At 42.1% G+C, this 72,089-nt stretch overlaps 2 protein-coding genes across 4 annotated transcripts; both read right to left on the reverse strand.

The window, feature by feature from the left end:
• Positions 1 to 1,890: 1,890 nt before the first annotated feature.
• On the reverse strand, positions 1,891 to 44,207 carry fam13b (family with sequence similarity 13 member B). 3 transcript variants are annotated; one of them, XM_072664304.1, is made up of 24 exons: positions 43,975 to 44,207; positions 37,087 to 37,245; positions 36,279 to 36,459; positions 33,896 to 34,108; positions 33,155 to 33,332; positions 32,839 to 32,983; positions 28,646 to 28,761; positions 19,473 to 19,514; positions 15,741 to 15,860; positions 15,397 to 15,502; positions 14,569 to 14,678; positions 13,858 to 13,912; positions 13,565 to 13,685; positions 12,008 to 12,073; positions 9,696 to 9,906; positions 9,231 to 9,369; positions 8,496 to 8,577; positions 7,992 to 8,132; positions 7,224 to 7,450; positions 6,707 to 6,790; positions 6,409 to 6,504; positions 5,815 to 6,101; positions 4,918 to 5,019; positions 1,891 to 4,552 (listed from the first exon to the last, which is right to left on the reverse strand). In XM_072664304.1, the coding sequence occupies exons 3-24, from the start codon at positions 36,427 to 36,429 to the stop codon at positions 4,429 to 4,431; spliced, it is 2,916 nt and encodes a 971-aa protein (XP_072520405.1). In that variant the 5' UTR covers positions 36,430 to 36,459; positions 37,087 to 37,245; positions 43,975 to 44,207; the 3' UTR covers positions 1,891 to 4,428. The 3 variants fall into 3 exon arrangements, with proteins under 3 accessions (XP_072520405.1, XP_072520406.1, XP_072520407.1); XM_072664305.1 differs by lacking the exon at positions 12,008 to 12,073 and having other exon boundaries at positions 43,975 to 44,206; XM_072664306.1 differs by lacking the exon at positions 7,992 to 8,132 and having other exon boundaries at positions 43,975 to 44,206.
• A 2,691-nt stretch (positions 44,208 to 46,898) lies between these two features.
• Positions 46,899 to 52,404, reverse strand: cxcl14 (chemokine (C-X-C motif) ligand 14). The gene is made up of 4 exons (XM_072663759.1): positions 52,048 to 52,404; positions 51,178 to 51,283; positions 49,028 to 49,141; positions 46,899 to 48,032 (listed from the first exon to the last, which is right to left on the reverse strand). The coding sequence occupies exons 1-4, from the start codon at positions 52,109 to 52,111 to the stop codon at positions 48,017 to 48,019; spliced, it is 300 nt and encodes a 99-aa protein (XP_072519860.1). The 5' UTR covers positions 52,112 to 52,404; the 3' UTR covers positions 46,899 to 48,016.
• Positions 52,405 to 72,089: the final 19,685 nt, after the last annotated feature.

Here is a 72,089-nt window from a genome sequence, read left to right on the forward strand (position 1 = left end):
CAGGATTCAGGCAGTTGTTAAAGTGATCCAAATCTTTTGAACAGTCATTTGAATCTTTGCAGAATTAATTAAAGGTTTTTTAACATCTTGTGAACTGTGGTTAGAATCTTTTGACAATTGATTCATTGTTTTGAAAAGTAATCTGAGTGATAAGAATCTTTTAAAAAATAATTCAAATCTTTTCATCTAAACACTCTCTGGGTCTTCTGGAGTGCCCACATAATGCCTGCAAATCTGAGAGGTAACCTGACTTCAAATTGTGGCATTTGTTTGAAATGGGGAATTTTGAAAAAGTCTCTGAAAATGTGATTCAAACTTTTCGGACAGTGACTGGAATCTTTTCAAATTTGATTCAAATCTTTTGACCAGTTTTGTTGGAAAACTGTCACTGCCTGCCAATAAGTGTTAGTCTGACCAGGATTCAGGCATTTGTTTGAAATGTGATATTTGATTTTTTTTGTATTTTTTTTGTTTGTAAATGTGAACTACCTTGAACGGTGATTTGAATCTTTTTTAAATTGATTAAAATATTTTGAACAATGAATTGTATCCGGATTCGAATCTTTTGCCCAGTTTCTTTTAAATAAAACATTACTCTGGGCCTTTCTTTCAGGCCTACATACATCACATCATATATAAACCAGTTAACATTTTGAACAGTAATTTGCAGCTTTAAACAATGATTAATTAAAATCAAATGAACAAAAACTGGTTAATCTTTTGACCAGTTTTGTCTGAAAACATTTTAAAAGTAGGCCTACATAAGTCAAGTACACATATACTGCTTATAAAGAAGTGTTGGATCTGACCAGGATTCAGCAGTTGTTAGAATTGGGGAATGTCTGAAATTCAAATCACTGAATCTGAATCTCGTGGAAAATGATGAACACTCATACTTGCAATTTCAGAGTATTCTTTTCATTGTTGACAATCCTCAAATAATTTTAGGGATCCACCACCTCTGAAATTCTGTTTATATATGTGTTTGACAATGTCTGCATTGTAGTTTTGAACAAGTGATGGTATTTATCTTCTTGGTTGATTTAGGCTTTGAAAGGTACGTTTCACAAATGCGGTGATGTAACAGGCTACTGTTGCTTTTATTTTCTTTATTTAAAGTTATAAGATTCTTCAACTTCCACACCCTTGAAACATGGATACACTGCACAGTGACAAATACGTGCACCTTTACCCTTTACCTTTTTAACACCAATCCTCCAATTCCTTTGGAAGAAGGCCATAAAGTAGGAGGTGGGTTTTTGATTTTTGGTTTCTCCAAAATCACCTACTCCAGCTTTAGAGCTCATAGTCTATACTCAACTCTTAAACAGACTCAGACCCGGTATTTAAGCCCACACTTCATCAGCCATATAACTGCATTACTGTCATTATTAACATCAGTTTCATAGGCCCCAAAATAGAACCTTGTGGAACCTCCTCAAGAAATGTCCAAATACTTGTGAACTTGACAAAATACATGAAGTCACAAATTGAGGTCATTCCTTCAAATCTAGAGATTGTAGGAAATATCCCACAGGTTAATACATTTACAGCAGATTTGGCCTCTGAAGGAGGGATGTTAACATGCAAAAGATCTTAAGAACCCCTGTAGCTGACGTCACCACCTCACTGTGTTGATAGTATTGGTGGAGCCTGCAGTGGCAGCAGGTTACCAATTTCAGTTCATCATCCTCAGCCTAAAAGACAACAGATTTTGGATTGAGTGTAGCTGGGTCACTCCTCACACTCCAGTTCTTGTCGGCATTTCCTTCACAAATCTTTTAGAGGACAGACAGTCAGAGCCATGCAGACCACTTGTAATACGTGGTCCTATTTTGGTAAATGAGACGAGATCACCAAAGAGGCCATTAAACATACATTACAATAAAATGAGTCACAAGCCATTTATTGAAAATGCACATACTGGATACAGAAGGCCTCTCGTTGCACTGATGAAGACCTCAACGCTAAGTTATTGCTTCTTTTTCATGGCACAAAAAATAGTAATACAAGTTTTTGCCATGCAAACTCACTACCGACAAGCTTTTACAAAACAATAAGCAGATGCTTATATGCAAATACAGGTACTACACTGTATATGTGTATAGGTGAAGGTTAAAAAAAGGAGTACAAAAAAATGCTCAATTTAAAAAAAAAAAAAAAAAAAAAAAAAAAAAAGAAAGAAAAAGAACATCCTCATAACACCGTCACAAAGTGATACACATGGGCTTAAACATGCATGAAATCACAAACACACATCCTTCAGATTCAAGCAGTGCTTCAGTTTACAAGATCAACAAACAAAAAGAAAAATGGGCTGCATTCTCAGAATGCTGTGCAAATAACGTTCATCAGCTCCCAAAGCCATTTTCTGCACCCGTCCCCGTTCCCTCGCTCCGAAGCAACATTCTGAACTCGACTCGAGTCGTAACCAAAGTGAGGCCGCAGCCTACTGTTTGCCTTTTTTTTACTCCCAAGGAACGAACGCAATGACGCACAGGTCTCGGTCACAGATTTCTTAATCAACCACAGCATACACCACGGCAAGTGCCCGTTGTTTGTCCACTTAATGCCCAGAGCAATGTACATGTACATATCTCAACTCTTAAGTGCCCTTCACTTTAGAGTTGCTTTAAATTAAGCAAGGAAAGCGTCCACACCAACACATCTACAGTAATGGTTGACGATTTAACCGACGAGATAAATAGTTGACTGCTGTCTTGGCAGGGCGGCGGATTGATAATCACCGCCTCTGAAAGGCCTTAAAAGGCCTCAGTGAACAGCAGATTACAGTAACAAGACATGAAGTGAAAAGTGGAGGGTCTTCCTCTTGGCTCACGTTTCAATGGAACTGGCGGACTTTTGACTCTCTGGAACCATTCAACGTGTCTTCCAGGAGACAGCGTGCAATAACAGAGCACTACGACAAAACAGGTGAACTCCACAGCAGGGCAGGGCAGGGCACGGCATGCCATGCGGACACAGTGCTGCATTACATTCTTGCTTAGCTTAGTGTTGATGGAATGTAGGTTTAAGGGATGTCGGTCTTAATTAGTCACCTGTGACTCTCGTCTTTTAAGGTTTCCTCTAAATGAAAGCGTTGACTGCATGCCTCCCAAGATCAGAGTCCCTTGGGGACATAAAGTAGGGCTGCAAAGTCTCCGTTGAGAGCCTCTGGAGGAGAAGAGGGTAAGGGGTGGGTGGGAGTTCAGTAAATCCACCCTGTCCCAAAAGACACAACAATGCTCTACACTTTGAGTGCAGCAGAGTGGCTTTCTATCACCAGGCCTGATTAACCAGCAGTGTGTTTAACAAGAACAACTCAAGAGTGACACGAATACTCGCTCCGAAATCACTCCCTGACTGATCCTCCTGTCCTATTACCGACCTCCTGTCGCCTGCACCGGCACATTTGGCATGTTCATGCTTCCAATCAGTCAGTCAGTCGTCCATTAGAGTCAACAGAAATGTGAATATGAGACAAGAGTACAGAAGAAAGAATATAAATTATGTAAAAAACAAAAACAAACAAAAAAACCCACACATATCTAGTTACATATCTAGTTAGCATACTACTCAACCATGCAGCCAGACAATAACGAATACTATATGATAGTCTGGCTGGCTGTTAACTTTTTTCCTCCTCTCCTTCTTCTATTCTGAGTGTCTGATCAACCCTCGTGTCCGTTATTAGAAACCAAAGAAAAAGAGCACCAGCTTATCCTTCTGTTTTTGCGTGTTCAAGAAACACTAAGAAAGAAAACAGTCTATGTTTATTTACAGTACCGTGTCTGTCAGTAACTTCTCACTGAAGAAAAAAAGAGGATGTACCGTAACACAGAAACGATAGTACGCTTAAACACGGTATGAATTTACACAAGTGTGTAGAGACACAGACAGTTCTGTCCAAAAGAACACACTCCGATAGCGGAGAAGCTCCCCAGAGTTTGGGGAGGTAGCTTGAATCCATGGCATGAGTCTGTGAAAGATGCTGACCATTACTGTGGTCATGAGTTCTGTTCCAGCTGCACACACATACACACAGACACACACACGCGCACACACTTCTGGTGAGCCGGTTCCAACACCGAGCAGGTCCTTCATTCCGAGCATTTCTCACTATGAGAAAACAGAGTCGTCATGACGCGAGAAAGAAGGAGCAACTAAAAGTCTGAATATCGAACACAGAGGGAGGCAGAGAGAGATGCTGTTCTGCTGCATCTCACACACAGAGGGAAGACACAAAGGTTAAGCGGGCAACTGTTCGATAGTGGAGTGAAGATGTGTTCCTCTTCCTCAGCAGAACTGAGGGGGTTTTCAGTAAGATAGTGGGGTTGGTTGGGGGGGAGGGGGGGGTTCCCAGCAGTTACAGGCTGCCAGCTGATGCAGGGCCTGGCTGATGCAGCACGACCGGCTTCACACACGGTTCTAGATGGACTTGGAGGAGTCTTGCTTGCTGATGAGGACCTCGAGCAGACGTAGCTTGGCTTTGATGCGTTTATACTCCTTGTACTCGTCCATCATGGGCAGGCGGTCCTCCTTCTGTACGTTCCTGTGGAGACAGCAGGGCCTACATTAAGTGGCTTCATCACTTCAGCTGGTCTGCTGTTTACCTCACTGTAAGAGCATCATTCCTCTCCAATAAACATTACACTGGGATCTGGAAGCTGGATCAGGGCTAAGCCATTATCGTGCTAATCTACTGCTGACGCGGGCTGCACTGGAGCTCAAGGCTGATGTATGTCTACGTGGGTTTGTTTGTATGGAAGCGAAGCAACCAATTCCCCGACACAATTCTGCTTGTGCTGGAGGAACCTGCTGACGTGGCTACTTGCTCAAGAACCCCTGATTCAGCTGTGAGAAGCCTTCTTACACCCCCCCCCCCTCCCCCCTCTGTACACATGATCTGTAACCTACCGTCCGTTCTGTTGGTAGAACTCGTCCTCAAACTCACGGATGGTCCTCCGTAGCTTCTTCTTCTCCGCTCTGGCTTTCCACAGCTGCTCCAGGAGCTCTGGCCTGTGGCAATTATTTATTCAAAATAAATAAATCATTTAAATCATAATTTGCTGTTGTTCTAAAAATCATTGTTGAGTAAAATTTCATTGTTGAAAAATTCTTCTAAAAGATATTCTATTGGCTGTTTAAAAACAATTAATAAACAAGTGACTTTGGAATTGTAGTGTGTACAGAGCGGAATTGCTCAGGAGCTTGAAGTTAACTTGTGTGGCCTCAGGGGCAGGAACTATGTCTTACTAAGCAGGAAGCAGCGTGACCTGCTGCCCACACAGCAATGTAAGTCAGGCCAACGGGTAAGGCCAAAGTGTGAGCGGTTGTGCGGTGTGAGGATAAGCAGGTGACAAGGCTGTGTGTGGAACCTAGACCAGTCTGCCGGACTCTGGCTAAGGTGGTCCATGTAGTCCATTTCCTTCTAAAGCGATTACTGCCTTATTCAGCTTGAAACTTTGAGGTCAGTGACTCTTACAGGCGACAGGCCTGTGCCAGGTGCTTTAAATAGGCTGTCATATGATTTGGGCGTGAGAGGATTGCAGCTCCCGCCTCATAAACCGCTGGCCGCCACAGTAGGGCTACGTGCATACCAAGCATGCACTCAAGGTAGACTGGGGTGCAAAGCTGAAGCTAAGCAGCTTTAAAGAAGAAAAAAAAAATGAAACTAAGGACTTGCATTGATCATTAATGATTTTGTTAAAAGTCAGAATGCCGTTTAGCCGATTAATGACCACTGTTTATCCGAGGGTATTAAGGCTAATAATCTTGAGTAAAGGGCAGGGCAGTGAGTTTCATCGCACTTACATGGAGGAGGCATTTGAACTGGACAGACGTAGATCAAGAGTCAGCTTGCCCGAGCTTTCCTCCATCTTGGGCCTCAGAATGCTCTCCAGCTGCTGGGCGCTGGGCTGGGCGGCTGGATCCAGGGCGATGATGACCTCTGACCCGTCACTCTGCACTGCCCTGATTTCTTGATCTGCTCCGCCATCCTCTTCCTCCTCTTCCTCCTTGATCTCATCACAGAAGTGGGCCGTCTCGCCTTCGATGATGGGCTGCAGGGTCTGATTGCGTCTCTTGCTGGAGGGTGAGGCCTGTGCAGGGAGAGAGGGAGGGCGGGGTGAGGCTATTCTGGTGCTGAAGGCCCCAAGGCAGCTCACGTGAGACTGCAGCTACAGCAGGTTATGAACTCTTGCTGGCACTTCTATTTTTATTCTGGAAAATCATCAGAACCTTTACCTACATACTGAGTGAGACAGCAGCTGTTTTTTTTAATGACCAGTAAATACAGAAGACGGCCAAACTATGTCCACTCTGTTTGGGTTGAGGCAGTCTGACGCTAAAAACATAAATCTGTCAGAATTGTCGTTTATGTGTTTCAAAGGGAGGAGAGAAACTTACGATGATGGGCGTGATGCTGACGCGGGTGAGCATCTGTTTTACCAGCCGGTATCGGTCATACAAAGGCTTGACTATCAGACGTTCCTCACGCGTGACCTGTAACGAAGCATCAAAAAAGTAAAGTCAAGTAAAAGTAAAACTTTATACTTCACACATTGCAACAACCACGAGCACCAAAAATTACACATCCGCAAGGCTTGTGCCCCGTACACTGGCCCTGCACACCTAGCCCTGGGTATAGCTCCCTGACAGACAAAAGAAAGAAAAAGAAAGAAAAAAATAGGAATGACACACTTACAGGACGGCCATGCAGTCCCTCATAGTACAGCAGGTTCTTCTGTAGCACAGTCTTCTCGCAGGCCAGCTGTTCCTTAGTCATTTTCTGTACAGAGAACCAGAGAAATCTCCATGAACACATATTCACACAATCAGCCATGCACAGATCTCTTCTTCTCCTTTAATTTTGCTAAATATTATGTGCGTTGGTACATTACATCAGGTTTCAGTAGAGCAGAGTCAGAGTCACAGCATAAAGAAGCACTTCAGACCTTCAATCTGACTAATGCTAACCTGAGCAATGTAAACAGCAGCTGGATGGAGATCTTTCGAATAACTCAAATGGGATAATGCTAAATGGCCATTAGCTTGCATTCACTGTTAGCTTTGTTAGCATTCTGGGTGAAGCATACTGAAGAATTTGGAGGTCTGATGTAATAAATAAATAAAAAAAAAAAAAAAAAAAAAAAAAAAGAAAAGCGGACATAAAACATAGAACGGAATATATGGAAAAGATGGAGCAGTGTGTTGGCACTCACTCTGATGTCTTCAGGCCAGTCGTCCTCCTCTCTCTTGCTTTTGATACGTAGCTGGATGAGTTCGAGCGTCTCTTCGCTGGTGGGTCGCAGCCCTCTCACCTCGCTCTCCTTCTCAGCGGTGCCCTCAGCAGACGGATGTTCCAGAGTGGAGCCGAAGCTCTTGGGCAGCGTGTTGCTGCGCGGCCGTGTCTGAGGTGTTAGCTCGCTGTCAGCCTTGTGTTTGGCATCTGTGCCAGAACACACACACACACACACACACACACACACACAGAAAGAGAGGCATATGGGTAAGTGATGGTAGAAGATTTGAGAGACTGTTTTTATGCTGCAGGGATATGGTAGTGTAGTAGCCAAATACAAGCGCTGTAAAAACAGCTACACCAGGAATACAAACTTCTCATGTTAAACCCACCATACTGTCTCAGTTGACAGTTGACTTAGTAACAATAGAGGGCACTTGAACATGTGACAACTGTCCTCAGCTGATTAAAAAAAAAAAATCAAAAAGGCAAGATGGCTGCTTATAGCACATCACTTGGGGGTCAGCACAAAAAAGGCAACAAAAACAATACAAAAGAAAAAGAAGCTTTCTTCACATTGCAATAAAGAAATTGTGACACGTGACTGAGAGTAGATTGCTTCTACGAGGCCGCGGTCAGAAACACAACCAAAGAAAGAGGACAGGAGAGAAGGCCACGAAAAAAAAAAAAAAAAAAAAAAATCAAGGCAAGGTCTCAGGTCTACTTACTGCTGCTTGAGTGTACTTACAGAAGTGGGGTGCCTGTCTAGAGGCAGTGAGGGGGCGTGACAGTGTAAAATGGGGTGTATTCGGGGCGGAGGAGTGACGTCTGTGTGACTGAAGCACTGCCTGGTGCCTCAAGGACCCCTTGGGTAAGAGGTGCTGTCGTCCTGCCGAGATGGGGGTCGTCCGTAGGGGGTTTAGTTAAAGAGAGAGAGAAACTTATTCGGCAGTGCACCTCTGATTGGGGCGTCAAATGGAAATGGATAATGGAAAGGGTGGGGGCCAATCACAATGGACCAACACATGTGCGAGCGGGTGGGTCCCGTGTGAGATGGAGCAGTGATGGGGAGGTGACTCCGCTCTGTCTGAGGACCACACTGGCCACTGACAGCACACTACTGCTAATCATCAACCCGAGTACCAACCCGAGACCCAGCAACCCTTGCTCTCAAGACACACACACACACACACACACGTACACACATGTACAAACAATTACACATACACGCGCGCACACACTTCACGCTTACCTTTAAGCTGCTTGCGGATTTTGGTGAGGTCAGTCATCCACTTCAGGACCTTGGGATTAGCTGCCTTGTCAGCATGAGACGGCTGAAAGTGGAAGACGTAAATAAGAAGAGTTATCTTTGTCCAAGCTGAAATGTGTTACTAGCATGTCAATCGTAAGACAGTGCAAGATTATTAGGCTAGACTGAATATCAACACTCAAATATTTGCTCACTATGTTGGTATTCATTTCTTGGTGTAGTTTTCAGAAGCCTCATCTGTTTTTTTAAACCACAGTAAAATAGTTTAAAACGCAAAAAATGTAATGAGCAGCCTTTTAGGTAAAATGGTTGGTATGCAATAAAGGCATGACAGGTTTTATGAATCATGTGAAATCAAAAACAGTGATTTTTATCCCTGAAATACTTGAATACTTGAATTACTACTATATGGGCTAAATGCCTTTAATTTTGTCTGTTTGCATCAGACAAAAATGCTTAATATGTTCATGGCCGATTTCAGTTCACTTGCGCCATCACCGTCGGCCACTTTCAATACGCCACTGCCGGATGTACTTTAAAAGACACTTTACACTGTGGCAATAAACATACTTAGAATTTAAAATGTAAACATTACTGTTTTAAAGGTTATTTTGAGAATGTGTATTCAGGTACTACACATATTAACACATATCCTAAGTCTATAAACTGCTATTCACGCCAGCCATCTTATAAAGCTTGTGATGATAAAGTACCAACCATATAGTTCTTGTCTTTCTCGAACTGCTCCTCAAACTGCTTGATCTTTTTCTTAAGGTTCTGGAGTTTCTTGGTGAGCTGCTGAGAAACAGTGTCTCCCTTCACACTCTCTTTGGAACTGAAGGAGGCCCTGCGAGGCCTGGAAAAGAACAGAGAAAAAGACTGAGAAGTCAAATTAAGAACCTGTGAAATAAATGCACGAGAAAGTATGCAGCATAATCCAACCTAATTATAGCATTTTATAGCATCTCTATTTGTAACAGTGACAGTTTATGAATTGTATTTATGCCACAATCGGTCTAGTAGTTCCTGCACAGTTTTATGCTTTTCTTGCTCAAGCACACCTGATTCAATTCACCTGTTTAGAAGGTCTGTTACAGCATGGAAATTGTCTGGCTCCTGCTACACACCCCTTGTCTAAATTGTATTTTTATAGTGAGGCTTGTCAGCGAATGATCTCTTTACCTCCCGCAGGACAGTGCTTTGGTGGGGGAGGTGGCATCAGAGTCCTGCTGCAAGAAGCGCTGGCTGTGGCCAAAATCTAGGAAGCGCCGGGCCAGTAACGGCTGAGCATCTTCCTCCAGAGGAAGAGGCAGCATACGGCCTGCCAGTGGAGACAGCTGTGCCTCTCCAGACTCACTCTCCTCTTGCCATGACATGAACACTGGAACAGGATCTATAGCACACATGCAACCAAGCAGCGTTAGCAAATCAAAATGCTCATTTCACAAATACAAATACAACTGCATAATTCCAAAACTCCCTGGTTTGCCCCCAGAGAGCACTGAGGAACTAAGGAACAGTTAGGACATTAAGCCCCAGGTCAGGACAAAGGAGAATAAGGGAACACACTGAGTGTAGGGTGTTTAGTGAGCCAGAGGGATGGGCATTAAGGGCCAGGACAACACAATGAGGACCAAGGGAATCAGATGGAAAAGGGAAGGTCCACTGAGAGCCATGGCTGAGAAAACAACCTTAACAACTTTCCTTTAGGTGTTATTTGGATATTTGCCTGAGGAAAGAGATCCCTACACAATGCTCTACCTTTTAAATCACAGATTTGTAGCTGACCTATCCATGACACGGTTGCTAGGCTAGGTTTTTTTGCTTACCTTACTTCCAGCCTCCCAGTTTGAATACTAACTAAAAATTTCCACCTCAGTTTGTCTCTTTCTGCCAAGCTAATGTGTAGCTTTAAATAATTTTACTAATATAGCTTGAAGGGAAATATTTCAACGTTTCGACCCTATTTCCACCTGGCCACATCAGGTGACTAGTATCTGGATTTTATCCTGATAAGATTTCAGCCACATGCATCTACACTCCGTATTTAAATTAGTCAAGGTGGAAATCCGATCACTGTGTGGTACAGAACATGCAAATTCGTTTGTGTCAAATGTACTGGGAGGGGTTTTGGTTGTTGAATGTGTCTTGGAATGACGGATGAGTTGTTTTAGCCGTCATGTCAGTATTATACAGCACTATGCAAAGGTCTTAGGCACCTGTGCAATTTAGAAGAAGAATCTCCTCATCTGGTCAGTAAGCGTTTATTATCTCATTAAAACACTAATATTAGAATGAATACAAATAACATTCGTACATCACTGTGTTCATCACTGTGTTCATTAAACCATCTTCAAAGCTCTCCTTGTGGAGTCTAGTATTATTTATAGTCATCATCCAACACCTGGTTTTGTAAATCCGTGCTTAATGATGTTAAATCAGGTGAGCTGGTGAGGGAATTGAACACATCCACGCCCTGGCTGGGGACGTCCAAGAGAAACCTAGACCCAAGCTTTGTTCTCCAAACTAGCTCACCTTCTTCAGAATAAGATATTCTTGTTCTTTTGACTGTATTTATGTTTCCCTGCATCTGGTCTAATGTGATCTGGACTTCTTCCAAGCAAATACACTCTCATTGCAGAGATAACCAGTCTTAAATACCATGCTTAGGTGTTGAAAGCTTCTGTACAGTACTGTATATCAGATGCAATGGGGACAAAATATTTACAGTAGCTAGTGTTGAAGCAATATAAAATATTAAAAGAATAATCTGTGAGTGTCCTCTTTAATAAATCTATGAGATGTTTCTACCTAAAAACAATTATATAATCAAAAATGTTACTAAAATACACACTTAGCAATTCCACAAAAGCTAAGCTGTGTTATACAATTTCTCATTATGTTTAATGGGACTTTTTCCTAACATTCTCTGGACAGCAGCTATAAAAAAAGAACACATTTGTGGTTGAATCACAATACATCCAATTAAATATCATAAAACAGGGAAATTAAAGAGAGCTGTTTGCTGCTTAATCAGTGCCAGTAGAGGGCTTCATCAACCCTTGGTACAGTTGTGGACAGCCTGCTGCTACTGCCGCTATTGAGTGGCTCTGGGCACAGCGGAGCATGCCAACTCTGTCACGTTGGCCTGCAGGGAGAACCAGAGCTAGATTCTCTTCCAGAGCCAGAGAGGCCCCCAGAGCTGCAGTGAATAGAGAATGTACTGGCCTGCAGCCCACCACTGTGGAAACTTAGCCGGTCTACTTAACAGTTTCCATGTACGAGACGGGCAATTCATCAGGAGAAGGCTTATGTGTTTGCAGAGGGCAGACTGAAACCAGTGGGAGACAGCAGTACTAATTGGGTGCGAGAGGAGCGAAGGTTGGAGGGGGGCTACAGGTAAGTCGTGTTCTCAGAGGGGTGATTAATACAGTTCATTATGAGAGAGGGAAAGAGAAGAGGAAGAGGTGAGTGGCTGTGGAGCTACTACTTACCATGCCCTTCCCTCTGCAGGTGCATACATGTGAAGTCTATGGGGGGGATAGTGTTGGGGCATGATGCTGACCAGGCATGGGTGAAGGGACAGAGAGAGAAAATAAAGGAAGGAGAGAGAGAGAGATAGAGAGAGAGAGAGAGAGAGAGAGAGAGAGATAGCACAGAAGACTGTGGTGAGCTTTATGCCTCGCCATCAATCATCACAAGGCCACACACACAAGCACATGTACACACACATAATGATATGCAGTTATGGCTGAAGTGACAATGAGTTATGACAAGTTAACCTGTATACATTGTATACGTCTTTTGATAATAAGTAAGTAAACACACTGTTTAAAAACTTCAATAATATAAAACTAATGTGGCTTAAGATGCACATATTTAATCAGTTTAATATGATTTAAGTGCCTTACAGCTTCATTGGTTTTGAATCATTTGAAGAAAGTTGTAGATAAATATTTAGAACATTTAGAATACTGATAACACAGTTCAGGTTTTTCTTTTTTGAAAAACTGGTTTCTTACTGGATGTACTAATCCACACCTATTACTATATGCAAATATTTTTTTTTATAAAAAGGAAATCCGTCTGTAAATCAATTAGCATCCATGGCTAAATACAAAATCTCAGCGGCTCAATAGCTGAACTTTTCCAAGACATTTTCAGTCCACACAAATAGAGAAATAGTGTCCAAATGTAAATTTCCTACTTTCCAGAACACATTGGAACCCTGAAAGTTACAATAAAATAACATCTAAAATACCTCACATTTTAAACTCTTATTTTACTGAATAAACAAAATATAAAAAAATGGAATTAAACTACTTTTCAAACCATTTTGGTGTATAATTTATAATATATTGCCACTGTTAATTAACAGCACAAGTAGACATTTAATTCAATAATTTTTAAATTTCATTTAAACCTTCTGATTTATGGTTTATATTATTTTTTACAAATAGTACCAGCAGATAATTACCATATTTTTTCATGGAATCATTTCTGTGATTTATTATAAAATAATCAATATAAAACATTTTTGAACTTCTGGTGTTTTGGTTTACAATATTTCTTCACTGTTAATCAATAACAAGTGATTATATACCATTGAACATTTGTGGAGGAATGTTCTGCCTTTGGGCAATTAAAATATTAGTAAGTCATTAAAAATGGATTTGCCTCATTAACCTCTCATTAATAGTTGATCTATTAAATCTATCCACCTGTTTACAGTTGTGGTGCCAAGGACACAGAGTCACAACCTTATCTACGGCCACACACACACACACACACACACACACACACACACACACACACACACACACACACACACACACACAGCCAACAAAACTCATTGTGTGACCATGTGTAAGCTAAAACGTGTCTTGCGGCAGGTTTCTCTTTGCTGGTTCTGAATCTGCAGCTGCACAGTGTCTGCACTGAAACAGAGCACATGCTCTTTTTCTTTTAGGCCAAATCACCAGCTTGTCCAGAACAGGCCTTTATGTAGTATTTAAGGCTATGAGCAACACAAACTAGACAGATTTAGTTACCTTCCCACTCTCCATCGGTGAAGACGGAGCTAAGCTGGAGGCTGCTGGAGCTGGCTTCCTGGCCAGGCTGCTCGGGGGTCTCTGTGTTAGCGTTCAGATCATATATTTCTGGAGCAGACTCCTAAACAGGGAGGACAAACAAGGGAAGTTTATTTATAGTTCATACACCATGACATTAAAGAAGGTCATTTAAGATATACACGTTAATTATCTGTATTACTGGAAAAGTAGGAAACGGAGGTCCAAGACCCCTACTAGCAGTGTTAGAATTGACAATATCAGTCAGTACTCACAGAGGTGGTCTCATCAGTCTGGTCCATGCGCTCACTCTCTGGATAGGTTTCTTGTCTGTGTGAAATAGAAATATGCACACGCTTGTAAATAGCTTCAAAAATGGTTGGGACAGTTTCACAATTTGTTATTAGCTTATACTCTGTACTGTGACCACAGCAGAGCTGCTCATCTTTAAATATACTTATGGGTTATTATATCTGGATTATGAATATACTGAAAGTAGATACAGAGGCTGATTGGTAAACCGCATGAATACTCAATGTATAATTTTACTTTACAGCTAATATTGTACATGCTAGGAGACCATGACTGTGGATGACGCATGAAAAACACATATTGCATAGGGTACTATAAGCTTCAGTGCTTTGAAAACTTTTCAGTGTACACACTCAATACTGAATATTTCATTATTAATCCTATCAGTATTACTTATTACAGACATGCCCAAGACCATCTGAGACCCACTGTTTACAAAGTGGAATCAGGTGTGCTGTGGCTTGTTTGAAAAGAAAACCTGCCGCTGACTGCCTTTTGCGGATAAGATTGGATACCCCTGACTTATTCCCTATAAAACCCTTACCAAAGTTATACACTTGGAGATTTTGGAGCTTAGCTGCCTCTAAACTAAGCCAGACCTCGTCAAAGGAAATAAAACCCAAATCTAAGCTTCTAAAGACGAAGTCGATAAAGCTTCAAGGCTAAAAACTAACCTTGCAGTTGTTCTGATATTGTTCTCAGCATCTACGAGAGCCTCTGTGTCAAGGTCCATGATGGAACTTTCCTCTGCTGCAAGGCTGCTGGGCTGGGAACCTTGAAAAGCCTGGGGAGGGTAAATGAAAAGAGGATTTTGCTTTACGTGTAAACACCAAATGTAAAAGTGTCATTTTCTGAAAGTTTACACAGCAGCAGGAATGAAATGCTTGGCTTACTTTATGGAGGTTTACACAAACAATAAGTACAGAGCAAACAGAGCTCAGAGCATACTGTTCTTACGGTACTTTAAATAATGGGGGAGTTGAAAAAAACTGAGGAAAAACCTTGTAAGCTCTCAAGGTCTAGTGGTGATTAGAATGTTCTGGTGGCAAGACTGTGTGTGTGTGTGGTGTGGTGTTGCTATGCAGATGCTGCTGTCATTCCTTGGGGCGATCTATTAAAAGAGGGTGACCCATTTCAGGGATGTGTAGACCTGGAGGTAAGCCACAGGTTTGATGGTGGTGTGGAGAGGAAGGAAGCCGCTTGCCTTTCCCTGTTGAAAACAGTACACAGCCTGTTTATCTGACAAACTAGGCCTTGTTTCGCTTTCTGGAGGTCAGCATGAGGAACAACAGCTTGGTTGTGTACCGAGACAAGGCCAAGCCTTGCTGATAGAGAACACAACCGGTATTGGGGGCACATTGTGGCTACTGTGCATCAGCGCTTGATACCGGAGGCTCTCATTTCACAGACATAAACATCATGGCTTTTGTGCTGTTGCGAGAAAGCCCGATGACGAAGAACTAAGGTCTCCCACAAACACAAATTTCATCCTTTTAACGAACCTCATTGTCTTTTGCAGACTCGTCGGCTTCTGTAGCACACAGAGAGCCAGCTTCAGCTTGATCTTCACGCTCTTCTTTTTTCGTCATCTTCTCACCAGCTGCATCTCTGTGGAGGCACACAGACGGCAAGTATGTTATAGCCAAACAAACACACTCACATCAGCAGGGACCTGAGAAAACAGCCTCCGCCTCCCTGGCGGATTGCTTCAAACCCACTCAAGTGCTTGTACCAACAGAAATGAGTAAACATGTCAGTTTCTGCTGGAGTGTCTCCTTATCGTGTTGTTCATTTACATTTACGGCATTTGGCTGACACTCTTATCCAGATTTGTATACACACTCACCCCTGGTCCGGTTGGCAGGAGGACCCCTGGTTCTCATAGCTGCTGAGGCCCTGGTCTATGGAGCTCTGCAGATCCAGCAAGTGCTGCTCAACTGCAGCCCGGATGGTCCTCTGGAGGATACTGTGGACACACACAGCCGTCATAAAAGTGCATATTCACAGGCGCAATCACACACACACACACACACACACACACATATACATTAGGATATGTTTCATCAACCATCACTTTTTTTATATTTATGCTACAACATATGGTGCTCAAGTTTAGTGGTGTATGACCCACTTACAGATACATGTCTGACCTTGTTAGACTCAGCTAAGATACCCTCACCAGGAGGCCTTTAAGATGGTAGGTGTTTATTCATGAGTAATGTGGCCCACATGCAGCGTACCAGGTAAAATGTTTATACAGCATTTCTATTCTGGCTCAAAACTGCTGCCTGTGGTGGCTGTGATCCGGCACCCGGATTCAGATGAAGTCATCACAGCTCACTGCGGTATGAAGGCCAGATGAAAGTAGTAAAGGGTCCAAACTGGGCCATGACTTCTTTGCTATCTGGGGTTGATCATCCAAGACACGTTTGGTGTCTGAAGATTGTGTCTTGTCCCACGGCAAGCAACAAGGGTGAGCTTTAACTTCAAAAACAAAACACCCTCATTATAATGAACGACACTGTCTAGACCAACCAAACTGAGACCGCTTAGAGGAAAACTGCTGGACTGCTGGGTGTTTTAGAAAGTAATTCTAGGTACTATTTTCAAATGTGTTATACACTGTTCAGCCATAATATTAGCATTAGGTGAAGTGAAAAACACTGCTTATCTGTCAAATGTCAGGATATATTAGGCAGAAAGTAAACGGTCAATTCTTGAAGCACAAGCATCTGAGAAACTCTGACAAGAGCCAAACTGCTGGGCCAGAACATCTCCAAAACACCAGGCAGGCAACCTACAAACATGAGAGTAATGCGTGCCTAATACTACTGATGCAATCCATGGATGCCCCGTCTCACAACATACAGTTCTCCCCATATCATGCAATGCTACCAATGCTGGAAGTGTCTAGCGTGTAACAGGTGAAGTGTCTTTTTGAACTGCTGCTAATGCAATGTCACAGGACAGCTCAACACGCTTGCATAAGAATGCTAACTGCTATATCTCAAATTAGTAGCTGAAAGTTCTATGGTTTGTTTAGATTTTGACTTGATGTTTCCAGAGCAGACATCCTAAGGTTCGGCTGTGTGACGCCAAATTTGAAATGTTGCTTGCTGTTAGGGTATAGCACTGAAGCTATAAGGCTCGTCTACATATGTAATGGACTGTACACCAATTAGCATCATGCAAACTGCATGCCTCACCCAATATGTGTTTACCTTAAACACAAACAATACTGGTCTGTTAGGTAATGTCAAATACACTTATACGCGCTTATGTGGTTAGCATTGCTTTGACATACTTTCCAAACAAACAGCTGTATGAACAAAACATTTCATGAGGTTTCATGACAGACCGTTATAGTTCTGCTTTCACATGTGACGTTCTTTTGTTCAAGCAAACATGTCATGACTGATCAACTCCACATGGACTAGGAGAAAACCGTGTAAACCTGACTTTTTGGTGGAATACTGCTTTAAGCACCTGGCTTCTCTCTGCCTGGCAATGAGGGTATTTTGGGCTCATAACACTTTCACTAAAGGTTCACAGCCAAGTCTTTGGAACTCGCACTGCCCATTTAGGGCAGTGGACTGCACAGCTGCGGCACGAGGCGTGGACCTGGATGTGGACCAGTCACGAGTCCTCTAGGTCTCCTGTGCTTTGTGCGGAACATGCAAACCCCAGTGTGGCCCACCGGCCTCACATGCGCAAACTTCCAACTGGGCCATTCGCAGATGCTGGGTCATGCTGGCACGTTGTGTACCAACAGCCCTACGGCACAAATCTTTACTCATCTCTCAGTAGAGGGGTTGTTTGTCTGTAATGCTGTAGCAATCACTACAAACCTGGGCCCAGGCCAATAAGGCCTGTAGCCTACCGTGCATTCGTGCATCATTGCTCCGTCGCAGCATGTGGTCTACAGGCTTTGCTTTAAGCTACACTGTATGCTGCAGTCATACACCAGATAAGAGAATAATGAACTGCCCTGATGGCACAGTCCAGCTGAAATAGTAATACCCTCCCTGCTGTGATGGCGCAGTAACTACAGTCCCCCTCTTGGAAAACCATCCATCACTACATTGCCTTCTGTTCTGTTTTGTTGCTATGCAAACCACTAAAACCTCAAATATCACGTACAGCAGCAACCACCCATTAAAATAAACACTCTGTACCTTTATGTTGTTAACTATTATCTACTCGCCAGACTTTATGTACAGCAACTCCCTAATTCACAAAGCCATGCCATTGTTCTGTTCATTTTATTGTGATCTTGCACAGCATGAGAGGTCAAATGAGAGGTAAAAGTTCCTAAAATAGCAGTTTATTGCTACTAATTGCAAGATGTTCTCATCTCATCACCTAAGTCACCTACGGTAACCTCTCTGTTATGTTAGCCCTAACGCTCCTTTCTGTCCCCCGTCTGCAAAACCAAACCACCCCGAGCTTATCTGGGTTAAGGTCTATAATCTCATTTATTCAGCTTCATCAGACCTTCGCTCCACCTTGCAGGAATGTTGAAGGTCTGCTACACTCTAATCTCCAACAATGTGCAAAGTCAAGCATAGTTATCTCTACACTATGCCAGAGTGTAAATCATTTTTTAATATCCAAAACACATCCATTATAAATGCACACTGATACTGAAATCAGGGGACCGGGACACTTAAGACTTGAGTAATATTTTAAACCAGTACTTGAGGAGATATTTATTGTGCTTTTGAATGTCAAAACATCTGTGCAATGCTGAGCTACTGCACAAAAATGACAGAAGTTCAATTTTACAATGCAAATGTAAACCTACAGTAATATAGTTTCATGCAAAAGTTTGGGCACCCCTGTTCAAATACATTTTTGTTGTAAACAAATGAACAAATCTAATATCCAACATAAATGAAATTATCTGCTTATTTTAAAGCACATTTCTACTTATTTGCGGAATAAAAATGTAATAGAAAAAGAAAGATAAAATATTAAATGCAACAAATTGTATTTTACTTGTATTTTTTAATATGTAAAACTAAGCAAATAAACAGAGGATTTAATAATTAAGATTTTATATAATTAGAAAAACATGTAATTTGACAAGCAGTGCCAGAACTTTCTAAACATTTCCCTATAATGTCTATTCAGGTAGACCATTTTATAAATGTAATATCAATGTTTTTTTTATTTACATTGATTGTATGCATTTTATAAATGTTTATCTACACAAAAAAAAAAAGACATCTGAATCAGTCCATAATTCCCACAATGATGTGTCCCTAATTTCAATCATGTAGCTTCTTAAAAAAAACAAACAAACAATGAAAATCCTTCAGAACTGATCCCGCAGACACATTCATGTGTGCTGAACATTTAGTCAGTCATAATTCAGTGAACATAACCGTAGCATGGACACCATGTTCAGAAAGATACAATGCATGCCAGAAGCCCTTTGTCTCACATCAGTGTTAAAATAAACATTTTTAAATTTTGCATTACAAAGCCTCTTATAATAGCTTCAGGAACAAGCAATTTTTTATGACCCACACTTCTGCAGCTGCAGTAAAGAAAAACAGGATGAATAGAAACTTACTCTGCAGATCCTGGAAGAATGCTGATGGAGGAGATGTGTGAGCTGCAAAAAAAGAAGAAGAGGAAGGCAATGTTAGGACAATGTCACACTAGACTGCCTTCACATAACTGTGAGTGTGTATGTGTGTGTGTAGAGAGTAGGACCTTGACCTTACATAGCGCCAGCTCTTGACCCAGCCTTATTATATAACATCCTGGCAGGGTGGAGAGTACAGGTGAAGACACTGAATCCACATACATGCTTCTTTACATCACTCTGCAATGTTCCACCAGTGCCAGCGGGGGCAGGCTACGGAGTTCACAGGATTTCGTGTCCCTCTCCATTTCATGTATACGCAAGTGTCACAGTGGACAGTGAACAGACCAGGAAGATGGTGTCTGAGAGGAAATGTAGGGGGTGTGGGTGAGTCAGCAGTCCACCCCATCCTATAAACATGGTCTGGCATGTGAAGAATGCTGCTTACATAACTGAGCTGCTGTTAGCGCCCAGATCGGGTTCAGGGGTCCCGGTGGGGGAATAAAAAAAAAACAAAAAAAAAAAAGCGGGACGGGACGCAGCGGGAGCTCTAAAACTAGCCATGCCACTGTGGGTGACTGCAAATTCCAACAGCCACACAAACACTTGTGTACAGACATGGCAGGTTCATATGTTCCAGGTCAAACACTGTTGTTTAAATAGCGATTTACTAGAGTGTTCCTTTTTAAAATGTGAATGGCCAAACATGTTGCTTCAGTTTAAACTGAAACAACAGAAGATGACAAGTCGTAAATAATACTGTAACACGAGGTTGGAGGCTACCTTAATTCTGGCCTTGCTGCCTTTTTCTGCCTTTTGAACTGTGACGGTATGATCAGTCTTCCCACAGTAACAATCTAACAAAGTTAGGCACTGTGTTAAAACCCATTTTCCAACAAGAGACCAGAGAAAGCCGCTCAACCTCCAGCTACCGAGCAGAAGTGTAGGACGGCTACTTTTGGTGTACGAATGGAAAAAAAACTAAACAAAACAAAAAAATGCGCATACAGGTACGGAACAGTCCGCAGGTGGGTGGCATAGGCTGGTGTGACGAAGTGTCTTGAAAAGATCATCACAGATGCACAGTGTTTGACTCAGACATGTTTATATTTAGACTGTTGAAGAGGCTTCTAATCAGTGTGGGCAAAGGTGAGAAATAACGAGCACTACATTATAACAGATTTAATAAAGACCAATTAGTAGCTTAAGTCTCCAGTAAGTAAGCATGAAGAAAATTCATTCAGCACTATTTCAGTGACTTCTCTGACTTCACCAACAAAGAACCACCAAGAAAGGTGTCAAGGAATGTCTTTTTGGGGGGAATTCTGGCACCAAAACCATGTTTGCTACAATCAAGAACCAACACAGTCCTATTGTATTGTATTTAATAGCTATACTCACTAATCTGGACTAAGGTTTCAGCAACGCTTTTTCTTCAGGGTATGCATTACTCAGCACAATCTAAACTTATATGTAACTTCTCTGCATTAATGTAGGGTTAGAATATGATCATATGGCCATAAGATGCCGAATTAGAAGAATTACTGATCAGAGACTGGCTCTCAGTAACTGTTCAAATTGTTGAATTGGTTGACTGAGGACTCCATGGAGTAATGTCAATGTGTTTTTTGGGTGGAAATGAGGCTGAAGTGGGACAATGGCATTCACTGATTGGAAAACACAGGCTTTTGGATACACACTGCCCTGTTCTTAATGAAATAAAGATCGCAGTGTGCCAGCCTTTCTAGTCAAGGGCAAATTGACAAGCTCAAGGACTGTAAAGCCCAACCCGAGGTGAACTGAACTCAGGTAAAAGGTTAAAACTTAATATTGTAATGTGGTATACATGTTGCTGTTTACAAAACCCTGGACCCTGAAACCCTGGAACGTTTCAATGTCAGAATTTTAAGCAATTTTATTTGGTCATTTCTGTTGGTCCAGTCATCATGTAATCAATGATCATGATCATTAAAAGGCAGCTGGCTTATATTAAAATTTGACAAAAAATGACAAAAATTAGAGACATGATGTTTTGCACCCAAAACAAGATTGTATTTGTGAATTATAAAATACAGATTTGTCTCTGTGTGAAAACATACTTGGCTAATATACTTACAGGGAACTACAACCAATCTGCTGTTTCATCATGAGAAGCTGTAAAAGGCTGAGTCAATAAGGATCAGGGAGAGTATGTGTCCTCTGACTGTGCACTTGGTGTGTGGCATAAAGCAGTCAGAGATCCAGAAGCTGGTAATGATTCAGCAGTAGGTGTGTTTCTATTGCAGTAGCTAAACAAACAAAGCTGTAATGGGCAATCATTCACTGCAACACACATACAGAGGAGGACAATCACCGTCATGTGCTCTTTGCCCCAGAATCATACTAATCATGACCGCTTCTGCAATGTCATTCAAGCACAGGAACGTGACTTGTCATTTGACAGCCTGAGAATAGCATGTCATCTGCTCTGAATCGGGCATCTGAAACCCTGGCCAGAAAAGAAATATCAGAAAGCCGTGGCCTAGAGATCCAGAGGGGAGACGGAGGTATAAATCACTACACTCCAGAGAGAAGTGTCCTGAATGAGAAGCTCTCCTTTAAAATCCACACGAGTAATTCAGCACGATTATGTAAGCCCATTCTCCCCAGAGAACCCCAAGCTCCCCCACCTCACCAGCTCCTTCAGTACAGTACCTGTGCAGAAGGACTTCACAAGCCATTTTCGGCGGTTCGGTGGTTTGTGTGGGTGAGCCGTTTTCGTAGCTGCTATCAGCCAGGCGTCCGGTTATCCGGACTGGGCGCTCTGCGGAGCCAGAGTCTGTATGAGCAGGTCAAAGAGCAAACACGGGCTGCCGGCACTCATCCTGTGGACTCCCGTCTGTGCTGGATGCCTGTGTTCAGGGCTCGGCACTTCTCCCGGAAAAGTGCTGCAGTAAACAAGCCGGACCCCTCTCTCAAATACAGAGCTGTGTGACGCAGCTCTATCGACAGCCCTACAGGCCAATGGCCACACCTTTGGGGAGGGCGCTGTTCCAGCCTCGTCCACTCACAGTGTATCCCCTACACTGCAGAGCTCGCACAACCACGCAGCCCAGCACCTGTCAGGCTGCCTCTTTTATATAACCTGCTCATCACCCAAGGATCTGCCTGGCACCTGGACAGCACACATCCTTAACCCCTTACTGGAGCACACTTATGGATCTGACACTTAACCCCCTTCCCGCCCTGTGGAAAAACAATTATATATTACACACGTGGAGGGAGGAGGGGGGGGCGCGTTGGGGGTGCAAACACAATAACACCCACAGCTGAGGGAGTCTACCGCTCTGGCTACGAATACATTTATTCTTAAACCGGTCACAGGCAACCCAATGTAGATCACACAGTGCTGAAAATTGATAATTGCATCCATGTAGAAAAAGAAGAGACAATCTGCCTGCACTTCCCATGACCCACTTATCATTGCATCAGTAGCTTTGTTGTGATAAAGTGAATACACTGCAAGGGTAAAATCATTGTTACCCCATAAAAAAAGAGATAAGAAGGCCATGAGACTGTAACGCTGCCCAAAGACCATATAAAAATAAGCTGACTATGCTTTGTAGATCACATGGATATATACCACATATTGTAGTTTCACACAAGCACAAAGCTGGGCTACCTGGAAAAGGGAGGAATGCTATACACATGACATGTAACCAGATGAGGTGTCCATATAGGTCAGTGGCAACAGAGAACATGTTTTGACGACCCAACACATGATCTGGTGACTGAAAGTAAGCACTTCAACCTGCTAAAGGTTTGGTATCACTTGTTTTGAGAGAGTGGCATTACATTGGAACAGATAAGATATGGACATCCATTCAGCAAGTACTTTCCACAGTTATAGTCATATATCAAGTAATCAGCTAATCTAACCTCCAGTTCACGATCTAAAGGAGGAGCCTCTGCTACTGTAATTCAGCTGTGTATTATTGGGATTGTGATTCTTAGGAACTGCGGTGGTGCTGGTGGTGGTCGGGAGTAAGGGTGAGTCGGTACCCGCGCCATGTCCCACGTACCGCTACCTCTTCAAAAACAGCTGTTCGCACATTCTGACAGCCGGGTCACAGCCAACAAAGTGTCTCAAGAACACACGTCCATATCCCTCCGTTTATTTTGGGGACAGATGAAAAATACTTTCCATAGTGGGCGAAAGGGATATACGGCGGGGCTTAAATTTAGCTTTGAAGTGCAGTCGGACTGTCAGAGTCTGCTGGGGTACAAAGGAGGAGAGCTGCTGGACGTGGACGAAAACAAGCCTGGGCTGTGTGGCTTTACTTTCTCTGAAATATGACTGCAGGCTGAAACTTACTTAATGCCTCAGTGGCCGTTTTCGCTTGCAAGTGCAGTGCGAGGCTGCGTACTGAAATATAGTAGCCAAGAGTACCATCAAGTCAAGTCAACATTACCGTCCACTCAAACAAACAAACAAAACAAATGAACAAACAAACAAACAAAAAAACCCCCACTGGTGTTTATGTTTGGTTTGGAAAAAACATACATAATGTACTGTATGTTTGTGTGGTTATTATTAGGGTTGGGCTCCTAAATGGCGCAGCCTTCTTAAGCAGTGGTGTCATCATCAACAGGTTTGATTTCTGGTGATGCCTGGTGAGTCCCAGAGAGCACAAGTCCACCGTGGGTGTCTATTAGCCAATGTAACAAAAGGCAGTTAGCACTCTCCTCCAAGCGTGTTCAGCTGCGTAGTAACAGACGTAACGACAGTTCAAAAATGTGGTTGGCTTTTTGTGACTGAAAGAAAGCACATGCTACCATTCACCCCTAGCACTGGTGGTGTTGTCTCATATTGGTGATTAAGTGATTAAGTGATTAAGTGAAGAATCATGGGTAAAAAAATGCTGTTATACCCATTCAAGAACACAACAAAGTGTGCAACAATGAAAGGTTTTAAAACCTTCCTAAAACCAATGTAAAGAAGACTCTGGTTCTTTTATGGTGACCTCTGACCTTCACTCTAAATAGCTACAAGTGCTACAAAGGGTTCTTTGAGAATTGCCATAGAAGAAACACTTTTGGTTCCATTAAGAACCATGTTTATGCAAGTGATCTGTTGAAGAAGGAGAAGGACAATCGTGTCTCAGCTGGACAGGACTAAGCTTTCTAGATGTTTACAGTGAGAAGTATGGTCAGACAGGTTTGAGGGACCAATGTCAGAAGTTAAGTGATACAGGTGGATCACCATGTTTACACTGCTATTGTCATCTGCCAGATTTCATCTCCTAAGCCTAGCTCAAAGACATACAGTGCACTCCAGAATGTCTGCCAAACTTAATAAACAAGCGCAAAAAAGGCTATAAAATCAGAGTGAAACGGTGAAATACTATGCCACAGACCCTAAACCAGACTTTCTTTCTCTCTCCTACGTTCTTGGGTGCTGCTACCTGCCTACCTTCTGGTTCAGGCTCTCCCTCTGTGTTAACTCGCCAATATTTGCCATAATCCTCCTAAACCCTTTGTTTTTCCTTCCTTTCTCCTATCTTGGATCCCTTCTGCATCTCTTTCCCATATTTTGAGATGCCCCGTTTCGACTGTTCTGTACCAGTCCTGCCTGACTTAGCTCTTCACCATCTTGCTGCACATTGTGATGCTGTCCGGCTTTGGATCCTTGCATTAATTTATTCACACCACTTTAGATACTACATAGCTGTGCATCTGACCATTTCGCCTGCATGGACTTTCACAGTGTCACCTTTGACTTTCTTAAAAGAGGCTTGGACTCGGATCCCGGTAAAGCTGCTTTGTGAAAACATTCTTTGTGAAGAAATAGTTTAAAAAAGTTATGACTTCTTAAAAGAGAAAATCTAATTCATTTAGGCAATGCATGCAAGATGTTTCTCAACAGCCAAACAATTGAAATTCTTTTTTATTAAATAATAAACACAAAGAGAATATTGTTCCCTTTAGAACTTCGTACATAATAGCATAATAAAAATAAACGATTTCTTTAAAGCAGAGGTCACCGATCTTATTCACAAAGAACTGGTGTTACTGCAAGTTTTCATCCCATTCAAGCAGAAGCATTCCTGACACAACATGTTTAATTAGTAGGCCTTTAAATACTCGACTGGTTATATAAGACACAGGATGCCAGTCAAGCATTTTCTCTTTCCTCATTGTAAAGGTTAACATCAATCACTTATAAGTTCCAAAGTAAAACCAGATTCCAACTCAAACCCGTTGAAAATCATGACCCTTGCATGTAACAACATTACAAAGTATTTAAGAAGGTGGACCTGAGGCCTTTCAAAACATAGCCTACCTCCCAGACATTTCTAGACTGCACATCTAAAACAACAGGTAAAATCTCAGCAACCTACAATGAAGACTTGTTAGACCAGCTTTAAAACTGAAAAGTGAAAACTGCCAGTCTCCAAAGGCAATGCACTAATACAGAGATATAAAAAAGCAGACCCAGGCTTTCGGTTTAAATCTGCCATTAAGCGCTGGACTCGGCCCTCCCAGTGCCCCACCACCACTGATTAAGGTACGTAATACTGACTGCATGAGCCTGTCTGGGCTTTAATTCTGCAGCAGCTGCCACCCAAATCCCTCCATGCCTTCATAAGGGCATTCTCAGTTAGGTTCATCTCAGACTGCAATACAAAGATCAAAGGGCCTGGTCTGTTTGTGGGGCATGACTAATCTGCACCTTTCACAACTAAAAAATACAAGTAGGGGAAACTACCATTCACCTGAGCCCTGGGAGTCATTTTCATTATTTCACACAAGTATGGTAAAGGTTAAAACAGAGTTTAATGATTAAGTCTGACAGTGAAACACACAAGGTTACAGTACCATGATGTGGAAAAAGACTTTTCAAGGTTAACACTGTTTGGGTAGCAATAAAGAATCCTAAATGTCACACCTTATTCTCAGGCAAACCTAGCTGGCTTGGCTTTTCCTCCCCAGGGGAGTACTCATGCCAGCCTGTTTACGCAGATTAAAGATTAATGCATTTAATCACCTCAAACAGTAAGCGGCTAGACCAAGCTCTGATGCAGCACTAATTTTGTAGATTCCCACTTTGTAGGTTTTGTAGATTACCATTTTAATAAATACTAAAAATTAGCAAGTAGCTTTGCCGCATCAAACGTAGCTTTTGTTATGAACTATTTATTTATTATGCTTATGATTCTGTATTAACTGACCCACTCAACTCCACGTCTTGTGCAATTTACCAATAGCCACCTATGACCTCTAATTTTACCTTTTCACTCTAGTTGTTTTATAGCCTCCCTGTTCTTGTTGACAAAGTGTGCTATATGGTGTTTGCTGGATAGAGTGAGAGACCCCCCCAACCAGCACTTAATTTGTGACCTAGACAAGCTCCAAAACACATGTGCAGAAAATACGAAAACACTACGCAGAGAAACACGGTCATGAACACTCGGCTCCACACGAGCAACCAAAAAGCAATTAATACATCATTAGCTTAACTCCTGTGCCTGGCAGTAATAAAAATAAACCAGAGTCTCAGCCTGTTTCCGCCATGTGTTTTTTGTGATTAGCCAGCAGGCTTTCCTTGGAAAGCACTGCAGGACACAGGACACTGGTACTCATAAATCCTTCTCTGGTGTCCATCATAAACGGCATGTTCAAAATGCGAAGCATGTCTTTAAAAACAGCAGCACATTAAAAAAAGATGTCAATTTGAACTCCTTGCATTTTTTCTTTTTCAAACTGGACCCTGTCACACACCTGCCTTTAATGATTTAAAAGCCCTGCGACACCATGGCAGCCTGACCTTTAGGACAAGAGAGTCTCGAAAGGCCCAGGCCACTCACTTTGCATCAAAGCTGGAGCAGGTGGAGAGGAACAAAAGGTGAGGGAGATCACGGCTCAGACAGCCAATAGATTTGTTCTGGTCTAGACCTCCAGGCTCAGCCCACTTTTTCCTTCAAACGAGATCACATCCTTTCAGCCCAGCAGGGATCACAGGAGCTTTGACATGGGGAAAAGAAGCTAGCCCAGAAAGAGCCGTGGCACAAGCAGCAAATCTGACTCTATAGATAAAGACAGATGCACTTTATATTTCTGCACAGCAGGACTCTGGGTGAAAATGCTAAAACAAACAATGATAAAAAGATATGCACCACCTTAGTTTGACTGCAGTGGTTAAAAGTCAACATTCAAGAGGGTATCACAGGGCTTCCATTACAGCAACAGACAGTACAAAATATAAAACATCAACAGGAGGCCAGATCGGCTGGCCCACGATGTGACATACATATGAAGGAGATGCCACTGAATGCAACATCTGGGTCAACGAACTCCATCCATAAAACATTTAGGTGGTCATACTGGGTTACATGTGAGGTAACCGGAGATAACATGCATAGGCTTTGATATATTAAGGATGGGGTGGGCAATAGGGACAAAAAATAGCACAACACTTGACATTTTTAGGCTTACGATTAGGCTTGGGTGGTGTGGTGGAAACCGTATACCGCAGTGTTTACAAATGATGACAGTGTCTCAAAATTACGGCGTGTCAATGTGTCAAATTTCTGTTCGGTGTCTATCTAGTACATGTTCAAATAATCTCATTCCTCCATTTAAGAGAGCCACGCTGAGGGTGTGCTGTGGATGCTCACTGCTTGTTGATTAAGGTTGAGGTTAAGCTCTGAAAACAAGCCCACTGTAGTTTCAAAATGTGCCTGAAAACAGTGGAAGACCATTTCCTTGACTTTGTGCTCTTAGGTATGAGGCTTTACCCTCTAAACGTGTACGATTTCAGTTAGCTGGTACACTCAGTTGGCTGGACTGTGCTGTAATGTTTAGCCTGTTAGCTTGCTTTATCTAGGCCTAAGAGTCCAAACCCAGCACACCCGGTCTCATTCCGTCTTTCTGTTACTCTCAACACCAGTCACTCGACTTTGCTCTCAGACACAAATTTTGAGCATCAAAATTTGTACACTTTTTGAACACTTGTGTCTGTAGCTCAGCAGTTAGTCAGCAGCAGCTGCACTGGGCTGGTTGATACTCGGTAGGGCTGTAGCTGAGCTAGTTAAGCAAAGGTAGCTTAGCTAGAAATTTTAATTGAACAGCTTTAAATTGAGCTTTCTGTTCTATCTTTTTGTCTGCAATGCTCTTACCTGGAAGAGGGTGTGACATGGAGGTGTTTCGGTGAGACTGAAGAAGGGCCATCCTCGCTGTCCTGCGGGAGATCCTCACAGGCTTCCAACTTCTCCTCATCCAAAAGCTCAGTGATCTGTAACAGAGAGGGAGACCTTTTAAAACAGAGTTCTAGCTACTATGAGTGAATCATGTTAGGACACGATGTCAGCTGAGCCCCCTTCAGACATGCACGGTAACCCAGAACGTTTCTGGACATTACCCAGAGGAGCTGTGTGTGTAAACGCAAATGTCCGGCTCAATGTACCAGACATCACCCAGACTTTATTCTGCCAGCCCCCAGTACAAGGTCCGGGTAAGGTCAGAGTAAGCCCATATATGAACAGGGCAGGTCATTTTCCAGAGAATTTACAGTGGACATGTTAATGACATTACGGCTGAGCCGGTAGCCTCGTCTGCCTCAACCTTTTGTGCTATAATCAAAACAGTGATATCGCCGCAATGTAGTTTTTATATCTTGCCGTGCTTCTTGCACATGCTATACACACTGCACCCTGACGCTACAACTGTAAGGGGTTCATATGTGAAAATGGGTATGGACAACGCTTCACAGAGACTCCACAAAACATCATGCAAGGCACAGCACTTACATGGGTCTCTCAATCCCCTGCCTTACAACAGCACACATGCACTTTTTGATGCCAGCTTTGCTCCAATTGATAAAACACGATAACCACTTCCAACTCAACCTTAAACAGTTCACTGTTAAACAGTTTATTTAACTACTTGCATGATAAAAATGAAACGGGCACCTGTGTAGGTCACACTAAATCTAGACAACACCCTGCATGAAAATTCTGCTTGAAATAAAGCTAAATCGAACCACAAACAACAGTCTTGGACTGATTGGACTTCCAGATTCTGCTATTTACTTATTTTATTTTTCTGTATTAAAGCCAGTTTCTACTGCACACTGTGCATTTCTCAGAGATGAATCAGCCCCGACTGGGTAGCTGACAAGGGTTACATAACACCTGCAAAAGGCTAAAAATACACAGAACTGATGAGAAATGCAGTGAGGGTCAGCTCTAGTTTGACATAAAATAAAGGGGGGGGGGGGCTTTTGTTGTGTATGTGTAACCTAAAGCCCACAGCCTGGGCGATTCGCCTTCTCCTTCGTCCTCTACATCTGCTGCAGTGTCACTTGCACGTTGCCATGGTGACCACTCCGGCAGCTTCCGATTGGCTGAGCCGGGTTGCTGCTCATCATGTATGCAGATATGAGTCATTTGTGGAGAGTGGAATGGGTGGGATGCTCAGGGTTAAGAGAGGAGAAAACTTCACAACGTTCAATGATCTTCTCAATGTTCTGTAGGCCTACAGTCCTTATCCATTGTCCACTTACCCCAGACCTGATGTGCAGGTCTGCAGATTTCTTTGACCTCCCCATTTCACTTTATCCAGTGCACCACGACACGGTTGAAACGTTTGTCCTGTGCAGCTGCATTAATGTAATTAGGTCAATGCGATTAATCAGACGTGAGGATTGCATTACGATCTCCCAGCACATCTGGATGCTGGTAAGACAGATAAATCCGAATGTCTGAGAATGGCTATTTCCTCTATGCAGCATGTTCGGTATGAATACAGCACAATACAGTCCCTTCAAATGTCCTTTCAAGCTCATATCTGTTTTAATCCTCATTAAATCTCTGACAGAGCATGTAGGTTCATGCAAGTAGCTGCAATGTGCAGAGACTGCACCTTTGTATAGCCCGAGAGGCATTGTTAGTGTGTGGTAAAACTCCATTTATGCAACATCTGTGTTAAAAAAAAAAAAAAAAATGAATAGAAAATGCATGAAGAGCGGCTCAGTTGTCTAATTAGCAGTTGCACTGATTAATCAAGGGCTCTTACCAGGGTATGTGGAAAATGCTGTCAAGCAAACAGGAACCAACCCACACAAACAGAAGCTGCAGTGCTCTTATTCTCTAAGGAAGAGCAGAGGCTCTCTGCTGCCTTGCACGGATGTGTGGAAAGTTCCAGCACCACTGGTGGGTGACCAGTTTCCCTTTTTTTTTATTTATTTATTTTTTTTTATAAAAAGCTGACTGACTGTGTTGCCACTTCGAGAGATTTAGCCCAGGCAAGCAAGTGGGAAGTGTTAAGAATGTGAGGAACAAAAGGGCATGGCCTTTTGCAGTTGCCCGAGTTTGGAAAAGAACCTGCATTGAGTTGCCGGGGAGATCGGAGCCTGGGCGGCACTCAGCAATGTGTGTACCATTCCTTAGAAGGTAATGCCGCACCCATCAAGTCTGAACATGAGATTAGCGCCTCTGAGAAGACCAGCTCCAGCTGAGACATGGCACCACCATGATGATGGGAGCTGGTGGAACTTCAAAGACCTTCCTATAACAGAGGGATGTCTGAATTTACAATCACCTAAATGTCCCTAAACCAACAAATACAAGGGAAGGCAACATCCAAAGCAGCAATAGGAGGCAATCACCTGCTCCAGCTTGTTTACACAACAAACCCCACTCAAATCCACCCTGTGCAGTGCAGGTTTAAATTAGGTCTGCCAGAGGTGCACCACTGGAGGCACTAGGTCAATCAATTCCAAAAGTAATCAACTGCTCAATTAACAAATAACTGGGGCCTAACTAGAAACATGCATATTTACCCATACACTTTTTGCTCTATAACATTAATTGACCAAAGATCCCAATATAAGAATGCAGAGTTACATTTTTCAAAGTACAGTATCTACTAACTGAGGTTAGAGGCACCTTCTAGCATTCGGTTACCAAAATAATTATTTAAGTACTAGTAACACTATACACCACCACAGTAAAACAATGATGCTCTCAAAAGCCCCAGACAGATTCATTTTCCCAAGAAATCCAGCAGTCAGGGAAGTGAAAAGGGAAAAGAACTGTGTCCAAGTGAGGATGGATGGCCTGGGAAAGTCCCCAAACAGGAAGAAACAGGACCTTGTGATTTATACTCATATTACTTACAGCAGACCATCTAAAAGGTTATGCAATTTCACGTCTCTGGTCTGGTCCCAGATGGGCCGACCAACTCTATGCCCAAACGCCCCCCCTCAATCTCTCTACTGTGGCATGAGCTGTAGAAGGGTCTGAACACTGTGGCATTCAAGCATGTGCCGGATGAATCCCAAAAGCTTCAAGGCCCTGACTGTTCAAAATAGTCAAAACTGCAGACTTGGGCTCCTGTTCATCTAGGCCAGGCTCTCAGAGCGTTACAGGGCTACAGCAGTGTAGCCTGGGGCGGCCATACTCATTCCACTCAGTGTTCCTCATGAAAACAAAATGTCTTCAGAAATGATTGTAGGCGGCAGTTTCAACATTACATCAGTAGATTATGCAAGTCTGTGGTTATTTTCTTCATGCCTACATTTTTTTTTACCAATATCCTTACAGGTCTACAAGGCATTTTAGCACTACAGGCCTGTGGCCAGTCGACATATTTTAAGCCGGGATTAAGTCCAGATTGCTAGGTGTAGCTCGCATGCTCTTTTGTGTCACACAAAAGACAGGAATGCAAACACTGGCATGACAATAGGAGGCAATAGTGAGTCAAAACAAGTGCCATTCCACAAGTGTGAGAGAATGTCCAGGCTGCAGGCCGGCAATATTTTGCAAAACAGACATTTGAGAGACACGCCTTTGGATGACACTCAAAGGCATGGGAGGAGCGTTACATAACCCTACAGACATAATAACCTCCTAACACTGCCTTTATTTTATCCTGCTGCACCACATCCACCTGGGTTTAATCCAGCTTGGGTCTAGGCTCATTACAAAAGCTACAGACTTTTAAACCAATCAAGGAAACATCGACTACTAAGGCGATTTTTTTTCGAAGTTTAGGAAAGTGCTGCAGCGGGTGCACCAAACAAATAATACCCTTAAAAAAAAGACCTGCATTTGTCTTTAACCACAAACACAACCAGCATCAACTTACTACAATTACCATTAAAAATGGTTCCAATGGTAATTCTATGAACTCAATTAAGGACCTCTGATTAAATCAGCAAGAGAATACTAAGACATTGTAACTGACAGCACATGACTCTCATGTGCTGCACCAGGTGGTTACAGATAAGAAAGTTTTACTGATATAGGTGAGGGTATCAGCAGGGCACAGTGAATACAGGTGAACAGACTGGCAGGATGACCACGTGTACCTGATCGTTAATGGAGCTGTAGTCATTGTTGGTGGAGATGTCGTCCTCCTCAGTGTCAAAGAAGTCCTCCTGGTTCTCCAGCAGCTCGGCCAGGATGCGGCTTATAGACTCCTGCTCCTTAAGGTCCTCCACGTCTGTGTCTAAACTGCAGTGCACAAGAAAGAGGGAGATCAGACCTCACCACAGGTCTTCACTGAGCCATTTCAGTCAACTATGATTTCAAAAGTAGTAAAAGGGTCATTATGATATACTAATCATGCACTGGAAGATTAAAAAGCGCTAGCGTCAAGAATTCAGGATTTGTTTAACGTCGTACTGGAAAATGTCGGGACCAAAGACGGCAGCGAGGGCACCGATGCTCCAGCTCTCCTCCTGAAGTGAGGCCACGTTGGACAGGAAGCGGCAGAGAAAACGGAGCAGGCTGTAGTTGACCTGGGGCAGCTGCTGCAGGAAGTACTTCATGTTTCTAGCCAACTCCTCCTCACTGCTGTATTCTAAACAGGGACATAACACAGGCATCCGACTGAGGATGAAACACGCACGCATACACATTCATCAGAGAGATCTGAGGAGATTTCAAGCGGGAGGAGAGAGCTAAACAACACTGCTGATGCAAGGATATGAAAGAAAGGGTGTGACTACGGCATGATGTAAGATCAGCATGCCAAGCGAAAGAGCAACAAACACACAGAGATAATCACTCACAGACACGGAATGGAGAATATTTAAACACTGCTGCTCATCTTAGCTGACGATTCATATCATAAGTAAAGGCCATATGATGGCGCAGAAGGCAGCTGTAAAATTCAACCCACCATAAAAAAACCCATAGGGTAGGTGTGAAAAAGACTGTGGGTGCATTATTTAACAGCTTGAACCTTGAAAATATTAGTTCTGTGATATTTACCAACTTATTTATAGTAGTTTCTATAGTAGTTTCTTATTTCGATTATTAACCAAAGAATAATAATCCTAAATCTCATGAAGGTTAAAGAAATAAAATTACTGTGAGAAACACAGAGTAAGAGAAAATAAGTGGGTAGGAATGAGGCTTCACCTTGGTAAAGGTGCAGTATGCGTGTCTGCAGGTCTGTGGGTATTATGGGCTCTGGGAGCTCCTGTAGGAAGAGACGCAACAGGCTGACCGCTGAGGCCAGGTCTGCCTCCTTCTCCAAATTCACCTCCTCGCCACTGTCATAGCGCTGCCGCAGCCACTCTACGCGCTCTGCGTTTCCGTTGACCAGGAACAGACCTTCCAGGTCCAGTCCACCTACAGTACACACAGAAACACATACACATGCATACGTTACATTCCAGTGAGCTACACAAACAAGGCAGAGATCTTCTCTGCTATGCAGGTATTCCAGGCATTTCTGAAGACACAGTCTGCAGCAGGGTAAAGATATTTGCATTAACCCTTTACCTAAAGGCCTGCATGTGAGCACGTACTTTAAATGATAAGTTACAGATCAATTTCATATTAGATTTGAATCAGGACTTAGGACTGCATGATAAGTAGGTACTGAATTAATAGTAGATACTGGATATTAGTACTTCTTAAATATAAGGTGGGTACTGAACAACTAGTATTTACTGAATATTAGTACTTCTAATATTTTATATTTACTAAATTACAAGATGCTGCATAACTAGTACTTACGTAAATAGTAGTTACTAGGTAATGAGTAAACATTCTTCTACATTAGCATGCACTGAATAATTACTATATGCAGAATAAATAATGAAGAATCTGTGCAGCAGGGTGTTTGTAAGTTTATGGATTAGGGAAACGTCTTACCTGATAGTCTTACAAACACCCTATGCGTCCGTTTCAACGGAACCTTACAACCGTACAAACGTGTAAAGACGTTCTGGTGTTGGTATCCCCTCCAAACATTTTTTGAATAGTTTTTAATTCAGCCACAGATGCAGGTCCTCCTTTTTGGATATAGTGCCCATAGCACTCAGATCTTGTTGTTGTGTTGAAGAGCGTGTTAGCTTCGCTCTAAATAGCCTGTTGGCATGTTGGGTAAACACAGTGAGCTACTTTATGATCAGTGTCCACAGCAGTAGAAACAAAGCCTTGAAAGTGGGCGTGGCAAAATAAGGTGAATACTATGTAAACTGAAGGCCTATTTAATTGCATCGCGAGCACAGCATAACAGTTCTAATATGATGTGTGAAAAACTAATCTCGTTCCATCTGTTGTCATTAAGCCAGCAATTAATCAGCCTGCAGTTTCAGAAATTGGCTCGCACGCTTGGCTGTCATAAGTGCCTACTATGTTTTGAATGTAGGTGCTGAACAAGTCTACAATTGTACACGATTCAACACAACAAAAGCTGCTTTCACTGCTGAGCTGCTACGGAGTCAAGAGTTGTGGCGATTTATAGAAAACATTTGCCTGTGCAGTAGCTGCTTCCTCTTATCCCAGATGCCACTAAAAGATACCTGCTCACTCGCCTGGGTCTCTGAGTAACTTCAGCTTTGCAGGAAGCTAAGGGAGTATTCACCACCTGTTGTATCTAATAGCAGTGTGCAATACCTCCTCCTGCATCATTGGCTAAACTTCTGAGGGGAGATGCCTGGTTTTAAAATCACAGGGGGAAAGCAACTGTACATGGATCAACTCCCTCTATTTTTCCAACCATGCCATAATTCACTACTTTTAGGAAGTAGACAGGCATGATGATATCTGTATCAACTTCATGCATTGTACTCATGTTACCGCAATTGTTATTGGTTACGTCACTAGACTTAAACAAAGTTTATGGGAAATCTTTTAAATGGTACGGTTCAATAAATGCGCTTGAGAAAACTAGGAACAATAGGTCAATTTTGATTTCTGGATAACTTTAAAATCCCCTCCACCACATTCAAACAGATGGGAACAACGGCACTCAAAACCTTGCAGTGTGATGTTTTCAATCTGTCGGAATGCCAAAAACCCAGTCATCTGACATATCACTCACTCTGTGACAGGATCTCCGATGTAAACTACAAAAATACTGCAGAAGTACATCAGGCACTATCGCATCACATGATAAATCTGGCCTGTACTTAGCCTGGTCATGCTTTCGTGATAAGAAAAGAGCTGAGACCGGAGTAATGTTTGCAGGAGTGAAAGGACATTGTGGACTCGCTTATCTGATAGTAATGGCAAAAACACTTTTGGTTTTATCAGACACGAATTCCCATAAAGAATCTCTACAACACTAGAATAATTAAGCACTGATCAACCAGGCAATAATTAATCAGTAAAATAAGAAGGATTAAACTGTATTTGATTTTTCCCACCCGAGAAAATCTACTGCAAAAGCACCTGTTGCTATTTGCTAGTCCATGAACAGCACTGTTAAACACATGCCACATGTCCTGCATTTTAAACAGCTAAATGACTCCATTTAGCCGACTACTCAAAATCACGCCAGCAAACTCACCGTGCTCCTCGATGTACTCCACAATGGTCCTGACCAGTAGAGGGACCTCCTGCCCTGGCTGGCCGCTCTGCTGCACCTCCTCCAGGGGGATGCCGAACACCCTGGCTGTGTTGAGGGAGTCGTTGAGGGAAGGAGAGAGGCTCTTCCTCATCGCTTCCACAGCCAGGCTGCTTCAGTCGCTCTGCATGGTCAAAAACACAGACAGCACAATTACACTGACGAGCCAACCAACACGTACTCGCCATGGCAGGCGGGGCACAGGCAAACACTACAAACACAAAGAAGAAAAAAAAATAAAAAAAAATAAAACAAGCTGGGACTGGAGTGGGGCCACTCCCATCCTGGGAGCTGGAGTTCTTATCTTGCCCAGTGTCCAGGACAGAGGGGGGGTTATATAAGTGACGTGCCGCCATGTACGAGGATCTGCAGACCACAGTGATGTTAACAGGTGGCTAGGAGGTCTAATGTAGGTCTACTGGTTATGTCATGATGAAGCTTAATAGTTACATAAAATACATAAAACACTCTCTGCCAGATATGTAACAAGAAATGGCATTAGACAAAAAACAGGACAATAAGGCATTGCTGTTTTTTTTTATCTCTTTACCCCTTCTGGCTACCCATCACTACAGATTAGTGTAGTGATGCAGTGTAGCAGTCTGTGGCAAGACATAATGACTCCCAGCAGCATGCCCAGGACAGCATATGTCAAGCACATCATGGTCCATTAAGATACTGGCCTTAAACCTCTGTCAGATGGCCTTGATGGTCTACTTTTTTCCCCCTGTTTTATTTCTTATTCACTCACCTTGTTTTACTTCAAACGCCCAGAAGTTCGACTTATCTCCTGCTCCACCCACTAGCAGTGAATCGAAAGATCTATGGCTGCTTCAGGTTATGGCAAAAGATGAGCCTGTAGTTCCTCATTGACGGACCGCAAATCCTGTTCAGGACGTCAGTAGTTAAGCTGAAGACACAAGAGAAAACAGCTCTATTAAAACATGCTTTAATACAGTGACCCAACAGACACAAGGCATGCAGTATCACTAATGCAAAGCATCCCTCCATTAACCTGTGGCCATTTCCTCAACCAAAACTTTCACGTCAATCAAGCCCTTGATGTGCTAAAATAAGAAACATTGAGCTTTGGTTTAGCAGATGAAGCCTAGTCCTACATTACAAGAAGATTCCCCACTGAAAGAACAAGGTAGTCCAGTACTAGGCTTAATCTCTGTCTGGGAAACTGACCCTGAAGGTTTAATAATATACAGTAAACAGACACCCATAAATGCAAAACACTCCACCAAAGTTAACATCTAGTAATTCAAAATAGTCATTTAGTCATTGTCTGGGAAACTGGCCTTAAGTGTCCAGTGTGCACACTTAACAGCCTGACGTGTTTATTTTCAGTTTTTCTTTTGGGCAAAAAAACACCACAACTGCCTTTAAGGCAAGAAATGCTTTGCATTCTGTGCAGTTCTTTCTTTAACCACACATTCAAACTGAAAGTAGACATCTACCTGCAATGTGCATTACTATGACACAAGGGAATTTAAAAATCTTATTTCTTGAAACCTTCAGGGAATATCCCTCTCAGTTCGCTTTTCAGAAATGTTAGCAGTCCATTATAGTTATGGAACTACCATAACTTCAAACGTATCTTCAAACAAGGCTCTTCTGTGATCAGTCTCCTCAGATGCTTAACTGCTTAATTATACACATTCTAGTAAGGTATCAGGGAGATCCATCATTTTTCCTTTATAATCCATTTGCTTTCCGATTCGGTCATTTAAAACGGGGACAAAATGTTCCCAAAACTGAATGGAAAGAAGTGTGTACTGACCCATATGAGCGAACATCTTGGCTTTCGGGGAATAGAGAGTAGTTGTGCTACTAATCCCACACACAGTGCATGCAATGACCTTTCAGTTCACAATGTCTGCCTTTGTTGGAGAAGTTCAGGAGGCAGACTGCCAGTGGAGTGAGATGCGTTGTTTCTTACAGACCATTGCAAATGCAAGATTTTCTCTAGCTTCATTTTTACCCCCGCTGTTCTACCATGTAGTTAGTGCATAAAAGGTTGTACAGTCTTCGTTCAGTCCATGCTCCAAAGTCCTGGAGATGCACCACAGATTACCCTCATCTATCATCTAAACCCACTGCCTTCAAACGGTAGTACTTGACCATGCAGGGCCGACAGAAGCCAACAGATCTCTCCCATGCCAGTGATTAATTAGTAACGATGGATCTCTTTAGGAGACAGCTGTAAAAAGGGCCATGTTACTCACACTGGGGCAGGTCATGGAGAGATAGACGCGGAGTGTCCTGAACTGGATTTAGGCTAAGCATATGTCGCAGTGTGTAGGCGCATGCTTACAGAATTGCCAACTCCAGTCAAACTCAAAAGGATTTTGGATGTTTAACACAAGCCTCAAAACAAAGACATCACAGACGCTTGCATTTTACAGCAAAGGAGATTTTAGCTATCCGGCTGTAGCTGCGTGTTTGTGCACAACGAGGTCTTACACCCACTGCATAGGACCTCCAACGACTGAAACACACCAGTCTTCATTACCTGGATCTCAGAACATCTATGTTTGTGCCAGAAACATTTCCAGCTTTGTTTAGAACAAACCTGTCACACTTTGAGCGAATTCTCAAGGTTCGACAGCATCACCTGAGCTCATCTTTACAATGCCACTGAAATGACTGATTGGTAAACTTCTCCCTCGACTCTGCAGCAAATGGAAATTTCCACACCGTTGCTCTAACCCCCGAGACACTGAGACTGTGTGGCAAAGAGCCCAAACTGGCACTGTGGTGGTCCCTGGCACACCAGAATTAAGCACTAATCATTAGTATGCAAGTAAAAGGAGCGAGGAGAAATTCTGCTGATCAGTTGCTGACAGCATTCAGGAAGGACCACCAGGAGAACAGCAGGGGGAAGCAATAGCTCAACAGGAAACTGAGCAGGCAATCTGGGAAGTTTTGCTATTTCTACTTCTAACCTACCATTCAAGCTCAAGCTTTAAATCACGGGTATAACGCAGATACAAATGCTAGTGTTGACAAAACAACAAACTTTACTTTGTAAAGTACACTATTTTACAAATGTGCTGCTCCTCAACAAGGCAATATTCTGCCTGTGTAAGTGCTAAACAGAAGTGGTGACACAAGTACAAGCACTGATTATATGCATGATATGCTCAGAAAAGCACAGTGACCTACTGTCATGCAATTCATCATAATGATGATTATTACTGCCCAGTGTCCACTTCTCCCAGAGATTAGGAATGTCACAGTCTGATATTTTAAAGAATCAGGTATAGGCTATTTTAAGCCAATACTTTATTTTTACCACTTTGTTTAAGTAAAATGCCCTTGGATGTCCTCTAGGTGCCCATTACCCCCAGCCTGCAGCAGTAAGGAGTGTTCTCAGACATCATTACAGACTACTAACAAAACAGTTGCACCATATGGACAAAAGTATTGGAACATCTGCTGATTCCTTGTTTCTTCTAAAAATTAAGGTTTATTAAAAAAAGAAAGAAAGAAACACTACTACCTCACAGGAAGAGATTCACAGCTAACAGACTCATCACATTACACAGTGTGAATGTCTGCCATGATACAGGGTTGCAACAGACTTTTTTAAAATTCTTTAATTCTTACTTATTTTTTTATTTTAATATCACCAACGGCAACGTCTGGCATTAGATCAGTCGAAATTCTATAAATTATTAGTAGTAGTTATTTATTACTAGCACCACCGCACAGCAAGATTTCAGGGTTCTGCTGATATCAGGAACAGGTATTAATTATTACTTGCTTTTATCTGAAAAATAATCTGTAGGGTTAGTGATGCAGCGGTTAAACACTCACTCAAGAAACTAATGAATTACAGGTTTAGGGTCCAGAGGAGGATCTCAAGAAACGTGTATCCTCTAAAATGATTGTTCTCAAAGTACAGGGGTACATGGTGTTTAGCTAGGAGTTCCACATTTTCTTGTGCCAAAATAAACTTTGACATGAACCAAGTGGTTGCTAAGCAGTTCCTATAGTATCAGTGTTGCTAAGCAGTTCCTATAGTATCAGTGTTGCTAAGCAGTTCCTATAGTATCAGTATTGCTAAGCAGTTCCTATAGTATCAGTATTGCTAAGCAGTTCCTATAGTATCCCAGGTCGTTTTTATGAGGTAACTAGGTGGCTGTTCCGGTGTCCTGGGTGGTTCACAGGGTGATCCTGGATGGTTATTTCGGCATATGGTTTCAAGGGTCTCGCTGGTGCGCTAGCATCAAGACGACGACACATAATACCAAAGTAAAAAAAATAATTGCTGCCAAATTTGTTTTCAGCTACTTTTTTGTGTTAAGTTCCATGAAAGCTTCTGGATAAGTCTGGAATGTGTACACAGTCTGAAAGTCAGATTATTGTGAGATTAGAGAGTTTGTTAAAAAATGGATATAGCAAATGCTATGTTTTGGAGAGTTTGGTTTGCTGATACCAGATGCAATGTACACATCACATCAATTTCAAATCAGTTAATTAATATCTGTATTTAAATATAGATTAAAAACAATATATATATATATATTGTTTGGATTTGTCAGGTTCGCTTTCAAGGCCAAGTTTTTGTGGTTGACAGTGGGGTTATTAGGAAGTCCATTTTGAATAGTTTCTATTAAGAAAGGCTGAGTCATGCTAACCAGGAAGATGTGCTGGGCAGAGAGATCACACGACCACATCAGTGTCACCTACGAGCAGAGCTCACCACATTAAACATGTTACAGGCAACGCTAGAGCCTATTCTCAAGCCCTGTAGCAAAGGGAGACACCAACAGAGCTTTCTTTGTTTTTCTCTCCTGAAGCGAGCAGATTGGATGATTCTGGCTTTTGTTTGTACTGGATTGCCAGTAAACTGAGTCAAACACGGCTCTACTCCGATCTGTTCTCTTGGCAGAGGGTCTTCCCTTTATGTCTCAAGACAACAAACCGCTCTCTCTCTCTCCCAAACACACCAGGAAGAGCTCACATTTCACTTTCGTTATCAGGGAAAAAAAATCTGCTAAGTTTCATGTGATGGTTGACACGCGTTACTGTCCGCAGCACAGAAGCAGGTTTTACTGCCACATTCTAATGATACCAGCGAACCTAGAAACCAGTCTCTATTTCCAGACAAGCGCTAACCCTTATCTAGCACACACCCATATGGCGCTCCAACTGTTTCCATGGCAGAAGGTGGGATGAGTCTGAAGGAGAATCTGTCAGTCAGTGCGGAGGCCAGCATCTGAGCCAAGTAGCAGCAGAGAAATCTTCTCAAGGACAGCTGTCTTTAGCTGTAATCTGTACGAGACACATTCAGCATGTTTTAAAGGACACGACACCTTCGCCCGGCATCTGCTACAGGCATCAATCGGGACGATGCCCCTTACCCACAGCCACCCATCTCTCAAACTAGGGGCTCCAAGAAAAAGCTATTCGAGCATCCGCTTTTTCTGTTTTGGGAAGCGAGCCGGTTTCATGCTGGTGTGAACGCATGAGTTTGTATAGTCTTTCAGACATTCTGTCCTTTGGCACAACAGGGGATTTTGGTTTTGCTTGGCTTCCCTGCATCAGAAAACTTCCAAATCAAATGAGAACTGGAGTTCAGTGGAAGGGGGACAGAAACTACCACATTTGTTTGGTTGGTTGGTTGGTTGTTTACCACTACACTATTCACTGCTATTTTTAAAAAGGGCTTGGAAATAAAAATCAGTCAAAATCAAGCATCATGATGCTATACTTTGCATTGAAATCAGAATACTTAAAATATAAATAAAAAAATTTAAATATCAAAAAACACCAGGTAGTTTCATGTTACACAATATGTGACAATATTTATTTCTTCTGAAATCTGATAGGTTGGTGGTAGTTAGGGGTGTAACAATGCATTAGTAAATCATCGTATCACAATGCCAACAGCGTGACAGTGTGCTGCATTAAGAAAAGCTATTCCAACAATTATTACATTAATACAGTCGTATTATTTGTTCACCACAGTTTGCATACAATCAACATGAGCAACAATTCACACCGGCCATTCGGTGCATCATTTGTCTTCATTTCAATTTTGATTAAAATATTGTGAGAATCAACATTGTGAACCAAACTGAATGATGGCAAATTTAAAAAGAAAACACAATCAAAAACTGAGTACAGATATTTGTGTTTGATGTTAATGATATTTTTCATTGTAATATTTTAACACTGCACGACGCAGCTTATCCTGATTACAATACATATCATTATGTAGTCCAGCTCTACAACCACATATGGCTAAACAACAAACAGATCTGGATCATATCTATATATTAAAATTGCATCAAACTGACCATGGGACATTCATATACACATTTTTTTTTTTTTGCTGAAGCCAATATATATAATAATTTAGACATTTTCCTGAGTCAATCAGTAATGGTGTTTAGTGTCTAAGGTGTAATCAGTGTGTAGTACCACTGTAGAAATATGTACATTTTTAATATCTACTTTTTTGCTGAGCCATACCTTCAAACCTGGCTGAGACCGGCTGAAATCTGACCTTTGATACTTTTGACCGATGTATGAAAAAAAAAAAAAAAAAAAAAAAAAAAAAAAAAAAAAAAAGGTTTCCACAAGCCAGTTTCAGGGTTGGGCTGTGAGATCCTGGATTATCCTGCCCTCTCGACCAGATCCAGCACACACAACCACCTAACGACGGTTAAACACAGCACACATCTCCTACACCTCAAGAAAATATTCATGAAGCGGACAGAGGACTAGGGTGGCGTATCACTTACTTCACACATCCACCCCAAGTCAGACTGAAACCTAGTTTGGTCTTCATTCAAATGAGGACACTTTCCACCATTAAACCCGCACTGGCCACCAGAGAGGCTGGGCGCATCGCTGACACCCGCTGCTACCCGAGTTAACGCAGCGCTGGCTAGATCAGTCTGACAGGTCTTTTTCACTACACAGCAACAGTAACGAGACATAAATAATAATCATAATAATCATAATAATTACAGCGTAAATTACATCTAACGTTTCAGTGCTGATACATCCCGTCCAGGGGTATCTAGCTAGTTAAACTTCTATTTTCTGAAGGAAAGACATATCTATCTATAGCTATAGCTGGCTACTGGAGCCCAGAGACGTCCACCGACCACCGAAACGCGAGAGCTAGTTATATAACAGTTATCTAGCAAAAAAGCCTTTAGTAATTGATCAAATAAGAGATAATCAGATCCGCGGTGTTTCTTCGGTACTCAGTGAGCATCCAGCTAACTCGACCACACCTCTTAGCAGAATTGTTGCAGATGAATGTTTTTATCTTGTAAAATGTCAGTTTCTCGTAGCTGCAGGTTGCCACAAAGCCATTAAAATTCTGCATTAGCATCCAACGGATATACAACCAACCAAGCTGTTAGATATAAAACCAACAGCACCGCGTATTAAACCTATAAATAATCAGGAAACGAGCAAGAAATTCCTAGTCGCCTTACTTTAATTGGTAATCCAAGTCGCAAGCTAACCAAAGCTAGCTAGCTAAGACGTTAGCTAGCTTCAGACAGCCCGAGCCAGCTAACGTTAGCTAGGCAGCTAGCTAGGTAGCTATAGCTAGGTTCGCTAGTCAGTTGGACTAAGCATCGAAAGAGCCAGCTTATGCACTTACCAGGTCAAATCCGTCGACAACCCAGAGCAGAAAATAGTTTCTGCAATTTCCCGTCCTCAGTAGACTCCTTTAGAGAACGCGGGCGCGGAAAGCACTAGCTAAGATATTCAGATGGCATGTTGAGCTTCTCTAGCTGGTTCCTTGTTTGCTCAAAAATGGAGATAAAGCTGGAGAGCTCGTCGCGGAATCGTGTACAGTAGAGCACACACACCCACAACGGCCAGAGAGATGCCAGAAAACTCAGTCCCCGCCTCTCTCTCTCTGCTCTTCCTCCTCCTCCAGCAACAGCATCTCTCTTAAGTTCAGACACGCTGTTGTTTCTAGAAATTTCGGCTGCAGTAATTTTCCTCCAGACTCACAAACATACAGAACACTAATCAGGGGGATCCAGCTCTAGAGCTGAGCGCTGGACTGGGCGACCTTAAACGCAGAGCAGGTATTTTTACAAGGACAAATTGCGCAAAGCTGCTTTTAAATTTGCCATAGAAATGAATGTTGTGCTTAAATGTTTCATTCATTTCTAACCCAAAATGACCAATTCTTGAATAGATTATATAATATATAATATATATAATAATTCTGTACATTTCAAAAACATACTATATAGTTAACTATAGTAAACATCTCCAAAATGGTAACTTTACAGGTTTAAAGGGTTTTAGAATTTACATGTAAAATGTATATTCACAATTTTGGATCATTTCTATTGGTCCACTCGACATGAACATTTGGACACTGACTGGAGGACAATTGCCGGATTAACATTAGCTATGTCATGATCAACTGAAATAATTATAATAATAATTTTGCGGGACATCGACGATTTACAGAAAGATTATATCTGATCTTTGTCATTTTTGAGGTTTTAGTGAACTCTGATTATTATTCATCATTCATTCATTCATTCATTCGTCTGGGAGTGTTGCTGTCTGTCTCTCTGTAGTGAACAGAGCTGTCTCCAGTCCTCCAGCGCTTCTGTGTGTTCAGTGCAGGTGCAGCTCAGACGTGGAGCTGCGAAACACTGTGGTGTCTAATGTTATTTCAACGACTCGACATGTAGGGCCTTTTCAGGAACACCAAGCAGCAGCTCCGACCACTGCCTCCGTTAATCGAGGGCGCCACCTAACGCTGAACGCTGCGTGTTGTAACCAAGCCGTCTGCTGAACGATGGACTTTCGATCCACGAACTGATCTTTTTTGTATTTCTTGCTGCTTTAACAAAATCAACCCATTTCACGAAGGAAATTATATATAAATATGTGCATGATGTATAAATATTCTCTCTGTGTGGTGAGAGACTTGCCAAGCACACATGGCCTTTATGAAATCCGTCCAGACGCTGCAACACTGCCACCTGCTGTCCACCAACACTTACAGCACTTAGGAGTAAGTTAAAGGGGCCGTAACTTTATTTCCAGTATTTTCTTTTTCAGAGATGACAGCTCTGTGGCAAATTCCACCCTCTAAGCTTAATATCGTTAAGCAAGCAGTGTAATGCGCCCTAAATACTGATATTATTTGTAAATTAGCTCGCTTCTGATTGGCTCTCTTGTATCGTGCTTCATCTGTTACGCAAAACCCTTGGTTCTTCATTTTTGACGTTTTTCACTTCGCTGGTCATTGCTCTTCAAATTGGCTATTGGCCCAATAGAAATACATTGACTTCCATTAAAAGACAGGGGGTTTTCTTTTCATGTACAGTAGCCATCTTGGAGTAAAGACGGGCCACTTGTTGGAAAATGAATGGGGCTGCTTGTAAACGCTCAACGTTACACGACTCCGGACTCTATGGAGTCGACTCTGACTCTCGCTTACCTGTCGACTCCACTTCATTTGAACCAGTGCTGAGATTTTAACTGGGATTTACCCCTTCTTTTAACGGTTTACCGTTTTTACGGTTTAGTTGCTACAGATCAATGATAAGATAATATAAAATAAATAAAGTATCAGCAATGGCAAAAACAGTATTTACTAGATACAGCCTAGTGAATCATGTTTGTGCGGATAGCTCACCAACACTCTAGGAGTGCCCTCTGGTGGCACTGGAGGATTTGCACCCCTGATATATATTTAGGGCTAATATTTATGGTTATAGTTGAATATGACTGAATCATATTGAAATGAATAAAATGCTGTTTACTATGTGGACTTATGATAAAAGATAATATTAGATGATATTTACAGCTGAAGTCTGTTCAAAGTAAGTTGCAAGTGTTGCTGATTTATAAAGAACCAATCAAGATGTGACTGAAGTGTTGAGTTACCACTTTAATGGGTTTTAGTGCTCCAGGCTTAAAAGTAATTAGACACAATAACAATAATACATTTCCGGAGTGTTCATGATCCTTGGACGCAATTATTTGCAGTCAATGACTGTTTGAAGTCTGGATCCCATGGGTATCAACAAATGCAAAAATTTTCTCCCTTGAGATGCTTTGCCAAGCTTTTGCTTCTCTCTGTGGGTCTTCTGTCTTCAGTAAGTAAAAAGCTGCTCAGTTAGGTTGCGGTCAGTTGATTTGATAACTTTCCACTTATTTCCTTTAGAAGCGCTTGGGTTGCTTTCGCAGTGGGTCTTTATCCATCTGTAATGAAGTACCATTCTACCAATTTGAACAACATTTGACTGAAACAGAGCAGACAGTATGGCTCTATACCCTCGCGGATTCATCCAGTTACATGCCTATGTCATAACACTGCCTCCACTGTGTTTGACAGATCATGCGATGTGCTCTGGATCATACAACCTTACTTTTTTCCTCCCCATATTCTTCTTTTCCCATCATTCTGGTACAAGTTCATCGTGATGTGAGCAAAAGTGAGCTTTCTATGCCATGAGCCCTTCAAAGGCACAGACTGCCAGTCAGAAATTCACTCAAATGAAAAGAAGGCATTGCTACAAGTAAGCAGTGAATACAAATCCAGAGTAATTTAAATAGGTTTTATTGCTGTGCTTGTAGATTACACCCCTTGGAATGCATCTGAAGCAGTGTTTGGAGGATAAACCCAAACAGAAAGACTCAAATATTACTGTTATTGAATATTTAAATAGTGAAACAACAACTCCGTAATACAATACATAGTTTCACTATGAAATTCTAAATGAACTCCCCTAGGCAAAATGTTCTGTATATACAAGATACTTATCTGTATGCTCACGCATATGATTTACATGACAAAACAAAATATTCCATTTAGTGGAAAAATGATACACTGGTCATAACAAATTTGCCAGAATAAAAAAAATCACTCCATTTAAGGGGCCCATATGTGTGGCGGTGAAAAGGCTATGAGTTAACACAGTTTTAAGGTAAACAAACTGGCTTACTATAGGCCTCAATATTCGTGTACTCTTATTTCAGATTGAAAATATAAAAAAATGGCCTTTAATTTATTTATCCAGCTGTGTATTGGCATAGAGCACAGGGTAAACCATTACAAAAGAATTGCTTACACAAGTTACCTCAGCATGTTTCAGTTACGTTTGAAGGTACTTCTACCCAGATATCAAAAGAATATATGGTCTATATTAATTAATAGAAAAAGGGGAGGCAATTTCCATTTGATCCCATTCTCTATGTCGTTTGAACCATGTGGACAGCACACTGTACAATACAACAGCATCTCTTGCCTAGTGAAATAATGTGTGGCAGACCCTTTACATACCATAATACAATGAATCAGACCAAGAATAAATGGATACGCCAGGAAACATCACTTCCCACCAGGAAATGCAGCAATAACTCTTTGCATCTAAATCTGATTTTCACAGACTCTCTTATGCTGTCTGGTTCGCAAGTCTAACACTTGGAATAAATACATAGTGCTTGTTTTGGACCATAATTATGAGTATTGAGTAATGATATTTTGTACAGATGTCTTTCTAGACATTGTTCCTGAAGAAAAGGTCTCTTGTGCTTGTTAAGCTTGTCTGAGCAAATGCCTTGTAATTCTCTGAAAACTGGTCCTCTGCTGATCCACTGTTCCACTGGTGGTGGTGTACATTCCACAGTTTTCAGCCTCTAGCTTCTTGCAATGTGGCATTTTAGGCCTCATACACCCTGTAAAATAGAGGTATATATGTAAACATATATAGATATATATATATAGATATATATACATATATAACATATATAGAAAAAAGACATCCACAATAGATTCTCATTGACTGTGTTTTAGATTTTTTACTACAGAAAGACACAGACTTTAAGTCTTTAGTACAAATAAACATGCAGTCTAGTCTTACGGTCATCATTGTTCAACCACCTGGCGCATAAATCAGTTTATTTTCCTGTGTTTGCAAATATGTACATATTTACAAATATGAAATTTGTTTTCTATCCAACTGAGATCTCTCTGAAATGTTACGGTCAAAAATGACAACATGGAAATTACTAATCTGGTGATTTAATGCACTTGGTCACAATTTGTGTTTCACATTGCGCAAAACATACTACAAATGTCCACCACAGTCATTTTTACTGTTACCTCACTACAACACCTGAAGACATGAAGTTTTTCAGAGATGTTAACCATAGTTTGAGCAGTGTACCTTGCAGGTCCAAAACAAACACTGAGCATGAATAGGTTGAACATTTGTGTTAGCTGTTCCACTTGTACACTTTAGCCAACATGTGCTAATGATATTTGGTTCTCCATAAGCAAACTAAGAACTACCTTTTCAAAACAAGACAGTTTTTCAATGATTAACGTTTGAATTGCGGGTAGTGTGGACTGTTCCCTCAAATGATTTCGCCATTTCTGCTCTAAACACAAAGGGTTCTATATTTCAGCCTGCTATCTAGTACTGAAAACAGATCATTTGACTCATAACAATAACGGGACACTTTTCCACCAGTCTGAAGAACGTTTTAAACGGGAAAAGAATCATTTAGCCATCCATGTGTATACTCTATATATGTGAACTGTGTTTTTTTTTTTTATCTCACACACATACACACACACCATTTGTTCTTTGGAGATAGGGGCAATACAGTCCAGCCAAAGGCAAACACATTGTACCTCTGACATTCTCCTGTTGCTTGGTGTAGCTTACCTGTGCTTGTCCTTCCAGATTCTGAACCACTTGACCAGGTTCTTAGTGCTCTGCAGTCTGGGATGCAGACAATATTCCTGACCTTTGAAACGGGACACATTCTCCATGGTGACACTACAAAACAGAAGAGAAAAAAGTGAGTATTTGAATGGGAAAAGGAAAGAAAGAGTCACAAACCTCTAATGGAAAGCTGTTATTTGACACAGCAGTGATACTTTTTTGTGTTTTGTTAGTGTGATATATTATCACAGTCATATCAAATTTATTGGGTCAAACCATTTGAAACTGACATGTATTCTTTACATAGTATGAACACTGTATAGTGAATGGACCAAAAGTCCAAATGACCAAAAAGGTCCAAAATGACTTGAATTAGATCATTACCATACAGTCCCAAAAAATCCCAGTCATGTTTTTGGGTTCCCGTGTTTGAGACAAAGGGGTTTGTTAGGGAAGCAAAGATATATTTAGCTTACAGGCTATCAGTAAATTATCTGGGTATGTGATATTGTTTGCCAAATGATTTATGACATGCCTTGTAGGGACTCAGAAGGACATCCTAAACAGGTCAAAAGTGGCCTACAGAGAATGTAGTTAAAGCTGGCTTTTTTCCAACTAGTGCAAAGGTACTCCACAATGTCCTCAGACTGGTACAGTAAACACTTGCTGCTTAACTACTGCCAAGAACACTATCTTCCATTTCCAATTATTCAAAATAATCCAAATAGCAGACTTGAGAGTTATGTAAGCATGTGAAATATGCTTGCTCAATGATGTCTCTTTCCAGAGGACGAGGGGCCTAAACTCATCTCCAGTTATTGCATCAGTTAAGTTATTCACCTGCGAAGCCAGCAGAACATTCTGTGGACTCCAAAATCTTGACTAGATTTGGAGAGCAGAGAGAGAACTAACATGGGGCTGCGGAGGCTTTCCGAATGCTAAACTATGAGACTGAGCCTGCTGCCAGACGTGCAGAGAGAGAAAGGCACTCTTTTTGAAGTCTGCAGGGTTGTTTTTTCCTCTCTGAAACAGGACCTATCATTTCAGACAAATTAACCCAAACATTAAGTACTGCAGTAGCACAAGAGCAACTGGACTGTATCTGTAAACGATTTTGACAGTTTTAAATTGAGCTGCTTCCTGTCTGTTTTACACTGGCTTCATTTGTATTGTCTTATATTATAATTTTGAACCAACAGATGAGTATCTATCATTTTTGTTCAATAAATGCTTATAACCTGAATTGTACGCCATAAAAATCCATATTAGGATCATGGCCTCAGTGCTGGGATTTCAATGGTCTTTATTTGAATCATGGATACCTTCAGATATAATGTCTGACGGTATCCACAATAATACTTCCAGATCCTCCAATTGCTGATATGTTGGATGTTTCTCTTGAACCTCTTATCAGAATTCCTACCAAGAACAGCAGATGGCAGCAGTGGGCACATCATACTAAAAGGACCGCTTTCCAGCAGATATCCATCTACACACAGTGAATGCCAGGTTCTTCATTTGAAATAATGGCAGAACATCATACCAGTCTCTGTTATGAACAGACTACTCCTATTCATCACACAACTTCCAGTACCAGAGAACGATGCATTGCCAAATTGCAGTCCTTATCCAGTGGACGAGGGGCTTAAAATCATCTTCAGTTATTGAATATGTTAATCTTCTTACTAGTAAAGTCAACAGAACATCTTTACAGATTTAGAGAGCAAAAAAAATCCTCTAATTTGGATGAATCGTTCCAGATTTTCCACTCGATCAATATTTTACCATGATTAAAGCTTGAGATTTCAACATCAAAAAAACTTGGCAATAAATAATTGATTTCTACAGCAAGGGAATCTAGGTCTGGGAAACCTGTGACAAGCAACTCTAATGAGAACCCATTTGGTGTCTCAGTGGCTGCTTTGTACTGTAATGTCAATGATTAATAAGGTAACCAGCACCTTGCAAAGTTTCACAGCTCTCAGTGACGGACAGGACCATCTTGTCACCACAAATCACACATCAGATGACTTTACAGTGGAAATAATAGAATCTGTATTGTTGTATGTATACTGGGGAATGCTAAAGGAAGCAAAGTCAGACAAATGGACAGACGGGGACATGGACAGAGATAAAAAAAAAAAACTTACAATATCATTTTCTCTTGGCAGAATGGATGTTTAGGCTTAATCTCAAGTTTTTGCACGTCCTTGTACCGTATCTTTGGGCCTTTCCTTGTGCATCTGCATTTGTATGCTGCAAAGAAAAGAAAAGCAGGGGGAAAAAGCAAAATGTGAGATTCATAATCCATACAGAATTTACAGGAACTGTCAGCTCAGTACAGCAGCAATGATCTGCCTGAACAGAAGAGCTGTTCAACGTCAAACTATCAGCGATCGAAGAACCAGCTACAAACACAAACACCAGTGGCAGTCCGTGAAATCTCCATTTAACGCTTTCCAGCACCTTCCACCGCGAGGCCAGGCGGGAGGTTGAGCAGCTGCTCGCTCTGAAAGAAGGTGAAGTGTGACCTACATCTTCTACTCCATCAATCTTCTCCTGTTCCTTTCAGCAGCAGCAGCAGCAGCAGCAGCAGCATCCCTCTCCTCTCCTCTCCAGCCAAAACCAACTCCAACCAAACAAAGAGTTAACTAGACGCTACACTGCTGCCGGCCAACTTTCCCAAGAATTGGGTCTTCTCAGAGCAACGCGAAAAGCTGATTTAACCGCTGTGGTGCTGCAGCAGACCCTAACGGTCTGTTTAACACCCCGGTGCTTAGCTAACTAGCTACTAGATATAGACAACCTAGCTGCTAGCTACCTACAAGCTGCACGGATTCTGAGGAGCTCCGTCAACTTGCACTGAGGAACTGAGGGAAGGGTGATGCCGTTGCTTCCTCCACACAGAGAAACCTAGGATAGCTAACGCACTTCCCAAAAGTAAATAACAGTAATGCTGCAGGGCTCAATTTGAACTCAGTTTGCTAAAGAAAAGAGAAAGGAGATATTTAGATAGCTACCTTCTGTGTTCAGCGAATATATCGCAATGACCAACAAAAGTAACGCGGCTGTGCAGCGATTCATCCCAGTAGACGTTGAGGGACCTCTTCAGAACTAGCCGCCTGGCTTCTCTCCGCAGTTTCCAAAGCTCTGAGAGTGTCGATATCCTTTCGCCGAGTCAGTCTCTCACAATAAACAAACAACTAGCTAACAAAAAAAAACAGGTCAGCTCTCTCTCTTTACTCAATGTCTCTTTGAGCTCCCACAAGCGTCCAGAGCTGGGCAGGTTGAAGGCGCTCGGCTCGGCTCGGCTCGGCTCGGCGGGCGGGCGGTCAGTAGGACTGTTGGGCTGTTTGCAGTGTGAGGGAACGCCGCTGAGCGGTTGGCTTTTAAAAAAGCTCGCTCGCGCCTCATTAATATGCACAGCTAAGCGAGGGGTTCAGCAGCTAGCTATATTTCTCACAGCTGAAGCGTCCAGAGCAAGAGGAGGAAGAAAAGCAGCGAAATTGAATTTAAGAAGTTCACTGAAGGAGTTGGATCGTTGTTAGGGGAGATAATTAGATAGGATTTTACGCCTTTTGTCGCCTCGCACTTATTTCACTCAGCTCGATTCAGACGAGATTATGTACGCTGGTGCTTTGGCACAGAAGACGTTAATGTCGGCTACTGATGGCTGGACACCAGGGCTAATTGGTGGACAGCGTTTCTAGCTTCATGTTTTTGACTCAGTGTTTGTCTTCACAAACACTGAGTTTGTCTTTCAAACGTTAGTCTGAAGGGACGAAAATGGGACGAATTGTGGGCAGATGCTGATGTTTGTTATTTTTCGTATACATACCAATACGTTGGCAGAGACATTTATTATAATGTATGTATTTTTTTGTTTTGTTTTGTTTTTAATAAAATCTAGAAACTGCGTTTTAATCCACCTGGATTAGTCGTATATATCAGTGTTTGTTTTTCAGGGGGTACTAAAGTACTACAATGACCATCCCACTGTTACCTGAAATGGGCGCCTTGATGTATTTCAGGATTTAAATTTGAGAGTTCTCAAATTCTCACAGCAAAGTACAACAGTGAACCGATCACCCGTCCTATGAAGCTGAATGTGTCTTTAATACCGAAAAACTGGGGAAAATGATTTTGGTATTTCTTGCTATCGAACCAAACCACTGGTGACACTCCAGACCAGAAAGATATTCCTAGAAAACATTAAGAAAAAAAAGCTCCAGCTCTGGAACAAGATACCTTGGGCAGTTAAAACAAGATCAACTTGCTTTTAGAATGGTTCCAACGTGGTACCAGAACGATGGGCGTAGTAGTAAGCTGATCCAAAGCAAATCAAATCATCTGTTAAACATGGTGGAGGCAGTGTTATAGCATGAGCATGTATGACTGCCAGTGAAACTGGTTCAAAGGTGTTTACTGATGATGTGGCTGTGGTAGATGTAGCAGGGTGAATTCTGAAGGGTGTAGAGCTATACCTTTTTTCTGCTCAGTATCAGTAAAATGCAGCCAAAGTAGTACTGCAGACGGATAACGATTCAAAACATACTGCAAAAGCAACCCAAGTACTTCTGAAAGAAAGAAATGTAATGTTATTAAATGGCCGGATCCATCATCATCTTCCATTAGCTGCTTTTTTAAACAGCTTTTCGCTTACTGAAGACAACTGAAGCAGAGCTATAAACAAGCAGCAACTGAAGCTAGCTGCGGTAAAAGGAAATGTGATCCTTATGCAGCTACATATCAAAGTCCAATGCTAAATGTCTTTCTAAACTTCTGACATTGTCAATCAGAGTCTTTGATTTATTTGTGAATAACTTGCCTTATTTCTCTTAACCAGTTCTTACAGCAAAGCATCCAAAATATATTGCTTTAACAGCTCTTTGTATTTTGCGTTCAGAGTCAAACACTCCTACCTTTCGTCATTGTGATTCTTAGGATATCAGTGTTCTTGCATAACAGCCATTACTTTGTAATATCCCTTATGTAACTAACACAAGTGTGATTTATACAACAATTATAGCTGCAGAAATGGCACCTGTGGACAGAGCCGATTGGCCTCCTTCTGTTATGCTGTATATTTGACTGCTGCGAATATGAAACCTACACATTATCAGCCTACACATTGGCACTGTGGTGATTATTGTGCAGAGTTGACAGTAATCTTTCCACCCTTCCACTGAGTCATCACTGGCATTTGTCATACAGAATGTTTGAGTTGTGATAACTGGCCTGTCATTGCAGGGCTGAGAGTATGCTATAAAAAATGTTGGGTTGAGAACAACTCAGCCTGCTTTATATGGCAGCCCAGTGCTGGGTAAACATTGGGCAAAACACATGCTGGGTTATTTTAACTCGGCTGGTTGGTTTGAGTGATTCAACCACTGTGCTGGGTTTCTTCCTTCTACACAATGCTGGGTTACCACTGACCAGTAATGTAGTATTATCTTTTTGTTTAGTTCATATATGCATATTATATGACTGCTATACCATAGCAATGACTTGAAGCAACATATTAACAGCATAACACTCCCATAGCAGCCACCTGTACACTGTAGCAAGCACTTAGCAACAGTATAGCAACAACTTTTATTTATATAGAATTGAATTCATACTTCATTACATAATTTATCCAGACCCTATAAACAGATCACACATCAAATACTGGTCTTCTGTGCCAAAGCCTGTCCATTCACAATAACAAAATACAGACAATGCCCTGTGCCAAGCTCCAAGACCAAGAGGAAGGGTCTACTGAACACAAAAGACAGTCTTTGGATAGAGGGAATTTGGATTTGATGTACTAGCGGCCATTTCACTATATTTACGATGACTTTTTCTAACATGTCGTCCTCTGTCAACTGAATTTGCCCTAGAGAACACTGTGACGCCCCTCCTCACACACACGCCGTGCCTCTCTCTCTTTTACAGTCTCTAAAGTATTTCTGAAAGCTTGCTAATGACTAAAGCTTTAGACTGACAACACAGTCAAACTAAATACATTTAATCAGTTGACATCTTAATCACATCAGTTTCTATGAAATATATACATTTCACCTTAAATGGATGTAACTGCTGCAATGTTTAAGGTGGAACATGAAATAATTGGGGAGAAGTTGTTGGATAAGAAGCTACGCAAACTTCAGCCATTCCTTTTAAATTGGGGAGTGTTTTCTCTCCTCTTGCCTGGAGTGTCTCACTGAGGAAACTAATGCTGCCTTCAAGTCATTTTGTAATCGAGTGCACATGAACACCACCACAATCTCTGAGTCTGGAACTTTCCAAGATGGGGTTGTGTCAATACAAAATGCTGATAACTGTATTTTAAATTGGTTGTGTGTTAGCTGTTTTAGCACAGCACAAACACTGCGGTTTAGTTTATAATGGCTTTTTCTCATCCTCACTTCAAACACACAAAAAAACTGATACTGACTGTCTTAGTGGATAAAATATGCTCATACTTTGCTGTTTGTTTGTTTTGTTTGCAGTAATGGTAAATACACAGAAGTATAAAAAAACACAGCAGTAGCCAGGGTATTCGTATTGTTTCCAACCAAAACCCACCAAAACAGAAATAACATCATACTTATGAGCTCCAAAGTCGTTAGTATGAACTTCTAAAGTGGGCTTGAAGGAAGTGTAAATCACCAGTGTTACTATGGTAAAAGTGCACGTATTTGTCACTGTACAGCGAAATGTGTCCTCTACATTAAACCCATCTGTTGTAGTGAGTAATTGAACCCACAACCCTGTTATCGATAACCCGGTGCTCTAACCACTGAGCCACCACTGCCCCTAGCTAGGAAAGTATCTATCAGCTAAAGTATAGTTAACAAGTGTTTGCTGCTACTAATTTTTATCTTACCCGCACGCAGAAAGGTAACCAGTGGCAGTGGGGTGAGGTAGCTATGCTGCCTTCAAGTCACCAAGTTCATATGTATGGTTTTGGAGCTCATAAGTATGATGTGATTTCTGTTCAAGTATCTGTTTTTTTCACACCTGGATGAGAGTGAACCATTAAAACTGCAGTGTTTTTGTGTTGCTGCTAAATAACTAGCACAGAACCAAGTTATCAGTGTGTATCAGCCCCCAACTCGAAACCGTTTCCCGCTCATAAATATGTAAAAGTTTGTGATGGTGTTCATGTATACTCATCTTGTAATACAATAGTTAACATTACTTGAAGGCAGCGTAATGCTGTGTTCACATGCTGTTTGGAAGACTCTACTACTCTACTACTACCACTCGGAAGTCAGAATTATGAGCACGCCAAGTGCTTTGCTGTTGAAGCAAAATGAAAACAATAATTAAACTATGATTAACAATGTGCACAACCAATTATTAACAGCAGCTGCAGTGTTAAAAATAAAGAATTATGTACCATCCAGTCTTGCCATCCACCATATTAAAAGGTTAAAGGTCACCTCAACTCAGGAACTTGGGTATCAAAATAATCTCTGAATTTCTCGCTACAAATTACAGGACTGTAATTTTCCATAATTCTGGTAGCATGTGAACGCGGCATAAGTACTGGCTAAAATACACCAACCTAGGAGCACTACTAACCCAAATACTGGGTAAAGAATTGACAAAAGAGATACAGCCCAGCTGTATCCAACTGGCTCAACTCAGCCTAACTGGCTTCCAACTGGCTCAACTCAGCCTAACTGGCTTCCAACTGACTCAACTCAGCCTAACTGGCTTCCAACTGACTCAACTCAGCAATTTTACCAGTATTTTTCTGGTGCTGACATGAAATAAGCTAGAAAATCTTGGAAAGAAAGCAGTTCAGTTCAGTTGAGTTCATACCAATTAGTAGATCACGGAAGCCAGCCCACCGTAAGCAGGCACCAGAGAAAGGCCAATGGTTTGAAGTGAGAATATTGTGTTTGCTCAGGAGTGGATAAACAACTGAAAGGGCAAATTATGGGGTAAAGGTGATCCAAGTGTATGTTGAGCTCTGCAAGTGATCTGACACAGCAGTTTATCTTTTGTTCTATATTCAAGTGTTTACAGAAATCTGGATGGGAGGAGCTGGCCAGCTCTGAGCTTTGTTGATATAAGCTTAGATGTCGGATCATTTCCTCGAGGCACTGAACCGTACGCCCAAGCGATGATCTATTTTTACACACGTTTTCTGGCCAAGCCTGTAATACTCACCTCTGTTCACTTGTGCCAGTTTCCTGTCTTTAAACAAGTAAACAGCTTACCCTGATGCTGGATGGACAGTCCTGTAAAAGATAGCCCTGAGAAGAACACCGGCCTCACTCCTACTGCCACGATGATAGGATGTACCAGAGTGAATCATCCAGGCGCACCGTTCCCCTGCCTCGGTTTGCAGCCAGGCCCTCAGCCCAGCTGTCCACAGCCATGCCACAGTCCATCAGGCACCTGTCTGTGGCCAATCACTGGCTCAGGGAGAAATCTAAAGCATGACAATTCAATGTGAAGCTTCCTGCCACTCACCATCTGACCCTCGTGACGGGTGCCCTTTGGGTAGGAAGATTATGGAGACGTAATGGTAACAGACAGCAGCACAGCTCCGGCTAAACCCAATCAGCTAGAACTGTCCGTTGCAGTCAGTTTTATGAGCTTGTTCAAAGTGGAGTTTGAAGGCAGTTTACTGTGCTTTCTCAGTGGTGAGGTCATCGTTAAGGTTTAGGTTTGGAGGTCTTGAGTGTTATTAAAACCCCGGTCGGCACGGTTTTGCATGTTTCCAGTTTTGTTTTAATGAGTGGTGCATACAACTGCAATAGTCAATACATGCTCCAGAATTCCTTGCTGCTGCCTGTGAAGGACTGTGCAGGTTAAACAGACCACTGTTCTCTTCTTTTTAAACTTATCTACAGCCGAAAGCTTATGTTCACAAACTCATCACATGATGCCGACCTTGTTCACATATGGTGTCTGATATTTGAATGCTCATCATTGTCAGTAGCCTATAGCTAGCTTGCTAACTGCTGGACCATGCCTCTGAATGGCACTTGGTCATTTAAAAGACTTCCTACACGTAAAGTAGCTGGATAATGTGTGTATTATGTGTTTTTACAACATTGCCTATAGGAATACAGCTGGTTAGCATGAGTCTGGTACCTGTGTAAAGCATCCACTCAGTCAGGTATCTATCTCATACAGCAAGGATAGCACTCAAAATTGGCTGAGAATAGCGACCTTTTAATAAACAGGCACACACAAAATCCATAGTCACACAAAAATAAAATACGTTACCAGCTCAGCAAAAAAAATGCCAACTCAGCATCACTTCTGAATCTTTTGAAAAGCCTAGCCAGTGTTTATCCTGGTTTTAACACGGACTATGAGACTCTCTTAAGTTCTAATTCTAAATTTCTTTGGTTTTACAGAGGGTGAATGAACAGATGGAGATTGAGTTTGTTGTTCTGATATCTCTATGTTCATAGAAACAGAATTTGAGAAAAATAAGTTAACTTGCTTAAAGTTTAGTAGTAAATTACGCTACTATAATTTTTAGTGTTTCTTCTGTATAGGTCTTTATGCTTCTTTGCGGTTTGTTCCTGATAAGTTTCTATGTGACTCACTGCTGGCCTTGGCCTTCCTCCTATACTTTCACCCTTTCCCAGCATAACAATCTCTTCCAGTGAATTGTTTCATCTCATAATATGTCCAGAATAACAGCCGCAGTTTGATTATCTGGGCTTCAAAAGAGAGATGAAGCTTGATTTGGTCAAGGATTCATTTGTTTGTGTTCTTTGCTGTCCAAGGTCTCTGAAAAGTCTTCAACAACAAAGAACTTCAAAGGTATCAGTATTATTCCTCTCCCACTTTTCAGTGTCCAGTTGTGATCAGTGTTCACATCCATAACATAACCACAGAAAAGCCCACATGGGCAATTCTGGTCTTCTGGTCTGTTTGTAGAGAGAAGTCACTGCATTTGCTGTTAATACAATAACTGTCCACTTCTTCACCTTCATCATCAGTGGTGAAGTCAGCTTCTTAAACCATAAAACGTTCTCCTCACATCGAGGAACAGATGGCAAAAAGGCTACAGTTCAGCTAAATGTATCTGAAAAGGAGTTATATGGCATCACAGGGTCATTGTCAGGATTAGGGCAATATCAATAAATCAAATCCAACATCTCGGTCCACTTCAGCCTCCTGCTGCCCACAGAGCCGCTTGCTGACCATTGATCACCACCACTCTACCCTCTGGTTGAGAGGCCTTTGTCTGACCCCTTGTCTGGCCTGGCGAATGACTGAGGAAATGCCACAGACTCCCACTCTGCCCAATGAGATGCAAATCATTTCAGCTCAGCTCAGCCATCCATGAGTAAGGCTTAGCCAAACAGTCAAAGTAATCTAGTTTTAATGGGACTTTGTCTGGACATTATCAGAGCATGTTCTGGTGTACATGTATAACATGCCAGTACTCTCAGATATCAGAAAAATTGGTCACTAGCTTTGCCTGTGTTGATATTGGCAGGGAGGTAAAGCCTCATAATTGGTCTGAGCAGGGGAGCCATAGATCATCCTGTCTGGTAATTATGCCTTTTACCATGTGGAACAGTGGTGTTCTCGTGAGGCATGTTGGAATGTCACAGTAACGTTGAACACGGCCTGATGGTGTCACACTCTGAAAAACAGAGCTATCTGTCTGGACAGCCAAGGACATTCTGATCATCGTTTACAGTTCTGGCTACTCTGGTGTTTAAGAGTCCCAGCCCTGCATGATGGAGTATTTTCTTTGCTCTAACACACCTGATTCATCATGAGGCTAGTCAGACCAGGGCAAAGAGCTTATTTGAACAGTATTAGCAAATGCTTTAAAGCTAATTGGCATACTGATATTGGTTTATTGGCTTTGTATGGGCAGAGTTCTCATGAAAACTGAACATTACAGGAAATAAAGAGTATTTCTGAGAGAAAAGGTCTAGAGTTTTTACTGGGAATAAAATCTCTTCCAAACGTTTTTGCTTCTTCTGTAAAATATTTTGTGCAACAACAACCATATATTCCCTTATTCAGTCTACAGCAGATTATCCCTGGGTTATTGAGTTAGGCACAAAACAGCCAATCAAATCAGAGGTCCATAAACATAAACACACAGTATCAAAAAAATTGAAGAAAAGTTGAAGAAGAAAGATATGAACAGGTTGGAAAATGAGTGTGTACAAATAAATCCTTACTCTTTTTGAAACACTGAACAAAAAAAAGTAAAAAAGTAAGAAAGAGGGCTTTTAGTCAGCCAGACTTGAATTTTTTCTTTGGTGAGCAGACTTTTATCCTGCTAACTAAGCTAAAGATAATCTCTGATTAAATCATCCCTGATTAAAGGGTTCTTCAGATTGTTGGAAACGGTTCATAAAGCACCATAAAGAGTTCCTCTATCATTACGAGTCAAACCCTTTTTCCGTACTACATAGGACTCTTTTTGTTTAGGTAGTAGTGCAATCAATCTATAAAGCGTCTTAAGATATGAATGCTGATCTGGAATTAGCTTATGGCTTTTTAGATAACACTGGCTAGAACTACATGAGACCTGTTTCAAGACCAGTGTTCGTACTTTGAGATGTTAAAATAAATATGGCTCAATGTTTGTGAGAAAATATATGACGTATCAAAGATAATCTGGGCTATTCAATTCCAAAACAATGCAAAGTTATGTATCTTGGGGATACAAATGACTATGTTCAAGACAGTGATAGATATTTAATAATGGTCCTGTTGATAGCAAGTAAAAAGCTGTAATGCAAAATTGGTGTAAGAGGGATCCTCCTGTTATTGAACAATGGGTAGAAATTCTTCAACAAACGTGTATAATAGATATATAATAAAAATGGGTTTTCCTAATGGTGACTTTTCAGGAAAAGGCAAAAATGACCTAAACTCTGAATGGAAGTGAATGTAAAATGGAAATACATGGTACATTTCCTTGGACCGCAGTGATAAATATATATATATATATATATATGGGCCAATGTAGGCCACAAGCCCTTTAACACATGACTGTAAGCAACAGGTCTATCCTTATTCTGATGGAAAAGTCCTGTGTTTTCTCCTGACTACAATATAAACACTCAAATAAATATCCTGCCCTCGGTCAAACTGCATAGCTCACTGCAAACAACATCACAGTAGTTAAGTTCATTCCCATCAAACATGTCTGTACAGAGCCCTTGTGGCAAGCAGGTGATCCAAGTTAATTGCACATAATGGTTTTAGCTCTGGTGAGGCAGTAGCCCGTTGGGCGTGAGATTCTTTCTGTTTACCAGTTGTTGTTTGCCAACACCTGCCAGTAAGGAATTTTGCGTGTGAACGTACCAGAAATTACATGCTCTGAAATGGCACCTTTCATGACTTGCGAGCCTCTCGTTGAAGACACCAATGTCAGCTCCCTTCGGCTCCTCCGGTGTATCGTATGGGTATGTGTACTGGTTGGATGGAGACTGGTCTTTGTCAAAGACTGAACGGAAACCAAACCTTCCCTTGCAAGGCTTTCATTGGCAATATATTTCTGTCTTCATAACAGTTTATCTGAGGGATCACCATTTAGATGTTGCCCTTAACCAAAGTGTTCCTACAGCTCATTTGACACATAAACAGAAGGAGCATTAGAGCATACCACAAAGCCGCAGAAATGCGCCTGTCCAGAGCGCAGGCCAAGTTTCCATAGGCCTTGTCCGTCTCTACATTTCTCATATGACTGCGTGTTTTCTTGCTGCTGAAAGTGTTAATGCATAATGGAGACACTGATCACTGATAATGTTGTGTAAGCACAGATTAAGCCACCTTGGATCTAATCATCACGCCCTGGATCACGGCTCTAATATTTCCAGAAAGTTTTTTTGTGTTTCTCAGTGCAGGTTCGCTGCTGTTGTTGTTACATAAGTTAGCTCAACACAGAGCACATCTAAAAATGGACCCGGGAAATATGGGAATTGTAAGGCTCATCTGGAACAGGCAGATAAACGAGGTGTTTGATTTCCTTATATCGGTTGATGTTTGCAAAGGAAAGGAAATGATACCGAAAAACCCAAAAGGACCTTTGATGACAGGCCTTGCATTATCACTGAAGACAACCAGGTTTCATTAATCATGTAATAGAGAAGCAATGTAAGGGTGGGGGGACAATGGAAGCTTTCATGCGAAACCTGGAATGGGTAACTTCTCCCATGATAATTCCCTCCCTTCAGCCCCGACTTGCGATATCAAATCCCTGCCATTCTCTCAACAGTCACCCAGAGAGCCGTAATAAGTCTCAGGAGGCCATGGTGCTTCTGGGACTTCAGATAACGCTCTGCTACAGCTGTAGAGGAATGTTAGGTTCATGCTATTACACAGAGCACTAATGTAACCTCACTGCACTGTGGAGAAGGTTTTATGAGAGGAGGCAGGTATGAGCTGAGGGCAAACTTTGTGAGCGTTGTATAGAATTGGGCCTGGGCATGGATTCAGACAAAGACTCAAATGAAGAAGAACAATTCCCTTTTTTTCCTCTACAAGCACTCAAAAGAGGCTTATTTGAGTGAGAAAATGATGATGTAATGCATTGGTGTGATTTAGAAAAGCCATCTGTGAGTGAAAACCTGCGGCCCAAACGTTCGCACTCTGCTCTCGTCAATAGCACCGGAGCGTCTTGGCCCGAGCAGGGCCTGGAGGCAGAGTACCCCATGCAGGCCTGTGAGGTTATTGGAGAGGGGCCCACAATAATCCAGCCTGCATGTGTCATGAGCTTAGTGAGGCTCGTAGGAAAAGAAAGCCCTGCAGGTTTTAGCTGTCAGAGTGGCGGCCCAGAACATCATCACACTACAGTGTAAATAAACAGCAGTTAAATAACCTGATTAATCCCACTAGGCCCAGCCCCTTATACACAGTCCTTTACCAGCTCTCTCACTCTCTCTCTCTTTCTCTCCCTTTCTCTCTACATACACACAAATCAGTCGCTGCGAGACTGGCTTAGAAGGCCTGTTTTATTAGGTGACAGCATGTCCAATTAGTGGCTTGAGACAAGCTTCAAATGTTTTCCAAAATTCCATTTGGTCATCAGAAACCAGCTGCGTCAATAATGGTCTGAAGGATTCCAGCAGCAGTGCATCCCGCATCCTCGATTTGGTAATGCCTCTTGTCGACAGGCAGTTACCTGAATGCTCTGTATTTAGTTATTTGCACTTTTGAGCTTTGCGCTGAGATGATTCCTAATACTAACAACTATGGAGATTAAAGTACTGGTACCTATGAATAGGATATGGGTCAACAAGATGCTTTCTTTTCCAGCCAGCACAAGACAACACAAGAGTAACGTGACTAAAGTCCTAAATAGTTAACGTGACATGTAAAAGGAGACCGCTAAGAGGTCTGTGGCAGCATGGGGATTGCCTGTGGAAGGTATACAACCCAAAGAAAATGTGCTGCCATCCAAATAAATTGCTCTTGGCTCTGCATCCAGTTCGTTGTTCATTGGCTATTCATGAGAGCGGTGAATTTTTAAAGTCTTTCTCCTTGTCCTGCCTCCCTCGCCCAGAGCTATTTTTGACAACACCACTGTCTGAAAGACAGGCCTTTTTATGGTCTTTCGTCACTTGACTCTGCTATACCATTACCAGTTTGACTTGATGCCATGCATCCCTGACGCACTCGGTCCACGTGCGTCCCCTGTTTCCTGTCTGAATTGTTCCCAGTAGAAGAATGTATGTGTCTTCCACAATAACTGACACAACACAATGCAATTATCTGATGCGCAGGTCAAACCAAAAGCAGCTCTTTCAGCAGAAGTGCAGATTTCACCAGCAGCAAGAAAGAATCTATGAAAAAAAAAGCATGCACCTTCTTTTAGCTCTCAGCTCAACCTTGGCCGAGACGTGGCAGTGCTACCGGCCAGCCAGAGCAGGATCTTAGCAACTGCCATTGACCTGCTGCGGAAACTATTTGTGAATGAGACACAAGTCCAAAGACAAGTTAGTGCCCAGGGTGGAGGGCCATTTCTTCGTGGGCCATAATGGCGGCTTTGTGCACTCATTATCTCCAGGCATGGGGAGGCCTACTTGGAATGGGCGGCACGGGGGGAAGAAGCAGATGCCCATTGGTGCAATTGCTCGAACAGCAGCATGCCACTCTCGCACAGCTACTGCATAAGGTGAGCACTCGCCATGCTTGTCATTTTCAGCTGCCACTTTGTCTCGCCACACTTTCTACCGTCACACCTCCTACCACTAAAAGGTTTTCAGCTTCTCAAATGCCAACTTGTGAGTTATTACGTCATCAGACCAACCCCCCAACACCCCCCCCCACACACACACAGACGTTGTGAAAAGGTCGTATTGACATTTTTAGGACCGACCCTCCTTTAACCTCTCTCATTATGACTCAGTTATGAGGCATCAGCCCAATCATCCTGAGATGCAGCCCCTTCCACTGTGCAAGCACAGCTATGTTATGTTTCCCATCATTTCCCTTTCATAACTACCAGACAAAGGGCCCTTTTATTACGACTGAGAGGGAGGTTCTGACGTCCTTTAAGTCGCAAAATATTCCCCTCATTGTGTACAGTCCTGCGTGACACATTTAGCTTAGAAAGAAATAATTATAGATTCTAATCAATTCTGATTACTTAACCACAGTTAATGCGTTAAGACAGCCAGTCTGGCTTTTCAGAAGATCTTCGGAAAGATCATCAATGTCAAATGTCAAATTAGAAGACTGATTCAGGGGTGTACACAGATATATAAAGGTTTTAGGTGCCTGTATTTAAATGCTGAAACCACTATGCAGGAATCTGATACAAAATACAGGAATTAAACACTCCATCAGCCCCTAACCCCTTGTGCCACCACAACAAGATCTGATGCATTCAAGGCATTGACTCCACAAGACCTACAAAACATCCTGTGTTGTATCTGGCACTAGGAAGTTAGCAGCAGATCCTTTAAATTCTGTAAGTTGGGAGGTGGGGCCTCCATGGATTGCATCCATGAGCCTTAGATGTCCATGACCCTCTCTCCGGTTTACAGGTGGTTCCTTTCTGGACTTACGTTTGGTAGGTACTATCCACCGTATGCCAGAAAACCCCACCAGACCTCCTTGATGTTTTGGAGATGATCTGTCTCAGTCGTTTGACCATCACAATTTTACCCTTGTCAAAGTAGCTCAGATTCTTAGGCTTGACCATTTTTCCTGCTTGTAACAACACATCACCCTCAAGAACAGACTGTTTACTTGCTGCAACCCCTTGACAGATGCCACTGTAGATGAAGGCAGTCAATGTTTTTTTACTTCACCCGTCACCTTTACTGCTACAAAACATGCAATAACTTCAGCAAGGATATGCTGTCAAGGGCGTGTGGTGGTTCTCCCTCAGCTTTTTTGCTTGTAGCTCTAGCTGCTGTTTGCTAGAACCACAGTTGACACACTGTATAGAAGGTCATAAGGAGAAGAGTCATCAACACCATCCAAGTTATCAGTTAGCATTCTATGGCATTGTACGTGGTTATACGTTCATTAACCATTCGGACACCCAGGGGAAGTTTGTTCCACCACTTTGGAGCCAGGACAGAAAATGCTTGTCTTCCGTGGATTTTGAGGGATGGCGGGTTGAGCCGAGCCGTACTTGAAGCTCCAGGGCTCTTGGTGCGGATCGGCTTTTGACCATTGTCATCAAGTATGGAGGGGCTGGTCCGTTCTTGGCTTTGTAGGCCAGAGTCAGGGTTTTAAATCTGATGCAGGAAGCAGCTACAGGAAGCCAGTGAAGAGAACACAGCAGTGGAGTGACATGTTGAAATTAGAAATGTTGAACTTGTTAGCTACATTAGCTTGCTGGCTCCAGTGCAAATCTAAAGAAGAAAATCTCAGGCATCTAATGTCATCCCATGGCTAATCGACTACCTCTGTTTTTTTGTTTGTTTGTTTGTTTTTTTGATGGACTGTTGCTTTATAAGACAACTAAAAAGCATTTAACTGAATCAAAGTACTGTGGAATAGTCACAGGGGTTTAGTCAGTAATTACCTTTACTAGCTGTAATTCCTCGAATGACTCAGGATTAATTTCTCTGAGATTATGTGGAAATATGCAGAGGATTTTTTTGTATGTGTGTGTGTGTGTACTTTGGATCAAGGAAGCTGCGAACCAAAGAAAGCTGAGCCTCGGTATGATTAGATAACTCTGAGGTATAGATCAGAAGCTCCTCAGAGTCTGTGAAAAGGCACAATGCAAAGACAATGGAGATTTATTCCAGTTTGAAGAGCTGCGTAATCCGCATTATTGCTTCGAGGACAATACGGCGCTGAGAGCCTGCATGCCATGAGTCACTGCTCGAGACTTTGTGTCTGAGAAACAGTGCGTCACAGCTTGCCCAAAGCACGGCAGCACAGAACTTCAAAGGCACACCAAATGAATGTTCTCCAGGCTCAATGGAGGAATTTAAGAGGACTACATAACCTCACGTGCTTTGGTGGAGATCATGGAAAAAAACATGCTATTATCTCTATTTTCTAACACTAAATGACGGACATCTCGGGTCATGGGTAACTGGGTAAAAAGCAAGGGCATGGTTTAGCTTAGTCATTGCTGCGAGTTCAAGATTCACTTCATCTGAATTCTGCTGATTCAGTCTCTGCCTGAGATATTGCCTACGTAAAAAGGTGTGGTTAAGAGGAACAAATTGTTTTTCTCATGTAACGCCCTTACCTGGTACAGAGGGGGTGATCAGCCCTTTCGTCAGGTGAAACTGCTGCACCCTCCAACAAAACATCAAGGCCTACAATTACTCTCCCTTTAGCATTATCGCCTTACAGTGGCCAGAATGATATTGTTCCCAGTAAGTCTGGCAAAGAGCAAGCAATTTTCTGCTGAAAAACAGACAGTCACAGGTGGAGCAGTCACAGATGAAAGTGTAGACTGTAAGGAGACGATACATTTTATGGACAAAAGTATTGAATCACCTGCTCGTTCATTGTTTCTTCTGAAATCAGGGGTATTTGAAATAGTTGGCCCGGGTTTTGTTGGAGTAACTGTCCACACTTTCCAGGGATCAAGGCTTTGATTTTGGAGCATTGCTGTAAAGATTTCACTGTATTCAGTGATAAGAGCATCAGTGAAGTCAGGATATTGGATAATCATCATCCCACCTCATCCCAAATGTTTTGGATGGAGCACCAACCATCATTCCAGAGAACACAGTTCCACTGCGCCACAGCGCAATGCTGGGGGCGTTATACCCTTCTAAGCCCACGTCTGGCATTAGGCATGGTGCCAGTAAGTTCATGTTTATCTGCTCCAGAGAGTCCTATTCTATTGGCAATACTTCTCTACTAGGTCTAGACAAGCTGTGTATGTGTTTGCATCCACAAACATTTGGACATGAAGTCTATGTTTCCTGTCACCTCAACAGCTTAATTTGCTGATGAACTAGATAAACTCTGAAACTCAAAGCACTTCAAGTGCAGCGAGGAATATTCTATGCCCTTGGTATAAACACTATCCATCTGGTTTGGGTCAGCATTCCGTACAAAACAAGTGTAAATGAAACCAGGAGCACTGGCCTTCCAAACACAAACAAATTTTAATTGACTCATAAAGAAGTTCCATCAACAAAGGCGCTGCAATGTGGGCAAAAGTAGGCCAAACAGCAGGAGATTCATGCAATGGAGACGCGGTTCCACCTCAATGTGGAGAGGTGATGGCGAAGGCAGGACGCTCATACCCTCCTGCACACAGCGGGGGAGTGTCCCTCAAAGCCGATGTTCCCAGTAGGAAGCTAATTACTCTTTCCACGCATGGCATGGATGGTGCAAGATCCTCGGCCTCCGCTCCAAAGATACGGTGGAAAAGTAGAGCAGCAGAGCAGCTCCTCATGTTGGACACAGAGGGAATTAAACAGCCTTTAACCCATCTGTGCAGTAAACACTTACACACAGTGAATGTGCGCACATGTGCCCGGAACGGTGGGCATCCATTGCTGTGGCGCCTGGGGAGCAGAAATGGTGAAGGGCCTTGCTCAAAAGCACAACGGTGGCTAAGCCAGACACAGTTTCAGAAGAAACTTCTCTGGAGTGACACAATAGAAGAACCTGGTATTCCAGTTTCCTGACATTAATCTTCACACCATTTTGATTTCCTCCTGTTTTTACCAAACTCAATCTTTCAAAATTCAATCTAATCCAATCCAGTTTTAGTTCTGTTCAGATACTCTCCGTGGTTCCTTAATTGAAGCAATGCTTCTCTTGTAAATGGTTCTTCAATGCACTTTTTAAAAACTGTGTTTCCACTTTTCAGTACTGAGAACCCTTTTTGCTAGAGTGTGGGCAGGTGCAGAGGGAGATGATTAGCAAGATAAGAAAGACAGTGAGTCAGTCAGAAAAGCAAACTCCTGCAGGGTAATTAAAGGGGTGGCTTTACTGACAGCTACAAGTCTTCTATATCTTAAATCATCTATCCATCCATCCATACCCACTCGACAGGGCACCAGCCCCTTGCAGGGTACCACACACAACCATTCAGTTACCTAGGGCCAGTCAGGCATAGCCAATTTACCCACCACGTGTGTCTTTGGAAGACGGAAGGAAACCGGAAGACCCAGTGGAAACCATTGTAGGACACAGAGAAGACACAAAAAAACTCTCCTGACCTGAGCGGGGATTGAACCTACGGCCCATGAAACTAAAATATATAAAGTATAAGTATAAAGCATTACCTTATAATTACATACACACAGTGACCAAGAATGAAATGTGTAGAGCAGTCACAGTTTCAGTCAGCAGTTGTTTTCCCCCTCTTATCCTGCACTTTTTAATACTTTACACTGGTCTCATCTTCTCATAAGAAACGTCCATCTTGCATAAACGTGAAAACAAAATGTGATTCACAGCCGGATAGAAACAGCCACTATGAAAATGTCTCGTTGTCACCGGTGGGAGTGCCGAGCAATGTTATTTCACTTAAGTGGTTCACAAAAAGTAAAAGCCATCAGTTCAGAGACTGTTCAAAAATGAAGAAGAGCATGTATCCTGCCTCCCTGCCTTCCTCCCATGTGAAGAATCACTAACTTTCCAGTACACTAGAAAGTACATGGGAAATCATTAATATTGCATTATGCTCTTTATTTATCAGTACATCCTGGTTTGGGTGTACCGCGTTGAGGAAGACCAGAAGTGTACAGTAGTCAGAACAAATATGGATCTGAGAGGTTAAGAAAGGGCATATAGGTTGTAGAGAGTGTGTTCGGCTCATGCATTCAACTCTCAATTGTGTCAAACAGCATAATCTTGAGGCAGAAGCTCAGCTAAAAGGCGCAGAAGCTCAGTAGCTTTTCTAATTTTCCCAGAACCAACTGTCCTTTCAAAGGCACAGAGGGTGGGTCAGGGTTTAAGGGGGGAAAGGTCAGTATTTCTGGGCTCCTTCCTGGACTGAAATCAGTTCCAGCTCATTAGAGGTGGAACGGAGCTTCCCTCAGGTAACACACACATATTTAGCATGATGCTAACCGTACACTTACCACAACTGTTGCGTTCCTTGGCACCAGCCAAGGAACCACAAAACAGCTCAGATAAGCAGAACAGGCCTGTTTAGCCAGAAGCCTGGGAGAGCAATAACCTCAAAGCTCTCTAGAATGAGAAAATACAATGCCTCTCTCGGCAGCCCAGAGCAATGATTAGACAGCGCCTACTGATGGCGTTTCTGAAACATGAACTATGCAGAATGAAAGGGCTAATTAAAAGGGGTTGCTCCAAGGACTACCAAGAGTCATTCAAAACTCTTAACATATATTGTAGTAAAATGAGAGTCTGACTACAAAAGAAGGCCAGCATTCCCTTCCGTACAGATTTTTCTTTGGTACTGTGAACATGCCGTTCAACCGTTTAACAAGAAATAGTTCTTATGATTTTCCCCAATGATTCAGCTGGACTGAAGTCCCAGTGAAGTTGAAGCTTTCTGTGGACTGGAGTGTTTATGTGGGTTCCAAAAAAGCTGTTGTGACGTTTTATTTGCAAATTGTTCTTATGATTTTTTTTTCAATGATTCAGCTAGACTAAAGTCCCAGTGAACTAAAATTTTCTGTGGGGAAAAAAGTGTGTTTTTAGTACAGTTTATGTAACGATAATATTAATTAAAGGAGATATATATATACAATTTCAATCCAATACACATTTTGTTAAAATTCAACAAATACTTCCTCACGGTTCGCTAGCTCTCCGGTCTGTTTGTGTGTCCAGTTTTCCTACTCAGCCCAGCTTTGTAAATACAAAGAAAGTAGCTCAGACAGAGAAACACAACACTATTCCAGCCAATCAGCAACAGGGGGTGTCTGTGTTCGTGCACAGCAAGGGGGAATCGATTTTTACTCACGCTAAAAACATGCTAGTTGTGTTTTGGATGCTGTGTTTTGGTCCACAAGCCCAGTGTTGTTATGCTGGCTGTGCACGTGTCTGTGTTTGGGGAGTGGAGCTTCTGATAGAGCACTTAAGGGAGGGATTTGGTTGTTTTGCTCTTAAGTTCAAGTATCAACTGTTGTTCTCCAGAATCACATTCAGCGGCTTTAATTTGGATGATCAGTTTTGTTCTTTTCACAAACATCCAACTCATCCTGAAGTTTTATGATGGTGCTCCAACACTCGTTGCTCAACAGCCCAAAGCTGGGGGACATGGTGACCATAAGCACCTTAAGCTTATATGCAGCTGCTTTTTTATTGGAGTTATACATGGTGATTGAATAGGTGCACCTAAAATACCTTACTTAATTCAATACTCAGAAGAAGTCCACATATGTTTTGGACATAGTGTATGAGCAAACCTTTGATAACCCCTCAATAACAAAAAATATGAGTGTGGAAAGATGTTATTTTTGGTCAAACTGCTTTCTGGCCTAACTGTTAAGTTACTAGGTAAGAACTCGACATGGCGCTGAACCAGATGCAGAAGGACACAGTGACATGCAGCGACTATAAAAAGAAATTCATTTGTTTGTGTGACTGCGGACACAATGCGCAGCATCTTAAAGCTCGGTCTTGGGACAGGAGATATGTAGGGCAAGCAGAAAGCCAAAGCAGGAGATCAGAGAGTTATGCAATAACTTGGTGTAATAATACAATCATGGAAGTCATCCAACCCAGCTGTTACACACATACACGCACAGCGGTTCCATCTCTGTATGTACACAACCTCTGGCCTTCTCCACAGCATGCTACACGACACAGCTCTTCACATTCACACAGCCGGAGCAGCAGAGTTACACAATCTGCAACATCTAAAAAAGGAAATCATTTATTTTCAGCTCAGCCCAGATTAGATAATTGATGATTCATAAAGCTGCATGAGAAAACCGTCTGAGAGACTGTGGAGCCTCTTTTGAGTAGGATGTGGCACTTCTCCATGGTCTAAAAGAAGAGGAGGTGTCAAGCTCATCATGCATTTACATCCTACTAAATATCTCCTAAATACGTGCCATCTGTTTTGAAAGAAAAACGGGAGGAGGGAGGAGGGGGGAAAGGACTGTTTTGTCGTTTGTGGTTTGAGGTTTCTTTAGTGGCTACAAGTACGGATGCGGAGCACATTATTGTTAGTGTGTTAAACTGTGGAGGAATATGCTCTTATGACTAGATCGTGGGTATTGTCAGTAGAATCCAACATTTACAGGTGTTCATGGAGTGAGATTCAGTCTGGTTTAGCTCCAAACGGGCAGAATGTTGGGCTGGAGGTGGGGGGTGGTTAGTGGTAGCGTCTATCTATCATGCAGTTGGCTGGTTGGGGGCTCTCCTCATCTCCTTCACTCCTTCCGAAGGCTGCTGTTGCTGGTCCAAAGTGTGAAATCTGGTGCGGCAGCTGTAGTCAAATTCATCCGGGGGTTGTTGATCCAGCATTTTTCTCTCACTGTGTACCCCATTTCATTTTGATTGGCATGGGGAAATCATCCTCATACAGTACTCTGTCATGTGAAAGACTGTGTTGTTACCCACTACGCTGCACCAACCGCACTATATATCTTATTGCTGTACTGCAGTTCTTTATTTAGCTGTATCAAATCAAGACGCCACTGCATTGTATGGAATAGAAACCTGCATTTAGTATCTAGCACTCAGTTTTCACAGCTAT

Source organism: Salminus brasiliensis, chromosome 19 (genome assembly GCF_030463535.1).
Source record: "Salminus brasiliensis chromosome 19, fSalBra1.hap2, whole genome shotgun sequence".
In the NCBI taxonomy this organism is placed as follows: domain Eukaryota; kingdom Metazoa; phylum Chordata; class Actinopteri; order Characiformes; family Bryconidae; genus Salminus; species Salminus brasiliensis.

Coding starts and splice junctions, on each gene's coding strand:
- cxcl14 (XM_072663759.1), bottom strand. CDS start 52,111: ATGAATCGCTGCACAGCCGCGTTACTTTTGTTGGTCATTGCGATATAT. Junction 51,284..52,047: donor ATATTCGCTGAACACAGAAG/GTAGCTATCTAA, acceptor TTTTCTTTGCAG/CATACAAATGCAGATGCACA. Junction 49,142..51,177: donor TGCCAAGAGAAAATGATATT/GTAAGTTTTTTT, acceptor TCTGTTTTGTAG/TGTCACCATGGAGAATGTGT.
- fam13b (XM_072664304.1), bottom strand. CDS start 36,429: ATGAGGAAGAGCCTCTCTCCTTCCCTCAACGACTCCCTCAACACAGCC. Junction 13,913..14,568: donor AATATCAGAACAACTGCAAG/GTTAGTTTTTAG, acceptor TATTTCACACAG/ACAAGAAACCTATCCAGAGA. Junction 12,074..13,564: donor CACCGATGGAGAGTGGGAAG/GTAACTAAATCT, acceptor ATGCCTGGTCAG/CATCATGCCCCAACACTATC.